The sequence below is a fragment of the Cavia porcellus genome, unplaced genomic scaffold, assembly GCF_034190915.1.
Source record: "Cavia porcellus strain 051 isolate PalLab524CR breed Dunkin Hartley unplaced genomic scaffold, mCavPor4.1 scaffold_22, whole genome shotgun sequence".
NCBI lineage: Eukaryota > Metazoa > Chordata > Mammalia > Rodentia > Caviidae > Cavia > Cavia porcellus.
Genome location: NW_026947505.1, coordinates 22485778 through 22557866, shown reverse-complemented (window position 1 = coordinate 22557866; position 72089 = coordinate 22485778). Strand labels below are relative to the sequence as shown.

Genomic DNA, 72089 nt, shown 5'->3' with positions numbered 1-72089 from the left:
AATGTTATTTGTACTGAATCAATTCATATTCACCTTTTTATAAAGCAAATCATGTTTAAGTAGAGAGTACACATAAAACACTATTCAAAGTAAGTGTTCTAAATGGAATATGCTTTATCTATCAAACTGACCATACCCACATATTACCTAATAGAGTACGTAGGTTAAACACAACAGTCTAGGGGCTGAGGATTTAGCTCAGCGGCATAAGCACCTGCCTTGTAAGCAGGTGGTCGTGAGTTTGACAGTAACAAAGCAAACACATGACTGGATTCTGACTGCAGTACCATGAAGATTCCTAATCCAGAAATTGATAGATAAGGAAATCTTCATTTGATCAGAATTGGCTTCATCTTTCTTTTTTTTTTTTTTTTTTTTTTTTTTTTTTTTTTTTGATTTACAGCTTTGGGGGCTGGGGATTTAGCTCAGCGGCATTACAAGCAGGCAGTCGCAAGTTCAATCTCCGGTACCGATAAAAAAGAAAAAGACAAAAACAAAAAAAAAAAAGATTTAAAGCTTTAAAATTGTGAGAAATGATCTCTATTTTTTCTTTTCTTAATCTAAATGAAAAAGAAAATGTCTTGAGTTGTAAACAGTCAAAATGAAGGCAGAGAGATTTCTGTAGGATTCCAGGCAAGATAAAATGAAACTGTTAGTAGAAATTTAAAGAAGAGAACTTATTCAGGATGTACTCTGGAGACAAAGTTGACAGGTTTGAATGTTAAATTTATCTCTAAAATAAGGAAATGAAAGGAGTCAGAAATAACTCAAATCTTTTCCTTATTACTTTGGGGATCAGGTAATATAAGGGCAGGATTTTTTTAATTTTAATTTTTTGTGCAGTTGTATAAAGGATCAAGATTTCCATTTTACTCATATTAGTTTTAAGATAATTATTACGTATCCAGAGACTTCAGTGAAGCTTCTTGACATAAGTTTTTGAAGAGTCATAAAGGAAATAATTTTGAGGCATCAGACTTTAAATACTATGCAAAATATTAGAAACATAAGATAGGGAAAGGAAATAGAAAGAGAAGAGGAGAAGATGCTGAGAAAGCCATAGAGTGCCCCTAAAATATTTAGAATAGGGAAAAAATCCAAACAGAATGAAAAGGAGCCAGGGTTTTATGAAAGCACTGAAGAATGGAATCAGAGTAATCAAGAAAGGCAAGTGCTTCAGTAAAAAGAATATAGTTAAAAGTGCTCAACACAATTCAGAGGTCAAATGCAGCAGAAGTTGCCTCTTGATTTTATATCATCAGAGGACATTAATGATTTAGGCCTGATCAGGGTCATTTCTCTGAGGGGTCAGATGTTAGAATCCAATATGATTTCCTAGTTTAATATGGCATCTTTAAAAAATATTTATCTTTATTCCACCCCAAACCAAACTAATATAACATCAAAGAAATTTAAAGTATAAATATCATCATGTTATACTTTTTCATATAATTAAAAATTATGATCAGTTTCAATAGTAAGATAGAGAAATGAGCACTGTATTATCTCAGTATAAATCACCATAATATGAGCCACGCCATAGTTATTGTATATTATATTTTATATAAAGATGACTCCACAAAGCCTCATCCATCATGTGTGTGGCTTTTGGAAGGTGACTGGACCAGAGGGACACATTGGCTAACTTGCAATTAGATGGAAAGGTTTGGTTGAAAGAAGCAGGCCACCACAGGAGTTGTTGTGTTGCTTTGCCTAACCGCCATGTGGCTTAAAAGCCTTTGGAAGTGGTTCATAGGAGGTTCATAGGTTCATAGGCTGGAGAAGCAGCCCCAGAATGCAGTAGGCCAAACTGATGGGTGATTCTAGTCAGAGCTCTAAAGACTAGGGTGTAGATAAAAATGCAGACACTAAAGACCAGGTTCAGGAGTTTTCAGTTGGGAACAAGAATTCCAATCACAGTTGTATCTGAGGTCATATATATTATGCTTGGCAAAAATTTTGTTTACATTTTTCACATGTCCTGAGACTTTGTGGGAGATTGATACTGAGAAGAGTAGACTAATTATTCTGGCAGGTAAAATTTCAAGACAGCCCAACTTTCAGGCTGTAGTATGGTTATTGCTTGCTGCTTTTAGTGAAAGTGAGAAACAGAAGCAAAAGCACATCTTCATGGGCAACCCAATACAGACCCCTCCTGTGTCTCAGGAGCTATTGTTATTCTCCATTCCTATTCCCTATTCTTTTCATCCAATAAATTTTCCTACTTTTAACCTCCATTGCTCCTTAGAATTCATTTTTTGACTTCAGAAAACACAAACTCAGCATATGTGACATTTAACATTTTCCTCATTTCACCATGACTCTTGATTGGATGTACAGATGCCCAACAGGAAAGGCTGGTCTCTGTGTAACTGAGATGCCCATAGACAGAGATGTTCTACCTGAGAATGGAGCTGTCCCTCCACCATGAAGATTCCAAAGCTGTGATAGAAGGAATGAAAAAATAATCAACAGGATGCCAGTTGACCAGCTAACCCTTGAACGCTGTTTATTATAGTGCACCCCTACCCAATTACCTAAGCTCCAATTTTTTCCTGTCTTTACTGTAACTACCCAATTAAAGTTTTTCCTGCTAAAAAAAAGTTTTCAGTTTTTCCAGAAAGAAAATGCCTGCAAACATGGAGTAATAGAGGAGAGATTGGTTACTGAAAACATCACTGTCAAAAAGGAGACAAGTGCTTTAATGCAGAAAAATAGGTAAGATGCTTTAAGGATACCTCAGAAACAAGCAAGATCCTTCAAGCTTTGCTCAACAGGGCAAAACTTTAAGACTTTGCCTTGAGGAGAGAGCCCAGGGAACACTTCTTGAGAAGGGTTGCTTAGGGAATTGGTTCCCTAGGATTAAGTTCATAGTGCCCAGCTATCCCAGAACTAAGAACTAAGAGGACTCTTCAACATTGATGAAAATGGTCTTACCCCTACTGCATCAAATCTTGGCATCATGCATATGGTGTTAATTTTACAAGTATAGAAACTGCTCAAGTTGTGGGATAAGGAAGAATTCCACCCGGATTTCTGAAAAAGGTGTGGGAGATCAGGCAGTGTACCCCGGAGACGGAAGTACATGAAGTTGTGAGAGAAAAGCCAAAAATGCAACAAAGACTACAGAAAACAGAAACCAAGAGACAATGTGAGTAAATCACCAAGCAGTGAGCAAAGCCATCCCAAAAGAGTGTCTATGAGCACTGCAACCAAAGGTGCTATTATGGGGGTAGGGTCATCAAAGCTATTTAGAATTTGCATGTTGCCACAGCTTACACTAAAGCTGGACATGGAGGTACAGGATTTAAGGTTTGTCCTGTCTGGTTTCAATATTGTTTTGGTACCATTCCTCTCTATCCCCATTCCTACCTTTTGGAATGGGAATATTCCCTTCCTGCCATTGTATGTTGGCAGTGTTTTCGTTTTGATTTTTATAAGGGCTCACAATGAAGAATTTGCTTTGAACATCACAAGACACTTTAGACTTTTTGTAATGCTGCAACTTGTGACTTTAGCAACTCTTAGAGATGATTAAATGCACACTGCTTAAAAATATGCCCATCAGCCTTTTGGGCCCCAAGGGCAAAATATTATGGGTATATCTAGATGCCCACCCAAAAAATCCTTCATGCTTTTATAAGCATGGCTTTGGGAAGGCAACTGGACCTTGGGGACACTGTAGGAAACTTGCTCTTAGAAGATGATATCTATTCCACAAAGGCAGGACACTGGAGAGTGATCTGGAAAAGTGGCTCTTCCCCTAGATCCCCTCTTCTTTCTCTGCTTCATGAGCACCATGATATAAGTAATTTTTCTTCCTGTTCTCCTCCTCCATGCTTTCCTGTCTTAAAGTCAACCAATTACAGATTGTAACCATAACCCAAAATAAACCTCGCCTCTTAAAATTCCAGCTGTTGGGCATTTTGTCTCAGCCACTAGGAAAGAGATTGAGGCACTCTATTAATATTAAAAATCATGACATAGAAATACCAACACTTTATTTAGAATCGTGCAGTTAATAGCAAGAAGAAGATATACTATGCTAATTCAATTCTCACAGCAGCCTTTTCAGTAGATAACATAATATAAAACAAAGATTACATGACTAGCAAGGAGCAGAGCTTTAAAGCAAACTTCTAGACTAACTTCAGAATTTTCCCTGAAGAGGTTCAAGTGGTTATTCCCTAAAACCTGGAATCACACTGAACAAAGGAAAGAAGGAAATGTTCTCTCATCCAGATGCCTTTGTTCCTTGAATAATGTGTACCTATATTACTTGATTAAATTATAATGTAAACTGATACCAAATTTTAAACTTATTTTTGCTGAGTGGTAGAATTATTGGAAGTTTTTCATTTGCTTCTTTGAATTCCGCTCCTCTTACAATTGACTTCTATTAATAGTGTCATTAAAGGAATATTATTTCTTAACTTTAATGAACATTATAACTGGACGTCAAAAAAGCAGAGTACACTGATATTTTTTTCTAGAAATGGTGCTCAAAAAGAGAAGAGAAATGAAACATTAGAAATGTAAGACAAAGATAGAAAATCCTGGCAAGTGGTGGCGGGGAAATGACAGTGACCCAGCAGAGAGGGGACATCAGCAAGGGAGACAGAGAAGGTAATTTGTGATTGAAGTCTTTGATGAAGCAAAGGGCAATAGAACATAAAGAACAAGTCTCCCCTGACAGCGTGCACCTCTCACCTCAGCATTTCTGTTGGGGTAAAGATAGGATGTGTAAGTTTAGGTGCAATTACATAAATGCACACTATAGTGAGAAGATGAGGAATTTTAATTCTGATGATTCACTTTTTCCAAATGACATTTGAGACCAGTTTATCATCTATTTGGGAAGCAAAGGCACATAGAAAATTTGAGGAAAAATTAGAAGATACGAAATGGTCTGGAAATGGACTCACTTCTAGGATTTACTATTCACATATTTTAGATTTCTGGCTGTTGGTTTACAGTGAGACTAGACAAATGAATTCTGGAAGAAGCAGATAAAGAGTTTGAAATACATTTGATGCTTGTATATGTTGCATATCATTTCACTATCATGTCCTACTCTTAATTAGAAATCTAAAGTCTAAATTAAGGTCCAGAAACTGGCTTCAATTCCTCTTGGATTTTATCAAACTTAGTTCCTTCTAGTCTCCATCTAAAGGCCTGTGGAGATACACCATGCAGATCTTCAATATATTATTATCTTCTTTATATAACTGTAGTTAATAAAGCAAAGCAACTCAAAACTTTCTCCATTTAAAATTTTCATAATTTTGTGAGGAATAGAGGAATAATCAAAAAGGATGAAAGCTGTTTGGTGAAACAGGTTCTCCAAGATTTATTATTCAGTTGTTTCTTTTATTGAATACTTCACCAAAACAGATATAAATTTGTTGTAGTCTTGAGAGAGAATAAATTCCATATCATTTAAAATAAGAACTTCTCAGATTTCTTATTCCCTGTGTCTTCGGTCATCCTTGATTCAGGCAACTGCTTTCGTGGATCCGTTCAACTGTGCCTATAAGTTGGCCTTCTCATCTCACAGGTGTTCAATCAATACAACTTTCTTAGTTTTCAATAAAATATCAGAAACATACATGCTATGGTTCATACATTGTGTCAACATGATAACTTTAAAAGTTTAAGTGGCTCAGGAGGGAGCCAGGGTCTTTACTTTTTTTATTTAGAGGGAAAAAAAGGTAGAAATAATACAGAATTTCAAAAAAATGACAGTAAGAAATCACTAATTGATAAATTACATACTGTTATTTTAAAAGTAGTTGTTCAAGTTACAAAATCAAAGCATAAAAAGTGGACCATCAAGCAATGACAGTATTAACTATTCCATTTGATACATTAACAATAACTTTGTAGTATGGTTATCTCTCTTACACATTTAAATATACATAGTTATATCTTTTAGAGCACTTTCTTTCCCTTTTATTATTACACTGGTGCAGCCACTGTGGAAATCAGTATGGAGATTCTTCCAAAAAACTAGGATTGGAACTTCCACTCAATCCACTATTCCCCTCCTGAGTATTTTCCCAGAAAAGTTGAAAAAGTCATGTCACAGTGATATATGTGCACCCATGTTTGTAGTAGCAATTTTAATAGCTGAATCTTGGAAACAACCCAAATGCCCATCAAACCACAGAATGAATGAAAAAGATGTGGTATTTTTATACAATGGAATATTACTCAGCTATAAAAGGGATGATCTTGAGGCCTTTATAGGTAAATGGAGGCAACTTGAGACTAGTGAAATAAATCAGACTCACATTTGTAAATATATCATATCATTAGTATAAAAAATTAAAAAAAGAAAGAGTAATAAAATCTTTACATTTAAATATCGTCAGCCTGTGCAAGAGGAGGGCACTGAGGTGGTGTGAGTGCTGCTCCCACCCTGGGGGGTGACAGCCTGCTTACAATACAAGAGAGGAAAGGGGGTTTGTTCCCCCACCTTTGCTCTTGTTGCTTTATTGTCTTATGCCTCCTTGAAGTGCTGCCCCAGTGCCTTGCCACCCTGCCTTGGAGCCAGCTGATTATGAACTGAAACCCTCATGCACTGTGAGCTAAATAAACCTTTCCTTCCTTGATTTTTAAATGTCAAGTATTTTTTCTCAGCAGTGAGAGAAAAGCAACCAACACAGTACTTAAGTCAACCAACTTTGCCAAACATTGACTAAACTACTCCCCAGAGAGAGGACTAATATCTAGAATATATAAGTAATTCAACTAGACTCCCCAAAATAAAAGACACAATCAAAAATGTGAAATTGAGATAGACACTTCTCAGAATAGATATAAATGGCCAATACCCATGGCCAGCAAAATGATATAAGTTAAAACAATTCCATATTACTCCAGAGAGAATAGTTATCATCAAGAACTCACAAAACAACAAATACTGATGAGATTATGGGGGAAAGATACCCTTCTACACTGTTGGTAGGAATGTATATTAGTATCACCACTATGGAAATCAATATGGAGATGCCTCAACAAACTGAAATTAGAAATTCCATTTGATCCAGATATTTCCCTTCTAGGTATCTCCTCAATAGGGTTAAAAACATCATATTATAGAGATACATCCACACTCATGTTTATTAATAGCTATGTCTTGGAAGCATATTATATGTCCATTGACAGATGAATGGATAAAGTAAACATGGCAAATATACACAGTGGAGTACTACTCAATCACATAAAAGGATACATTTTAGTAATATATAGGAGAATTGTTTTACCTTGAGGACCACAGTGTTCAATGAAGTGAATCATTCTTAGAAACTTAAACATCACATGGTTCCTCTTATATAAAAAACCCAAATTGTAAACGATTACTGAGCAAGCTAAAGAAGAGATAGTAGGAAACAGGGATGGTAGAAACTTTTGAGAACTGGAAGGAGATCTAAAGATGGAAAGAGGGGAAGAAAGGAGATAGGAGTGAGGAGTAAAAAGGATAATGATGTGGTGTGCATATGGACCAAAAGCCAGGATGAATGTATTCATTCTGTCATACTTTGCAATGCAACAAAGTCCCCAGGAATACCAAATTACCATATATTTTTAGCCCCCAGTTCCAAAGATTCTGATTTGGTAAATATTGAATAGTACCAGAGAACCTCAAATTCTAACAAGTCTCCATATATGGCTGATACTGCAGTCTTTACTATGCTATTTAGAGGTGCTTGCCTCAGTTTTGGAGGTGATAATTGCTATTCTTGCACATTAGGCCAAGTACTCTTCACCTACAACTAAGTCTTTTAACTTCTATAATAGGCATGTTATGCTTGAAAGTGTTCCTTGTTACTATTTTTATGTAAATATATGTACAATATATAGAACTTCAATTAGAGAACAGTCTATAGGAAATTGTCTTGGCTACCTTCTCACTGCTGAGACAAAATACCCAACACCCAAATGTATAAGAGGCAAGGTTCTAGCTGGGAATGTGCCTCAAGGGCAGAGCTGTTGCCTTGCATGCACAAGGCCCTGGGTTTGATCCCCAGCACCACACACACACACACACACACACACACACACACACAATTGCACACACACACATGCACAGATACAAGGTTCATTTTAACTCACAGTTTGTAAAGGTTTCAATCGATAGTTAACTGGCTCGAAGACTAAGCAGCACTACTGAGGACATGGCAGAGGAGAAATAGTCCACAGGGCAGGTAAGAAAGTAACAAGCAGCAGGAGCTTCTCTTTGTAACTCATTCAAGCAACAAGCCTGTTGGTTGGTGCCATTTACATGCTAAGTGGGCCTTCTGTCTTCAGTAAGTCCACTCAGCTCATCATGAACTATATTAAACCAATCAGAAGACTGATCCAGTATCATATACCCTTAATACAGTATCACACACCCACCATCCATATTCACATACACTAGCTGCAGCCACCTCTGAAAAGACCCACCTGTGAATGCATTGGCTTTGGGGGCACATATAGATAAAAAGGAGATTTACAAACTCTCTAGATATTAATAGAGTTATGTATCAACTCTCTTTTCTATTTGTCTTCTTTTATACAACCAAAACAATGCAATCCAATGCTGGTTAGATATTTTGCAAATTCTCTGAGAGTACCTTTATTTTAAGACCAATCACGTGTTCCAACTGACATCCAGACTCACATATGCACAGAAAATTGCACTATTTTTACAGATGATGGGGGTATATAATTAAGTTGATTCCATAAGAAGCTTATAGTTTTTAAGAAAAGTGTCCACCCAGTAAACTCCATTGCTACATGGAGTCTTGTATGAAAGCTTTTACTGTAAAAATAATTATTTAAAATTAAAATTTCATTTTGAATTGTTATTCATATTTTATAGCTTAGATACTCTCTTGCCTTAAAATATCAATATAATAGATCTTTAAGAAACTAGTTTTATTTTCAATTATCTTTGTCAATTAGAAAAGCAATTGAGTAAAAGAATAAGTATATAAATATGAACAAATGAGAAAGTCACTAGGTAAAAATGACTTTTTAACTAAAGATGTATTTGAATGACAATTCAAACAATCTTCTCACTCTAAAAGTGGGAGACTTGAAAGTATAGTTTGATATGGAATATTGCATCCAAAAAAATCCTAAAGATGATTAAAAGATGTTAGAATACTGAATATTTTTAATTAAATTGTCAAAAAAGATTTCTAACAATAAGACAAATAAATCATAAAAATGCCAGGCTTATATCAACTTCAGTTATGCATTACGTGATAAGAAATAGGACTATTAAGTAGCATAAAATAGCTATGTCAGTGACAATATCTCAGGTGGCTTGATAACAAGCAAAAATTTATAAGTCAGCAATCTTAATTAAAACAACTATATAAAGAAAATTTCTAAACCTGTGTATATCATTTTGCAGCCCAATTGCGAACATCACTGCCTACATCATTATTAGAAATCTTTATGGAAGCTTGGAAAATATCAGTCAAATAGAAATTCCCTAAATGAAAGTTGGTATATCAATGTGTCATCCCTATCCATGGGAAAGTTGTGCACAGTCTGTCATTTATATCTCCACTTCTAATTCACCAGGTCCAGTTGTCCATGTTCTGAACACTTCCTGTCTTTCTTAATTCCCTTATTATCTTTTCTTTTTTCATGGTGACAATGATCCATTTATTTACAGTTCTCATTTAGTGACTACTACCTTCCTAATGACTTCTCAGTCTCCCAAAATCCTTTCTTTGCTTTCCTTCAGTAATTTCATGATGGGATATATAACACATTTGTAACTGTTTCCTGAAAACAATGTCCCAGCACATAGTCCAAACACACAACATCATGCATCATTTAGTTACCAGAATTTGACTTTATTTATATAGCTATCATCTTTTAGATTAAATGGACCACAGTTAAAATATTTTGAAGGAAAATTCCCCTGTACTTTTTAAATTACTTAAGATTCATGAGAATATCAAAATAATGGAGATAAGCAGTAATACTGATACAAAGATTTCTAACTACTGAAGAAATTGTAAGTCCTCAAATCAGTTTTAATGTTTGCTTGGTAAAATCCCACACAATGCACTCACAAATATTAAAATAAATGAATGAAAGTGACACATGCAATAACAATAAAAAGTGCAAATAAGTACCTATTTGTATTATCTGCTGGGATTGTCTTTCAAAATAGCTCAAAGGTAACACTATAAAATACAAAATATCTCCACTTAAACTTGCAAAGGATTCTCAAATATGAATTTCCCTTCAAGATCCAAAAGACATCTTTATCAAGTTGATGACTAAACTAATAGTATTTGTGTTTCATCTCTTATTTCAATCATTCTTTCATCCTAAGAATATCTTTATCCCTTCACTATGATTAGTGTACAGACTCCAGCTTAGTCATTAAAAGAGTTCAGACTTGAGTCATCAGGAGTCACTGCCCACAGGTAACCAGCTTGGGTTGGGAGCCAGTAGCTGGCCCTGCCCTTACATGCACTCCAGCAACCCTTGAGACACTTCTGCACCAGATAGCCAGCACGGACTGGGAAAACCATCAGCTGGCCTTGCATCAGTGCACCCAGAAGCCACCACTAGATTCCCATAACCACCACTGGCCAAGAGAATGAAATCGTCCTACTCAGAAGAAATTGTAGCCAATATGAAAAGTATCTGGGACCCACTACCTGCTTGATTGGAAGAACCCAATAAAACATCAAGAAAAAGAAGCAAAAGGCAGTACCTGGACTCCAACCCAAGCAGAGCAAGTCCAGAAAATGAAAACATGGATGAGATCAGGAGTTGCACACCAGAAGTTTCTGAAGTGATGGCAACAGAAGTAAAGATACAACTTCATGAGGCTATAAAGGGAATTAGAAGGGAAATACTATTTCAGGTGAAAGGATAAATGAAAAGCATAATGAAAGAATTGCTAAGTGTCTCTAAAGAAGACATAGATGAAAAAAATAGAGAAGCATAGGAAAATGAGGGAAACCATGCATGAACAATATAAGAGAGATTTAGAATGTAGGAACAGATTCAAAGAGATCCAGGAAATTAAAAACTCCATTGAAATCTGCAAAACAAATGGAAAGAAACTGAAGATAAACTTTCAGACCTTGAAGATAGGTGTGCACTTTGTGATCATAAAAGGAAAGATCTCTTAAAAAGAACAAAGAACCAGAAAATAAAATTCAGAGACTGTAAGACAATGCAAAGCCAAATAATTCAAAAATAATAGGCGTCAGTTAAAAAGTAGGGATCAACACAAATCACATTAAAATTCTATTTATAGAAATAATAGCAGAACACTTCCAAGACATGGGGAAAGGATGTGATATACAGAGAAGTGAAGCATATAAAACTCCAGCTAGCCATAACCAAAGTAAATCAAAAACCAGACATATAATAATGAAGATTTCAGAAATTCAACACAAAACCAGTATATTAAAAGTTATTAGATGGATCTTGGCCCGTACTGCCCGTGCTTCCTGTGTAACTCCAGCCAGCCCTGAGGAATGCACACCACCCTCAGACCTTGGCCCATGCCACCCATGCTTCCTGAATGACTCCTGTCGGCCCTGAGGAACACACACTGCCCTTGGACTTTGGCCCTGGCTCCATGGACTTCCTGTGCAACTCCTGCTGGTACTAAAGAATGCCACAGACCTTGGTCTGCACCTATGCTTGCTTCCTGCCTGACTCCTGCCAGTCTGGAGGAATGCCACGCCAATGGCCCCTGCCCTCAGCAACCCTCCCCATCGCATAGACTAAGTACTTGATCTTCCACTCCCACTTCTTCTCCCAGAACCTCAAACTGCAGTGGATTGACCCTGCTGAGTTGAAAGGAGACTCAGGGACCTCTCACCCAAACAGAGGACCTCAGCAGGCTCCAATCACTATGCTCCTGTGATTCTCCTGGTATTTGTCCTACAACTTCAACAACCAGTTGAAGTTACAACTTCACTAAATAGAATAGGGCCAAACAGGATGAAACAGAATGAACCCACTCAGAACAAAACCATGAAAGTGATATAGGGCTTCAAAATAAGATAGTGACATGTAGATGACTGTACTGACCCCACTGGCTTGCCTCACAGCCCAGGGCCCTCTACACCACTGCACCTTGCTTCCCACAGGCCCCACAGACACTCAGACTGACACCACTAGCCTGCCCCTTGGCAAAGGACCACCTACCCTGCTGTGCCATGCTTCTTGTGTGCCCAGAAGATGCCCAGACCAGGACATATGCTGGCCCCTCAGGAACATGCTCTATCTCCTGGACCTAATAGTGCTGTTGATCCTTAGCTCCCACCCTTTCTTCCAGAATCTTGGACTATAGCAGATTAACTGTGCTACCTTGAAGGGAGATTCAGTAACTATCTCAACCAAATAGAAGATCTCAGCAGGCTCCAGTCAGTATACTGAGTGTGCCCTTAAAATAGAGGTGTACAGTAGGTAAATAGGGCCAGTAGTAAAGCTCCTTTTAACTAACTATAAATTGGTGAGTCTGGAAAGAATGTGGGTGACTCCTTCCTGCACACAGGGAGCATCAGGCAGGGTGAGGAGTGTGCAAATAAGGACTCCCCCAACTTGGAGAAAATCAAAAGGCTTATGAGACACACAGGCACACAATAGGAACACAGTAGGACCTCAGCCTACTACCTCAGTAGGACCTCAGCCAAAACACTATTGACAGGGAGATTTGGTGACCTGGAATAACCTGAAGATAAAGTAACAGCAAGAACTAAAAGTTAACCTACATCAATATTACTAGGCTTATCAGCTCCAGAAGAATATAGGATTCACTCAACAGGCCCTGCAGAGTTAAGTCAGGTGACTGGCCCATCTCTTCATTGTGGGACCCAGCAATTGGACAAACACCAACCTTACAATAGGACTCCAAGATATAAACAACCAACAGTTGACACTAGTGGGATTGAAGAAACAAATATTAACTCAAAAGGGAAAAATGGTACAATGCAATCTCAAACATCTAGTTCACCAAGAGCAAGTACAGGAGACAACGAAATTGAGGACTTCAAAAGTAACATACTGGAAATCTCTGAGAAGACAGCAAGTAAAATAAAAAACAACTCCATGAGGCTATAAAGGAAATCAAATTAGAAGTACTGTCCCATGTAAAGACAGAAATATCAACTTTAGTAAAAGAATTGCTCAGCACAGCTAAAGAAGAAATAGAGAAAAAAATACAGGAGTATGGGAAACTGACTGAAACCTTGAATGAACAATATAGAAAACAAGGAAAATTCATGAAACAAACTCAAAGAGACATCCAAGAAACAAAAAAATCTATACAAAGCTGGCAAAACTGTTTAAATAAAGAGACATCCAAGAAGCAAAAAATTCTATACAAAGCTGGCAAAACTGTTTAAATGAAGCTAAGGATAGGATTTAGGACCTTGAAGACAGGATTGCAATTAGCTATCATGAAAGGATAGAAATTTTTAAAATGACAAAGCAACATGAAATGACAATCCAGCAGCTTCAAGATGATGCCAAGAGAAACAATATAAGGGTAATAGGTATCAGTGAAGATGCAGGAGTCAATGCAAATGACATAACTAAACTATTCACAGGATTAATACCAGAAAATTTCCCAAACATTCTGACATGCAGATAAGTGAGGCATATAGAATGTCAAACATTCACAATCAACATAAATCTACACCCAGACACACAATAATTAAGATCTCAGATATACAGATTAGAAACAGAATACTAAAAGCTGTTAGAGAAAAGACATAACTCCCTATCAAGGAAAGCCCATTAAAATCACAGTAGACTTTTCAGCACAAACCATCAAGTCAAGATGAGCTTGGAATGAAGTATTTCAAGTCCTAAAAGAAACTACTAAACCCAGACTGATGTACCCCCCCCAGCAAAACTTTCATTCAAATTTAATGGAGAAACAAAATAATTCCATGACAAAGAACAACTGAAGATATTCATGTCCACCAAACCAATCCTTGAAAGATTATTGAGGCACATACTAGACAGAGATAAAAATGAACACAATCTCCAAAACAACAGAAAGAAACCACCAGGTGGGACGGGCAATTAAACCAGGGGGGAAAAGCAGAAAGAAAACAACTGGAACATAACATGGCAAAGTCAAGCCAGTACTTAGCAGTTATATCCTTAAATGTAAATGAGCTCAATTCATCTATCAAAAGAAATAGGTTTACAGAATTGATCAAGAAACAGGATCCCACAATATGCTGTAGACAAGGAGCACATCTGACCCAAAAGCAAATTCATAGATTAAAAATCAAAGGATGGAAAACAGTATTCCAGGGCACAGAAACCCAGAAAAAAGCAGGGGTAACTATTCTATTTAGAGACAATGTAAACTTCAAACCTAAAATGATTCAAATAGATAAAGAAGGTCATTACATACTTATTACTAGAAAAATTCAAGAGGAAGAACTAACAATTATAGTATCTATGCACTAAAAACAGGAGCACCCAGCTATATAAAACAAATACTAATGGTCATGAAAAATCAAATACACAAGAACACAGTTATAACAGGGGACTTTAACACTCCATTGTCACAAAGAGATAGATCAACTAGACAATAACTCAGAAACGAAATGATAGAACTGAATCATACCTGTGAACAATTGGACTTAGTAGATGTTTACAGAGTATTCCACCCAACCACATCAGAATACACATTCTTCTCAGCTGCACATGGGACATTCTCCAAAATAGACCATATATTATCCCATAAAACATTCTCAAGTAAATGCAAAGGTACTGAAATTATCCCATGCGTAATATCTGACCATAGTGCACTGAAATTAGAAATTAATGGCAAAAGAAATTGCAAAACCTGCATAAATACATGGAACTAAATGAAAATCTACTGAACAACCTGTGGACTACAGATGAAATTAAAGAAGAAATAAAGCAATACCTAAATTCAATGAAAATGCAGAAACAACATGCTGTAATCTGTGGGATGCAATGAAAGTGGTCTTAAGAGGGAAATATATAGCAATAAATTGTCATATCAAGAAAACAGAATGAGCACAAGTAAATAACCTAATGCTTCATCTCAAGCTTCTATAAAAAGAGGAACAAGTTAAACCCAAAGCTCATAGAAGAGAGAAAATCATAAATATTAGAGCAGATCAATGCAATTGAAACTGAAAAAATACAAAGAATTAATGAATCAAAAAGCTGGTTTTTTGAGAGAATAAATAAAATTGACAAACCTCTAGCTAACATTATCAAGAAAAAGAAAGAGAAAAACCCTAATTCTTGCAATAAGGACTGAAAAGACGGAAATTACTACTGATCTCATGGAAATTCAATAGATCATGAATACCGACTTTGAAAATCTCTACTCACATAGAGTGGTAAAGACAGAGGAAATGGACAGATTTCTACAAGCATATGAACTACCAAAGCTCAACCAAGAAGATATAGCAATTTTGAATTACCCCATAGCAGCTATTGAAATTGAAAACATAATTAAAAACTTACTAACAAAGAAAAGCCCCGGTCCTCATGGATTCACATCAAAATTCTAAAAGACATTTAGAGAATATTTGATGCCAATATTCCTTAAACTCTTCTGAACCAAAAGGACATTCAGGAAATTTTCAATGAAATTGAAAAGGAAGCAATCCTCCCTAAATCAATCCTGGAAACAAGTATTACTCTCATATCAAAACCAGAGAAATACACAAACAAAAAGGAGAACTACAGGCCAATCTCACTAATGAACAATAATGCAAAGATTCTCAATAAAATACTGGCAAATAACATGCAGCAAATCATCAAGAAGATTATACATCACATCAAGTGAAATTCATTCCAGAAGTTCAGGAATGGTTAACATATGCAAATCAATAAATGTAATACACCACATCAACAGAGTCAAAAACAAAAACCATATGGTCATCTCAATAGATGCAGAGAAAGCTCTTGATAAAGTCCAATACATGTTCATGATAAAAACCCTTCATAAACTCAGAATACACAGTGTCTACCTCAATCTTATAAAGGCCATCTATGACAAGCCAACATTATACTAAATGTACAAAAACTGAAAGCTTTCATTTAATTCAGGAACAAGACAAGAATGTCCACTATCACCACTGCTATTCATTATAGTTCTAGAAACACTATCCAAGGCAATCAGACAAGAGAGAGAAATAAAAGGAATAAAGATAGGAAAGGAAGAAGTTAAATTATCCGTATATGCAGATGACATGATAAAGACCCCAAAAACTCCATTAAAAGACTACTAGAGGTAATAAACAAATTAGGCAGTGTAGCTGGATACAAAGTCAGTGCTCAAAAAACAATAGCATTCCTGTACACAAACAAAAATCTCACCAGAGGGAAATTATGGAAATACCACCCTTTACAATAACATCCAAAAAAATGAAATACTTAGGAATCAACCTAAGAAAGTAAAAGACTATATGCTGAAATTATGGTAAGCTAAAGAAAAAAAGGGAGATTGAAGAAAATATTAGAAAATGGAAGGATATTCCTTGCTCTTGGCTAGGAAAAACCAACATTGTGAAAATGGCCATACTCCCAAAACTGTTGTACAGATTTACCACAATCAAAATATCATTAACAAACCTCACAGATCTAGAGAAAACATTCCTAAAATTCATTTGGAAAGCAAACATACCTAGAATACCAAGGCAATACTGGGCAACAGAGGCAAGGCAACAGGTATCTCAATTCCTGACTTAAAACTATACTAAAAAGCCACAGTGATAAAATCAGCATGGTACTGGCAAACAAATAGACCTGAGGATCAGTGGAACAGGTTGTATGATGTAAGCACAACTACAAAGACACTCACCCACATGAAATTTGGCCAAGGTGTTAAACATGTTCACTGGAAGAAGAATAGCCTCTTTAATAAATGGTGTAGGAAAACCTGACTCTCCACATGCCAAAGACTTAAACTAGATTCATGCCTATCACCATGCACAAAACTAAACTCTAAATGGATCAAAGACCTAAATATTAAAACAGAAACACTAAATCTACTGGAAGACAAGGTAGGTAGAAGTCTTGGAGACACAGGGGTAGGCAGAGAAGTAATGAACAAAATGCAAACTGCCTGGGAAACCCTCAAAGAATCAACAACTGGGATCTCATATTATTGAAAAGTTTCTGCACTTCAAAAGAAATCACCAACAGACTGAAAAGAAAACCCACATAATGGGAAAGAATTTTAGCCAGCAACCCTTCAGACAAAGGACATGTATCAGGAACATATAAAGAATTAAAAAACATCAAGCTCCCCAAATTCAAAGACCCTCTCCAAAAATAGGCAGCTGAGATGAACACACAGTTCTCAGATGAAGATATACAAATGGCACCTCACCGGTCTTTCAAGAAATTCACATTAAAACAGCATTGAGATTTTATCTCACTCTGGAAAGAATAGCTGCCATCAAGAAATTAATGGATAACAAATGTTGCCTAGCTTCAGGAAAAAAAGAACACTGCTCCACTGTTGGTGGGAGTATAGACTGGTGCAACCACTATGGAAATCAGTATTGAGATTTCTCAGACTAGGATTGGAAGTTCCATTCAATCCAGCTATTCCCTTTCTGGGTATTTTCCCAGAAACACTGAAAAGGCCGTATCCCATGTTCATAGCAACACAATTTGTAATAGCTAAATCTTGGAAACAACAAAGATGCCCATCAGCCACAGAATGGATGAAAAAGATGTCATATTTTTATACAATAGAATATTACTCAGCTGTAGAAAAAGATGATCTTGAGACCTTTATAGGTAAATGGGGACAACTTGAAACTATCTTCATAAGTGAAATAAATAACAATAATATTTAAAAATATCACGTTGTGTCTCTAATGTAAAAAGAAATAAATACTTTAGGAGTAATAAAACTCAAAATGTATAATTGCTATTGCTAAAAAGAGAGGAAAAAAAGTGCTCTAAAAATATAACTGCATGTATGTTTAAGTGTGTAGGATTGATACCTTATTACTAAGGTTTTGTTGGATTGTTGAACAGAACTGTTGGCACTGTCAGTTTTCGAATGTTCACTTTGTATGCTTTAATTTTGTGACTTGAATAACTATTTATAAGAGAACAATATGTAATTTATCAGGTAGTGATTTCTTAATGCTTATTTTTTTGAAGTTCTGTATTATTTCCACACTTTTTCTGTTTCGCTTTTTTCTTTAAATAAAATTTTTAAAAAATGATATTTAAAAAGCTGTTAGACCAAAGAAACAGATCACCTATAGAGGAATAGATCTTTATCATGACAGACTTCTCAACACAATGTATCAAGTCAAGAAGAGCGTGAAGTATTTCAAGTCCTGAAAGAAAATAAACATTGAAGTACCCTGCAAAACTATCTTTCAAAATTAACAGAGAAATAAGATATTTTCATGACAAAGAACAACGGAAAGAATTCATGACCACCAAACCAACCCTACAAAGAATACTGACGGACATTCTAGAGAGAGATAAAAGGGACCACAGTTCCAGGAACAGCGGCAGAGGGTAATCACTGCGTGGGGCAAACTTCTGAATGGAGGGGGAAAGTAGGCAGCCCACAGCAAGAAAACAGCATGGCAGAGATGAACCAGTGCCTGTTAGCCATACCATTAAAGTAGATGGTCTCAATTCACCAATAAAAAGAAATACAGGAAGACTGAATCAGGCAGAGATGAACCAGGGCCTGTTAGCCATACCATTAAAGTAGATGGTCTCAATTCACCAATAAAAAGAAATACAGGAAGACTGAATCAGGAGACAAGATCCATCAATATGCTTTATTCAAGCAATACATTTAACTCAAAAGGAAATTCATAGGCTAAAAGTCAAAGGAGAGAAAACAATGCTCTATGTGACAGGGAACCAGAAAAAAAGTAGGGTTAGCTTGCTCATCAACTGCAGAACGGTTAATAAAAATATGGCATTACTCTACAATAGAAAGCTACAAAGCTATATGGAAAGATAACCTTGAGGCTCTCGTAGGTAAATGGATGCAACTTGAGATCACACTTCTGGGTGACATGGTTCAGAGACAAGTGGGCAAATATCATGTCCCTACTATAAAAACTAAAGGAATTATGTTGTGAAGGTGAAAGGAGAGGAGATGTCTAGAGGAGGAAGGCAGGAGCCTTTGTTAATCTGTATCCTATTTGAAACCCTCTATTGTTTTCATCATTCTGTTTAGCTCAGTTTTATTCTGTTTTGTTTGTTTGATTTTATCATATTTGATGGCATGGACAGCTATTTCCAAAATAACAAAATGTATTAGAGTAGCCATTATTTATTTCCTATTATCTTGTTTCAAAGCCTTGTATTGTTTTATTTGGACTGATTTTATTCTACTATGTTTTGTTTGATTTCATTGTGTCTATTGCTTCTCAACTTTTTGGCTAAGATAAGGTGTGATTTTATTTTGTCTGATGGTATAAGCAGCTAGTTTGAAGATAACAAGATGCACTATGGTAACCACTGTTGTATTCCTATTGTCTTATTTTGAAGTCCTGTATTGCTTTCATCGTTTTGTTTTGATTGGTTTTATTCTGTTCTGTTTTGTTTGATTTTATTGTGCTTGGAGGTATAGGAAATTATTTTTGAAGATAGCAAGAGGCATCATGGTAGCCATTGCTGGTTTCCTTTTATCTTGTTTTGAAGTCTTGTATCACGACATTGCTTTGTTTTAATTGTCTCTGTTCTATTTCTTTCGGTTTTATTCTCTTCAAAATAGAAAACAGTAAAAATTTTAAAAAGAATTCAGTCCTGATTATGGAAAAAACATCTTATCTGTAGGTTTCATAACTCTCTTTTTATGCTGATATTGCTATGGCCAGCACACAAAGAATCCCTCAAAACGTGGGGCTATGGACTTCAGGGGAAAAGCATGTTGCAGTCAAACATCTCCACCGGTATTAATTGTTCCTTTTGGCAAGAGTGTGACTTTAGACAGGTAGTGTGTGAAGAATGCCTCTCCACAGGCAGCAAATCATTCTCTTCCATCAGAACAACTTGAAATGATTTCTCATTTACACCAATGCTAAAATAAAATCAGAAGGTTTCTCTGCCTCCAGTTCTATTTCTACATACCCAGAAGCAGTTTACCCCTAACTTTCCTCCTTAGCATTATTTTTTCATAGCTAGAAACAGTGAGTTGTTACTGCTTGTTTTCAAAGTGACCTGTGGTACCTACCTAAACGCATCACAAATAACAGCAGGACTCTCTTTCTATTGTAATTGCAGAAGAAATTTATCACAACTAACATGCTAACTACTCAGAAATTGGAGACACTGAGAAAATATTCTGGACTGAAAAAAAGCAAGAAATCCTATTCTCACTTCTCCTTGATATAAAGTAAAAATGGTTTGCATATAACTATTTTTGAAAATTCGATACTCAGTTTTATAGAGTAGAAAAAGTTCTGGGTCAGAAAGCAAAAATCCTGGCTTCTAGTTCTAACTTTCTGTTAGTTAATTAGATAGTCCTATTCACAACTTTAGGCTTGTTTTCTCTAACTGCATCTGTATAGTTAGTTTGTTGATATTTATACACTCTAAGATATTTATACACTCTAAGAGCCTGAGTTTTCAAATAAGACAAAAGTTTATCGAATATGCAGATATTGCAAAAGTTTTATCTACCCTGCATTCAAAATATTTACACAAAGGCTAATATTTAATTTCATAGCTATGCACTAGGTACTTGCTTTCCAGGTATCTTTCTAAATTTTGCTTAAGACGTAGATTGAAATACCTCTAATTTTTGTGTAATTGAAATTATAATTCTTGTATACTTGTGCTGAATTTATTACACAGAGACTAAAGTCACATGTAAACCACACATCAAGAACCTGCTATTTTGACTTTACTCAAGTGACTTTTAGAAACGTATATCATTGAAAAAAATAAGTATGGCCTTCCCTTCTAGGTTCTATTATCTACAAGAAAATAAGAGAAGTTGATATGGCATGAACAGTTAGTGTGGGATGTAAAATATGCTGAAGTAGACTCCCTAATTTGTTAATTTCTACAAACACACATATACAAAGCAATATTTTAGTGTCTTTGAATAGCCCCAAAAGAAGTCTGCTTTCATTATTCATCTTCAAGAGTTTGTCATAGCATATTATTTTATGTTTTTATAGCAAAATGCCATTGGCTGAATAATTTATGCACAATAGAAGTTTATTTGACTCATTGAGAATGGGAATTAAGCACACATTGAGAGAGGCTGCATGTGACAAGAGCCTTCTTGCTCTATAACAGGTTGGAAGGCATTACATGGTACCAGCATATGATAGGAGGGAAAGGTTCAAACGCATCCTGTTAACAATGCCACTTTTGTAACAAAAACATAATTCAGACGTGTAGACTTTGCCATCTCCAGCTTTCTACTTCTTATCATGGGTAATTTGAGAATTGCTTCCAATACATGACTTTGGGGCATAAATTCAAGTACTTTTCAAAACATTTATTATTTTTCACTTTTTCCTACTCTGATGTTGTTCTTTTATTTACATAGATCCAAATTTCTGAGCCATATCACATTTTTCTCCTTTCTAAAAAATGTATTTGAATATTTCTTGTGTGACATGTTTACCACCATCAAATTCTCAACCCTTGTTTGAAACAGTCATTTTTTTTTCTTTTCCTTTTGAGGGATAACTCCAAGGGCAAGAATTCTAAGTTGGTGGGATTTTTTCCCACAGTTTTATTATTTTATTTTTCTTCCTTTTAGTGGTTTCAATGGAGAAGTCAGGAATAATTTTTATCTTTTTCCCTCTATTGTTTTCCTCTTTCTGGTTTCTTTCCACTTTTTTTTTTACTTAGCTTGATTTTCTTCCGTGAAAAATAATATTCTTAAATGTAGACTTTTTATATGGATCTCTGTATATAAATATCAGTATTATTCTACTTGGAAAGTTTTAATCCTGGTATTATTTTCTACTTGTGTAATCCAAAGCACACAATGTATCTTCTCTAATTTCCTCATCTGAAAATTCAGAGAATGGCAGGAATTTAAAACAATTGAGATTTTACTCATTAAAAATATTTCATAATAAATGTGTCCTATGTGTTCTATACATTATTTGTAAACAAATATTATTGGGCATAATAATATACTTCAGAAGGCTTTATTTGGTCACAAGGCAACAGTTAATATTACTCAATCTCAAATCTCTCTTTTTTTTTTTTTTTTTTTGAGACAGGAGTCTAATTCACTATGTTTCTTAGATTGACCCCTAACACATGATCCTCCTGCCTCACTGCTGAGTAGCTGGGAATGTAGGCGTGTACCATAGTAACTTGTCTTCACTCCTAACTCTTCTCTCTACAATCCATGCTTCATTTGCTTTTACAGACTGACTTGTCCAAATATTGCTTATTAGATGCACTATTTGCAGCTTAAATGGATCTCTAAAATAATGTGAAAAATCCCCTCTTCTATCATTTTTATCCTTTTCTTATTCCTCCAATGTTATGTTCATTTTACCTGTGTTTTCTTCCCATTATTTCTATGTCTTTTTCCCTTTTCCAACTGAACTGCTAGCTTCCTTTTAAATCTTTCTCATAAGTTGATTTATACTTATATAAATTTAGCAATCACATGAAGCTTTAATGATAATTATCTATCTTCATGCTTTTAATTTATATATTGTTATGTTGATCTCTGTTATGGTAATTTTTAAATTAATAATATTTTTATGAATTTTTAAATTTTTTATTTTATTGAAAAAAGTAAAATAAAATTTCATAGCAGAATAATAGGAAAATAACAATAGTTAGTACATTGAGTATTGTTATTTTTATTGTTTTATTGTTTTGTTTTGCTTTTTTTTGTTCTGCTTTTTTTTTGTATGTGTGTGCCAGGAATCAAACTCAGGACCTTGGTCTTGCTTATGCTGCTGAGCTGTATTCCCAGCCCTTGCTATATTTAAAGTAGTTACTCAGAGTACAAGATAAGAGCATATAAAATCTCCAAATATTATTAGCATAGAACTTTCTTTTTAATGAACTAAGAGAAATTAGTAGTTTAACTATCTTGTATTTTTCCTTTTCCTTTCTGCTATGGTTTGAAAATAACAACCAGTTAATTTTCTCTAAGCATCTGGGATGTGTGGTTTGGTCATTGACATCAGTTTGGAGAAATTCTCAGTCATGGTGCACAATTCTTTTGTTGTTTCTTTCTCTTTTTCTCTTCTTGTATTTCCTTTATAAAAATTTGACGCCTTGTTAGGTTTTTCCGTGATTTGTGGATGCTCCGAACATTTTTGCACTTTATTTAAGTCTTTGTTTCTTTTGTTTGTTTTGCTTTTAGCTTTTTGTCCTAGAGCTTTCTTTTGATATAACTCTGTTGTACAAATCATTTCCTCAGTGGGGCATAATTTAATAAGAACATCAAATACATTCTTCGTTTCTTTAACAGTGTTTTTTTATCTGTTTTTTATCTTCGTTTCTTTAACATGCTTTTTACATAGAATTTGAGATCTTAGTTTGAATTTCTACTACTGCTTATATTATCCATATGCTCTTGTATATTCTTCACCCACTAGAACTTTTAGCATATTAGTGAAGAACAGAGAACTATCTCAATTTGATAAAAATTATTTACAAAAATTACACATCTAATATCATACTTAATGATGAGAAACTAAAAAATTTCTACTATAATTAGGAGCAAAGCAATATAATAATTCTTATTACTCCTTTTCAACATTATAAATGAAGTTGTAGATTAGGAAATAAAACAAGTAAAAGGCATCAAAGGCATATTAATTGGAAAGGAAGAAATAAAATCCTTTGCAAATAATAAAGTAATCTAGATTAAAAATCAACATTGATAAAAACCCCTCCAGAAACTACTATAGGCATATTGTGGTATTCAAAAATAATATGCAAAGGTCTATTGATTTCCTGTACATCAATGAGTAAGTAGAATTTAAAATTAATAGCAATAGCATTTACACCACCACTTAAGAACTGATATACGTTGGTATACATATAACAAGATACATGTGTGAGAAAAACTACAAAACTCTGATAATCCCACAAGAAATGCAAGTATTATATCCCGAAATCATGTACTATTAAAAACAAAAAATAAAAGTAACCAAAGAATAAAATAAATAATGATATTTAATGTTCCTGGATAGGAAATTCCATATTGTCCAGAGAGCTATATTTTCCTACTGGATTTATAGATTCAATATGATCCCAATCAAAATCTCACAAGAGATCTTGTGGATTTTATTTTGAGGATATTTAAAACTGATTCTAAATTTTATATAGTAACACAAAAGACCAATCATGAGTAGCACAATATTAAAAGAAAAAGCAAGTTAGAAAACTGGTATTATTCAATTTCAATACATGCTAAAAAGCTAGAATTATCAAGGCAATGTGGTTTTGCTATAGTGGTGCAGATCTGGAGTGTTTCCCAAAATTCTGTGCACTCAGAGGCAGGGTATTTGGTGAGTAATTGGATCATGGAGCCCCTGAACTCATCAGGATATTCATCCACCGGTGAGTTAAACAGCTGTGTAGTTGGGAGATGGGCCTAATGAAGAGGCAGATCACATGTGTAAACTGGTAAAGTATGTCTGCTTCCTGGCTCCTGTGATGTTAGCAGCTTTTCTCCACACCAGCCTCATCCAGTATGCCATTTCGTGCCATTTCTGCATGAGACTGTCAACTATGGCAGGAAGCTGTGAGCCAAATGTAACTTCTCCTTTAACTTGGTATCAGGTATTGTGTTACATCAGTAAAGTAAGTGGCTAATACATGGTAGACAGACAATACACCAAGGGAACCAATAAACAGTCATTTATCTGTGAAAATATACCCAAGCGATCTTTGAAAAAACTATGAGAGGTACATTGGAAAAAATAATCCTTTCAATTAATAGTATTGGAATGCTAAAGCTTTCACACAGTGAAACTAGACAGATTCTTTATACTGTTCCCTAAAATTAACTCAAAATGTATCACCCACCTAAACAAAAATGCAGAACCTTGAAACTCCTAGATTACATAAAGCTCTAGATGAGCTTGTATTTGATAATGATTTCCAAAGTACAGCATCAAAACCATACTTTGTGAAAGAGAAGATTGTTCAGAATTCACTAAACTTAAAAATTTTGCTGCAAAAAAAAAAAAAAACTATCAAGAACATGAAAAACCAAGCTGTGAATTTTAGGAACTATTTACAGAAGACAGATAAAATAAAGTACTATTATCTAAATAAACATAGAGCTCTTGAAACTGAACAAAAAGACAAAAGAACCAGACTGAAAACTCGGTAAAATAAGTGAACAAACATCTCAACAAAGAAGATATTCAGAAGACAAATAATCCCATAAAAATGCACTCTTCATCATATGTCATCAGAGCATTGCAAACTAAAACAACAGAGAGATACTGTTACATCAATATTAGATGGTCAAAATGCAAAAAATTGACATCAAATGCTGATGAATATGTAGAACAAAAGAAGTTCCCATTCATTGCTGATGTGCATAAAAATTATAAAGCCATGTTAGAGGGCAGTTTGTAATTTCTTATAGAAGTAGTATACTCCTACCAAACTATCTAATTTCTTGGTACTTATAAATGAAGTTGAAAATATGTCTACATAAAAGCTTGTACAAAAATGACACTTTGTCACTGTGTATTAGTCACTTTTCTCATTGCTGGGAAAACACCCACAACTTGAAGAGAAGTTTATTTTGACTCGTGGATTTTAGCAGTTTCAGTCCATGGTTTGAAGCCTCCAAATCAGAAACAGAATGGTTGGAAGGGCATAGGAGGAAGAAATCTGCTCAGATTATGGATGCCAAGGAACAGAGAAAAGGGAAGTGGCAGGGAGGGAGATAGCTCCTTGTAGGTCGTGCCTCAGTTGGCAGCCTCTTCAGACTAAGAACCACCTTCCCACAGTAAGTCAGCTTTAGCGCCCTCAGGATCCAGTCATCTTCCAAAAGCCTTGCTTCTGAGTGCATAAGAGTTTTGGAAGTCATTTTTTAGCTAAATCATAACAACATCTTTAATTATAAATGCCAAAACTTCAAGGTAACCATGATGTCCTTATATAGTCGATGAATGATAAATTGTGGCATATCTAAACAATGGATAGTGTTCAACTTTTAAAAGAATGAATTCAAAAGTCATGAAAAATATGCAGAAACTTTAAATGTATTTTTGGTACTGAGAATCAAACTTGTGCTTGCCTGGTAGTCTTCATGCCACTGAACTATTCCTCCAACTTATAGATATACAACTTATACATATTAGTAGTGAAAAAAGAAAATCTGAAAAAAATATGTACTATTTGAATCCAACTATATAAAGTTTGAACAAAGAAATATCAGGGAGACTGTAAAATGTGACTATTAAGGATTGTTGAGCAGAAGGGATGACTATGCCTCACAAAGGACTTTTATGGTAGTAGGTATATTCTCTAGGATACAACATTATCTACAAACATTTAACAAAATACAGTGTGAGCAGATCCAGTAAAAACACCTAATGAAAACTATGTACTTTGGAAGATAACATTTCAACATAAATTCATAAATTACAAAAGCTGTACTCCTCTGGTGGGTAATTTTGATAAGAAAAGAAACTATGTGTGTGTAGGGACAGTCAATACATGAGCACTTCTTTCATCTAACTTTGTGGTGGACCTAAAAGCTCTTTGTGATGATTAAGTTTCATTGTGTGTACTTGATTGGCTTGAGAGCTGCAGAGGATATTAGTAAAACACTCTTCTGGGCATGTTTGGGTATGTCATGGAGGTATGACATTAGGGACTTTATCTGGTCTCTGACAATTTTCCTGCTCCCCTGTTCTGTTTCCTGGCCACAATGAACTGAGCAAATTTGTTCTGTTATGCCCCTCTGCCATGATTCTTCCCAAAAGCTAGCCAGTCATGAACTAAATCTCCTCAACTATTAGCTAAATTAAGCACATTCTTCTGTAGTGTTGTGTCCTAGTAATAAGAACTCTGAGCTATACAGAAAATTGCTGCAGTCATTTCTGTGACTATATCCCACCATGTAGTACGGAAGACTTTGGAACTAGCTGGTGGAATGTACTTGGAAAAGTGTGAAAATGGGGCTAGGAAAATCCTAGAAGTTCTGAAGCAGAAACTAAAGTGTATTTCTGGTTGGAACTCATAAAGTCAGGATGTTGAAAAGAATGCAGACAGTAAAGGCCAGGCTCATGAAGTTTCAGTTGGGAACAAAACTCCATTGGAAAGTTGTCTAAATTCCATACATGACATATTATACTCTAGCAAAAAAAAAAAAAACAAAAAACAATCTGTTGAACTTTTGCCCATGTTCTGAGACATTATGAGAGAATAAAATTAACAGAAGTGGGCTAACTGATCTTGTAGAGGAAATATCAAAGCAGCCCAACTTTCAGAGCTGTAGCATGGTTACTGGTGAATACTTTCAACCAAGTTTGTAGTAAGAGTTAGTGGCAAATATCATGGCATAATGTTTTGAAAAGCTTAAACTTGGTCATTGGAGGTACTTATGTAACATTGGAGTCAAAGAAAATGTATGTGTGGAGTAAATTAATTCCTTTAGAAAACAAAACAAAAAGTAAACAAGAACAAGTACTCTGAATAGAGTTCAAAAGAAATATGCCTTGAGGGCATCTCAGAAATCAACTCTTCCCACTTATTGTAGGCTCACAAGTGGAAAAACACAACCCATTCATTGGATAAGAGATTTCTTGAGTACTACACATGAGAAAGGCCTGATGGAAAATTAATTCCCCAAGAATAATTTTGAGATAATCAGCCCTCTAGAAACTGAAAATATGCAGCAGCTATGTTTCAATAGGATCTCATTACTGCTCATACTTGTGGCAAACCTTGGTGGCACCATTATTATGCTGGTTTTACTGGTGTATCGTAAAAAAAAACAGTTTTAGAGTCATTAAAGTTTCCATCCAGATTTCAAAGGAAAGTGTAGGAATCCAGGTAAGGAGTCCTTGAGAGGGCAATGAGTTCAGTGGTGAGAATAATAGCAGCAGTGGATACTCACAGGAAGTCAGAGATACAAGGAACATAGAACATCTGCTGAGAAACACTGCATACTGTGAATAAAATCAACCCAACAAAGAGCTTTCCATGTGTGCTGAAACTAGCAACACCATAGAGTTGGGGCTGCCCAAATCCTCTGCAATATATATATTACCACCATGTACCCAAGATGTTAGACACAGAGCCACAGGACTTAATGTTTGGCCTTCTGGATTTTAGTTCTTCCTTAGTATGATTTTTTACATTTTTTTATTTTTCCTTTTTGGAATAAGAATGTCCACCCTGTACCATTTTACCTTGGGACTATGTAACTTCTTTTTTTTTAGGGCTTCACAGGTTTGCCTTGAATCTCAGGGAAGACTTGGACTTTTAGACTTGGAATTGGACTTAGAATTGAATTGCTGAGACTTTGGGGAAGGGATTTTTAACATTTTCTATTGTACATAGGATAGCTATAGTTAGGCAGAATGACAAAATTGTTATTATATTTATTTATAAAGATTAGATTGGGTTAAAGAGATGTATTTGTGTGCCAAATTGTCAAGATATGAAATACAGTGGTTAAGCTTAACTGTGTCAACCTGAATGACGTGGGAGCTACCAAGCTGGTTAGTAAAACATATTTCTGAGCAGAGCCAGATGGATCATGGGGGAATGGTTGGAACTGTATCTGGTCCTTTGACCCATCTTCTCTGGCACTTTTCCTCTCCCTGCTCCTGGCCTTCCATAATTTAAGCATCATTGCTCTGTCATGCCTTTCTGTCATGCTTCTGCTTTGGAGTAAGACTGCCATAGAAAGGCTACTCTGAAACCATGGACCAAATTAAACTTCTCCTTTATTGTGTATCAGGTGCTGTCTTCCAGCAACAGGAAAGCTAATGTGTATATTTAAAAATTAGAGTATAACAATAAAAAGGTGAAATTGCCTGCCATCCAACCATCGCCAGCTTCCTACCTGCTGTAAAATTTTATTTCACCTTTGTTCACTGTCTCTACTTGAGGAATAAGAAATCTCCATAGAGCTGATGACATGAAAATAGCTTTGATGTGAGTGTTAAATGATAATAAAAATCATTTTAAAACTACAGACTAATTGACTTTTTTCCTTTAATTATATTTATAAAAGTCATTTTTTGTAGTGCAATGAATTTCAAATATTTAAAACAATACATTATAATCTAATACAATTATAAATCTGATGTGTTTGGATGTCCTTTGAACTAACAGGATTATAAGAATCAAGTTTACGAGGAACATAATTTGAAAATATCAACTATTTAAAATATTTCTGATGACAATCTATTATCAATCACTTTTTTCATAAAGAATAAAATATACATATCATTTAGAACATAATGATTATCTTTGCTAAGCATATTCATAATCATTAACTTTAGTCTGTGTTATTAATGTGAGAAGGCTATTTTTGTTTGTTGGGTGACAGTATATAGCAGTCTTATCCTTACTGTGTAATGCATCACAGAAACCTTAAATACTTAGTACTTCCTATAAATAACCCTTCACTATAACCTTCATATTCAACTAACACAATTTTCAATACAAATTATCATGTCATAAACTACTCCAGTGTACCCAAGATTGAACTACTTAAATTAAATTTATTTCAATAATTAAAAGACATAACCAAGAAATGTTTTTAATGTTACTGAAAAATAAACTTTTCTTAATGTCTAACAACTACATAATGCTTTAAAAAATTTAGTATAGAATACAATCTCATTTAAAGGAAAAATTTCACTGCATCATAGGTAGACATCAGTGTTCTAATATTCTTAGCTTCTTTTTTTTCCATACCCCTTATAATTGCATCCAATTGCATCCACTCTTTGGGGGAAAACTCTTGTGCCATTACTAGTCTGATAGTGCTGTCAACCATAAAAGCCTCCTATGTTGGTATATGTCTGAGAAAGACTAACGTGAGAGTTCTGTCACTTTCCACAACTCCCAATGGTTGGTTCAAGGATATATATCTATTAAAAGCCAAATTTTTTATAATATATGAGCACTTTGAAAGAGATAGCCTTTCTTCCTCTTAGAGTCAGCAAAGATATAGACTTAGGATTACCAATATCATTATTCTTACTCATGTGGGAAAATCCTAGTTGACAGGGAAGACAAAACATATATAGAAGTGAAGAGAAAAGATGGAAAAAGAATAAGAGCAATAACAAGATAAATTATACTGTTGAATGTCCTTTAAGTACTTGGGTCCAAGGCCTAAAGGCAGAACCATTCGTTCTAGTTACTCAACTCAAAATATTCCACTTTTGATGAAACCAGTTGGTGTTTGATTTTTGTATTAGCTACTAAAATGACTGGGATTATATAAACTTCCACATAATTTAAAATCACTACTAGTTTTTTGTTCAAAGTTTGCCCATCGTAAATCTATTTCCCTAAAATGTTAGGTAAAATAAAAGTTCTATAATCATTTGGTAAACACTTCAATTGTCACTTTGAACATAAGCCTCTAAAGATTTTTAGAAGACTGTTGATAATAAAATATCAAATTTGTTTCACCCACACAGTTTAACCCACACAGATCATCTCACAGTTATTTGGCACTGAACTTCACCTGCTTTCTTTATTTCTTCTCAGCCAAATCTTATAAACAAATCAGAAACACTCTAGTAGGTTGACTGGGAAATGTAAACTACACATCTCTTCTCTAATATAATTTTAATTATGCTCATGATTGCATTTAAGCTTGATGTTTTGGGGGATAAGTGTATATGCACATATCATCAAAGACATTTTGATGTGTATGTATGTGAACCCAAACTTCAACTGGCTTCAGGAAAATAAAATATTAACCTCATGGGAGTGACTGAGACTTTCTATAAGCCAAGAGTTACATTTGGTCCCTGGTTTTACCATATTATCTTGTTTCTTTTTTTTTTTTTTTTTTCATGTTTATCTCATTCACTTTATAGGCACTTGCTTCATACCAGAATGGTTGGTTCTGTGAGTTTCAGGTCTATAGCCTGTCAGTTCATGACCCCATCTCCCCAAATGAGTCAGTCTCCTTCCCAGTCTAAGCATTATGGACAGTGACTCCAGCTCTATGATTCTCCAAGCCTGGAAACATGGTAGACAATAAGAATATAGCTGAGATAAAAAAAAAATAACAAGAATCTGGTAAAACCTGCATAAAGACACAGAATCAGGATGGAAAATCAAGTGGCAGACATTTAGAACTCATACTCAATACATTAGAATTCTTAAATTTACTCTTAGGGCTGAAGAAAGACATGAGAGTAGGTGATAAGAAGCTGAGATGTTCTGAGTAATCTACAGAACACAGTTATATACTGCAGTACATAAAATAATTCTGTCTTCAGACAAACAAACCTGAAATGGTAATTGGAACTGTTCTATAACTGCTAGAAATTCAGAGAAAATATATCTATAATTAATATACCAAAAAACATTCTGCCTTGATTTTATTCCAATGAGATGAATTCCACAGAGAAGAAAAACAATTTCTTCACTAACATACTGGCAAAGTCATATTATTACCCATGACCTGCGATTTGCCCTATATTACAAATAATTAAAAATGTGAGATTACAGATGGAATACTTCCAAACACAGATCAATGAAACTGGCATTGTATTTGGAACTTTTTGGACAGTAGGCTGTAAATACAATTTTTAAAGGCTGTATTCTCAACTATATATTTATGATTGAAAAAATCAACCACAGAAATAAGTAAAAGTTTTGAGACTTTTACAGACCAAATAAAAGAAACCACTTAAATGTCTAAATATGTGTGTAATTTAACTTTAGGCTTCAATAACAATGCAATGCACCTTGAGATTATATCCTTAAGTGAAATAAATTGGACACAAGTGTGTAAATACAGTATTGTTTCTCTGATGTGAGAAACTGAAAGTGTAAATGTGACCAAAATAAGTAATAGATACTATGAAATAGGAAGAAAATGTGCAAATAGGAATGGGAAGGGGGGGAGAGGAAAAAAAGAAAGAGAAAAGAAAAATAAATAAGAAAAGAAGGAAAAACGGAAACATGATTTTCATAAATAAGGAGGAAAAGAAGTGTTGAAGTGGGTAGGGGAATGGGAAAAGAAAAAGAATCAAGTTATATCATGTACAGATACAAATTCCCTATGATGTACGCTTTCTAATTTCACTTTTTAAATTTTTATAAGTACACCATATTTGAGCGCTTCAAAGAATAAAGGTTACAGCAATGATATCCTTGTGCATCTGGAATTGATGCATACATATGTAAGGAATTTGATAAGTACATATGTAAGCATAAGTGAGTCTGTGTATCCCCTGAATTGTGTGGTTATGATAAATTTTAAATATAGTTAATGTAAATATTCCAAGATTGAGCAAATAAACCCACTATAATTTGTTTTCTGTTAAACTACTATAGCTTGTTTTCTGTTTAACTCTTCTAGGTTTATTGATATATTAAAATGTCTTATCTTAGTAACCTGAAATTCAGTCAAAATAAGTTTTTATTGCTCAAAGTATTTTTATAATACTTATAAATGACTTTATTTTAGAAAATTTTAAATGCACATAAAACTAGAACTGTTTAATGAATTTTCATATATGTATAATCCAAATAAGCATCAACAAATCTTCCAATCTTCTCTATTTTCTTCAGTCTATTTTGGGGAATAAAAGTTATCAATTCCATTTAGTATCTTGTATTTAACATCTGGCTTAGTCACTTTCTCATTAATGGACAGAATATTCAACATCCACAGTTTAAGTGAAGGAAGGTTTACTATAGCTCATAGTTTGTGGAGGTTTCACTCCACAGACAGCTATCTCCAGGCGAGGTCATTAGGCAGGGATAAAGGGTTTACAAGGTGGTGGAGGGGGTAAAAAAAAATACTTACTGGAAAGAGAGATAAACTCTTGCTGGCAACACCCTCACTGACCCACCTGCCTCTTACTGTGTCCCACCTTCTCACAGCAACTCAGCTATAATCAATTACCCATCTGTGAATGTCTGAGGCCTTGGAGGGGACATCTAAATCTAAAGTATAGGACATATTTCTTCATTTGATTCAAATAGTAATTATAGTTATTTCATGAAATCCAACTTAGTTCTTTTTTAAGAAAAATAATTGTACAGAGGTATGCTCAGTATCCAAAAATAACTTGATGTCTTTTTGCTAATAGCCATTAATAATATAGTGCATAAATATATTTATTCTTTAGGGCAAAATTCTCATTCCATCATTTCTTTATCACTTGCTATCTGACATAGCCCTTTAAAGATAAATTTCCCTTCATCTACTTTTTGAATATGTAATTATAAAATTCCATTAATAAATCTAGTGAATTGGTGTACTTTTCTCTTTAGTTACCAGTCCACAATAAATTGATTCAGTACCATTACATAATAATGAAAATTTTTTATTTTTAATAATCATTACAAATTTGATGTTTTGCATATATTTCTTGTTTTATTCATTTATATATTCTCTCCCTTGATATTTATATTATCAGCCCTTAACTAATGCCTCAACAAATTTTCTCTGAATATTTTCTGGTATTACCTAAGTCTTGGAAGGTTTTCCTGATATCTGTTTTAATATGTTCCACCTATATATTTATTTCAAGTCGTTTCTCCCAAAATATATTGTTCTAGTTAGTGGGAAATTGAGCCAAAATATATTGACACTATGCTATTTATTTCCACTAGGTCAATTATTTCTTTCTTTTTATTTATTTTATTTTATTTTTTTAGTACTGAGGATTAACTCAAAAGACCACGTGCTCACCAGTAGAGCCAGGCAGGTGCTTAAGCTAAATCCCTGGCTAGGTCAATTATTTCTAATGTTACACTTGAGCTACAAAACTATGATACACTTTTGAATTGATTTTACATAATATGTAAGACAATTATTCACTGGAAATATAAAATATCCCTGAAAGTAATCTGAATAAAATTCAAATAAATGCCATTTTCATAGACTGGAAAACTCAAAAATTTTATATCAGTGCTCTCCTTATTGGTATATAAATGCAATACAATCATAGTCAAAATCTCACTGTGTTTGTTTTTGTAGAGACTGAAAGTGAATATACTAATTTGCTTAGAAATTAAAATTAAGTTGCTTGGCAAAAACAATTTTGGAAAAGTAACACTCTTAGAAGAATAGTTTGACCAAACTTCAAGATACACTGTAAAGCTAAAAAGTAAACAGAATGAGGTCTTCATATAAAGGTTAAGTCAGGCAGATTAAGAGAGCTGATAAGAGAATCAAGAAGTGGATATTCACATGGAACAAAGAACCTTCAGCCTGATAATTGAAATCTAACTACATGATAGACCAAACTGAAAGGCTAAAATTTTAGCTTAAAAGGTACTCACTTGCTTGAGATATTAAAGATTTCTAGGAGAAAACACTGGCAAATACATTTCCAACAAAATATGTTTCTTCTCTTTGAAACACATTATTAACAAAATAAAAAGACAGGGCATATTGCCAGAAAACAATTGCACTAAAACCTGACAAGAACTTTACATTAGAATACATAAAAGATTTTTAGATTTAAGGAGAGAAAGGTATATAATAAGAATTTTAATAGATAAATTGTTTATAAGTAGAAGTACAAATTAAGAGATATATTTCATTAAGGAAAATGGCCAATGAATACACTAAGTATTAAGAAAATAAAATCATAAAACATAGATTTATCCCTAAACATACAAAATAATGACCATATTTAACTAAAATGGCAATATCAAGTACTCAAGATGTAGAACAAGTAGAATTTTCAGAACTGCTATGGTAAGTTGTATAAAATTTTTTAAATGATCAGCTTTTATAAAGTGCTATATACACTTATCATATGAGCCAGTAATTTTAGTTCTGGATCATTGTAGGTCTTTTACCAAAAGAAATATGTGTCCTCCCTAAAATTTGTGGGTTAACATAAAGGAAATTTTATTTTGGAGATCACCAAATGTTCTCAAAAGATGTTTAGAGTGTTCCACTCAAAACAATAAAATATGCATTCTTCTCCGCACCAAATGGAACTTTTTCCAAAATAGGAGGATGAGGGTCATCCTCTGACCCAAAAAGCATCCTTCAGTAAGTGCAAATAAAATTATACCATGCATTTTATTAAATCATAATGCAATAGTACTAGAAATCAATGACAGAAGAAGAAATGGACAGATTCCTAGGTACATATGAGTTACCAAAGCTAGATCAAGAAGATATAAAAATCTTAAATATCCCAATATTCATAAACGAAATCTAAGATGTAATTAAAAACCTGTCAATGAAGAAAAGCCCAGCCCCTGATGGATTCACTGCTCAATTCTACTAGGAATGCAGAGAAAACCTAACACCACCACTTCCAAATGCTTTAATGAAATTGAACAGGAAGCAATACTTCCAAATTCATTCCTGGAAGCAAGCATTAGCTTGACACCAAAAGCAGAGAAGGGCCCAGGAAAGAAAGCGAATTACAGGCCAATTTCCCTAATGAACATGAATGCAAAAATCCTCCTAAGACACTAGCAAACAGACAGCAGCAAATCCTCAAGATTGTACACCATGATTGAGTGAAATATATCTCAGGTCATCAGGGATGTTTTAACATATGTAAATCCATAATTGTAATACACTATATTAACAGAGCCAAGGCCAAAAGTCATATGATTACTTCAATAGATGCAGAAAAAGCATTCGACAAAGTCAGATTCCCATTCATGATAAAAACACTACAGAAAATTGGAATACATGGTCTTTATTTACTCTGATAAAAGCCATCTACGACAAACAGCCAACATCACGCCCATTTTTTGCCCATAGGCAAAAAATGAAATCTTTCTCTCTAAAATTAGGAACAAGACAAACAATGTCCACTGTCTCCAATCTTATTTGACATACTTCTGGAAACTTTAGCTGGAACAACTAGACAAGAGAAGGAGATAAAAGGCATAAAGATAGGAAAGGAAGAAGTTAAACTCTCATTATTTACGCATGGTACTCAAAAGACTCCAAACACTCCATCAGAAGACTACTAGATTTAATTAGCAAATTCAGAATGTAGCTGTTTACAAACTCAAAAATCAATAACTTTCCTGTGCACAAATAACAAACTTATGGGGAAAAAAAATCAGGTAAACAATACTTTTTACAATAACATCCAATAGATGTAATATGTAAGAATCAATCTAACAAAAGATGGAAAAGATCTCTACATTGAGAACTACAGTACTCTGAAAAAGGAGACTGAAGAGGATACTAGAAAATGGAGAGATATTCTGTGCTATTGGGCAGGAAGAACGAATATATTGAAAATGGACATTCTTCCAAAAATGTTATACAGATTTAATGCAATCCCAATTAAAATTCCAATAGCATATCTCATAGAATTAGAGAAAACAACCCTAAAATTCACCCTGGAACCAGAAGAGACCTAAAATAGCAAAGGCAATATTGGACAACAAAGACAAGACAGGGGACATAACAATCCCTAACTTGAAATCATACTATAAAGCTTCTCTGATAAAAATAGTGTGATAATGTCAAAGAAACGGATTCAAAAATCATTGGAACAGATTAGATGATGTAGAAGTAACTTCAAATACAATAAGCCACCTTAACTTTGACAACAGTGGCAGACACATTCACTGGAGGAAAGATAGCTTGTTTAATAAATGGTGCTTGAAAAACTGGTTCTACACATGCCAAAGATTAAAACTGGACCCATATCTTTCACCATGTACTAAGTCAAAATCCAAGTGGATCAAAGATCTTAATATTAAAATAGAAACATTAAATCTGCAGGAAGATAGAGGAGGTAAAACCCTTGGAGTCACTAGTTTAGACAAAAATTTTATGAACAAAACCTTGATTGTGTAGGAATTATCACATAGAATCAACAATTGGGATCTCATCCTATTGAAAAGCTTTTGCACAACAGGAGAAACCACCAAAAGAGTGAAGAGACAACCCACAACATGGGGGGGAAATGTTTGCCAGCTGTTCCTCAGGCAAAGAATTACTATTGATCACATATAAAGAATTCTGCACTGGATCAGCACGGTGAGTCCTGAGTGGGCCTGCAACAGCCTCTATGCTCCCAGCCATGCTTGGCAGACTCTGGAGTACTAAGCAAGTAAGCAGGCGCCATCTGATCCAGAGCCTGGGAGGCCTGGGGTAAGTGGCCCCTGCACTTTCCCCTGAGATCAGCTAGTTTGGGACCCTCTTTGGCCCAGACAGGGAACTTGGTGGCTTCCAGGTGACCTGGACTACCGGGGAGGGTCCTGAGCAGGCCTACAATGGCCTCCCTGCTCCAGGCAATGCTAGGCAGAGGCTGGAGTTCAAAGCAAGCGGGCACCATCCGTTCCAGAGACTGAGCTTAAGTGGGCTGCCCCACCCCCAGTGACCCTCTATCAATCTGGGGAACTGGGTGGCCAGAGTCCCAGGAGCTGAGGACATAGAAGAGGATTTCCAACAGACCTTGGGTAAGCCTTGCAATAACACTTGAAAAGCTTAAAATACAGAAATATAGGAAAATGACAAAGCGAAACACCAAATTAAAATCTCAAAACTCCAGGCCATCCCAAGAAACCTTAGGAGATATGTACATAGAAGAAAATATATGTCATACACCTCAAATATCGGACATAATAGCAACTGAAATAAACAAGCAACTCAGGAAACTTTAAGGGAATTCAAACTAGAAATAATCTTCCAGGTAAAAGAAGAAATGATAAAAGAAATGAAAGAGATGCTGAACATATCTAAAGAAGACACAGTTTAAAAATTGGAGGAACTCAACAAAAAGATAAAATCCCTGAATGAGCAATATAAGAAAAAAATAGAATACATAAAGCAGATGCAAATAGAGATACAGAAAATCAAACATTCCATTGAAAGCTGTAAAAACTGCCTCAATGAAAGTAAAGATAGAATTTCACACCTCAAAGACAAAGTTGCAGCTAGTGAACAGGAAAAGAAAGATCTTTTGAAAGTAACAAGGAACCAGGAAATAACAATTCAACAATTGCAAGATGACGCAAAGAAAAACAACATAAGATTGATAGGGATAAATGAAAAAGATGGGGACAACATACAGGATGTCAAGAGGATATTTAGAGAATTAACAGCTGAAAATTTCCCAAACATGAGGTCAGAAACCTACATCAGGATCAGTGAATCATATAGAACTCCAAGTAGTCATAACCAAAATAAAACTACACCCAGACATATAATAATCACCATCCCGGAAATCCAACATAAAAATAGAATATTAAAAGCTGTCAGAGAGAAAACACAGATCACTTATAAAGGAAAACCTATCAGAATCACAGTAGATGTCTCAGCACAAACAATAAAGTCAAGAAGAGCATGGAGTGAAGTATTCCAGATCCTAAAGGAAAATGATTTCCAACCAAAACTGATGTATCCTGAAAAACTGTCCTTCACAATTAATGGTGAAATAAGATACTTTCATGACAAAGAAAAGCTGAAAAACTTCATGATCACCAAGCCAACCCTGCAAAAAATATTGAAAGACAGTTTATATACACTTAGAAAAAACCACTAAGCAAAGCAGACAATTAAACAGAACAGAAAGATAAAGATGCAACAGAAGGAAGATAACATGTCAACAATAAACCAGCATATAGCAGTTATAACCATTAATGTAATTGGTCTCAATGCACCAGAAACAGACTGGCAGAATGGATCAAAAATCAAATCCAACCATATGGTTTCCACAAAAACCCATTTAACCCAAAAGGATAATCACAGACTGAAAGTGAAAGGATGCAAAACAATACTTCATGCAACAGAAACAAAACAAAACAACAATAACAAAAAAAAAAAAAAAAAAACAACGGAGTAGCCATTCCATTTGCAGACAATGTGAACTTTAAACCAATAATGATCAGAAGAGATAAAGAAGGTCACTACATACGGGTTAGGGGAAAATGTGAAGTGGAAGAGATAACTATCTTAAATATATATTCACCAAATTCCAGAGCACCCAGTTATATAAAACAACTATTCACAGAAATGAAATATCAAATTATCAGTAACACAATTGTAATAGAAGACCTTAAAACATCATTGACACCAAGGGACAAATCAACCAGACAGAAAAACAGCAAAGAAATAACAGAACTGAATCACACATGTGAACAAATGGACTTGATAGACGTATAGAGAGTGTTCCATCCAACAACATCAGAAGACACATTCTTCTCAGCAGTACATGGATCATTCTCTAAAATAGACCATATATTAGCTCACAGAACATATTTAAATGAATGCAAAAGAGTTGAAATTATCCCTTACATGTTATCAGATCATAGCTCTTTGAAATTAGAAATTAATGATAAAAGATACTGCAAAAATCCAACAAACACATTGAAACTGAATAACACACTCTTGAGTAATCAGTGGGTCACAGGGGAATTAAAGAAGAAATTAAACAATACCTACAAGCAAATGAAAAGACAAATACAACTTGCTGGAATCTGTGGGATGGAATGAAAGCTGTTCTCAGAGTAAAATTTATTGCACTGACTTCCCACATCAGGAAAACAGAAGGAATATAAATAACCTGATGCTACACGTCAAACATCTAGAAAAAGAAGAGCAAGTCAAGCCCAAAGCCAAAAGAAGACAGAAAACTATAAATATCAGAGCAGGAATCAATGCAATAGAGACTAAAAAAATAATCCAAAAATCAATGAATCAAAGAGTTCATTCTTTGAAGAATAAATAAAATTGATAAGACCCTCCAACCTTATTTTAGAAAAGGGAATAAAAGCTCAAATTCATGTACTAAGCAATGAAAAAGGCAAAATCACAACAGACTATGTGGAAATACAGAATATCATCAACACCTATTTCGAAAACCTCTACCCTCAAAGGTTTGACAGCACAAAAGAAATCAACAGATTCCTAGAAACATATGAAGTACCAAAGCTAGGTCAAGAGGATGTAAAACTGCTGAATAACCCAATTTCTATTAATGAAATTGAAAATGTAATTAAGACCTTACCTACAAAGAAGAGCCCAGACCCAGATGGATTCACTGCAGAATTCTACAAGAAATACAAAGAAGACCTAATGCCGACACTCCTCAAACTCTTCAATGAAATTGAAAGGGAAGCAATCTTTCCTAAGTCATGCCTAGAAGCAAATAATACTCTAATACCACACTGGAGAAAGATCCAACTAAAAAACAGAACTACAGGCCAACCTCCCTAATGAACACAGATGCAAATATTCTCAATAAAATATTGGCAAATAGGATGCAGCAAATCATCAAGAAGAGTATATAACATGACCAAGTGGGATTTATCCCAGGCATGCAGGGATAGTTCAACATATGTAAATAAATAAAAGTAATCCACCATATCAATAAAACCAAAAGTAAGAATCACATGATTTCTATAGATGCAGAAAAAGCTTTTCATAAGATCCAACCTTCATTTATGATAATAACTTTACAGAAAATTGGAATTGATGGTCTTCACATCAATAAAGGCCATCTATGACAAACCAGCAACCAGTATCATACTAAATGGTGAAAATTGAAGGCATTTACTTTAAAATCAGGCACAAGATAAGGATGTGCTTTATCAACACTCCTATTTAATATACTACTGGAAATACTAGCAAAAGAAATTAGACAAGAGAGAGAAATAAAAGTGGTAAAGATAGGAAAAGAAGTTAAATTGTCAATGTTTGCAGATGACATGATACTCTATATAGAAGACCCTGTAAACTCCATTGAAAGACTTACATATAATAAATAAATTCAGTAATGTAGATGAATACAAAATCAATACTGAAAAATCAATAGCATTCCTATACACAAACAACAAAATCACAGAGAGAGAAATAAGAGAAACCACACCCTTCACACTAGCAACCAAAAAAAATGGAATATTTAGGAATTACTCTCAGGAAAGAAGTGAAAAGCCTATACAGGGAAAACTATAATACACTGTAAAAAGAAATTGAAGATGATCTCAGAAAATGGAAAGACATCTCTTGCTCATGGATAGGAAGAAAAAATATTGTGAAAATGGCCATTCTCACAAAATTCTTATACAGATTCAATGCAATCGCAATAAAAATACCATCAACATACCTTATAGATCTAGAGAAATCACTCCTAAAATTCATCTGGAACCAGAAGAGACGTAGAAGAGCAAAAACAGTTCTCAGCAACAAAGGCAAGACAGGAGGCATCACAATCCCTGACTTGAAGTTACACTACAAAGCAACCGTAGTAAAATCAACATGGTACTGGAATCAAAACAGAGATGAAGATCAATGGAATAGATTAGAAGATACAATCACAACTACAAACACACTCAACCACCTTATCTTTGATATATTTGATAAAGGGGCCAAACAATTTCACTGGAAGAATGACAGTCTCTTTAATAAATGGTTTTGGAAAAACTGGTTCTCCATATGTGGAAAACTAAAACCAGACGCATGCCTATCACCATGTACTAAATTAAAATCTAAATGGATCAAAGTTCTGAATATTAAACAGGAACACTAAATCTTTTGGAAGACAAATTGGGTAAAAACCTTGAAGACATAGGGGTAGGTAGAGAATTCATGAAAAGGACTCAACCCGCATGGGAAATACTTCCCAGAATCAAAAACTGGGATCATCTCTTATTAAATAGTTTCTGCATGTCAAAAGAAATCTCCAGCATAGTGAAAATAAAACCAACAAACTTGGAAAAAATCTTAGTGAACTGTCCCTTAGACAAAGGACTTCTATCTAAAACATATAAAGAATTAAACAAAAACTGACCCCCAAAATTCAAAGATCCAATCCCAAAATGGGCATCTGAGATGAATACACACTTATCAGATGAAGAAATACAAATGGAAAAAAAAATACATGAAAGAAATGTTCATCATCATTACTCATTAGAGAAATGCAAATTAAAACCACACTGAGATTTCATCTCACTCCTGAAAGAATGGCCAGGATCAAGAAAACCAACAACAAACGCTGGAGAGGCTGAGGGGAAAAAAGACCTTTCTTGCACTGCTGGTGTGAGTGTAAACTGGTGCAACCATTGTGGAGGTCAGTCTGGAGATTTCTCAAAAAGCTGGGACTGGAAGTCCCATTTGTTCCAGCTATCCCACTTCTAGGTATATTCCCAGAAAAACTGAAAGCATCATACCACAGTGATATATGTGCACCCATGTTTATAGCAACACAATTTGTAATAGCCAGATCTTGGAAACAACCTAAGTGTCCATCAACTGAGGAATGGATAAAAAAACTTGTGGTTTTTTTATACAATGGAGTACTACCCAGCTATAAAGAAGGATCACATTGAGATATTTATAAATAAATGGATGCAGTTTGAGACCATATACACAAGTGAAATAAATCAAACTCACACATATGAATACCAAATAGTTTCCCTATTGTAAGAAATGATTCAAATATATAAAAGTATGTGGTAATCATGATTCCCCATTATATGGCTTTGAAGTCTTATAAAGTTTTCACTTATTAATTGGAATGGTTTTAATCTGGGATGTTTGCTTTTATTGCCTGTGATGATATGAACAACTATTTTGAAGAAAACGAGACATCATAATAGCTAGTGCTGATTTAATATCATCTTGTTTTGAAGTCCCATCAAACTGTTGTTCTTCTGTCTCCATTGGTTTTATTATGTTGTATCTTATTGGATTTTATTATATGTGATAGTATAAACAAAATTGTTGATAGGCAAAGTGATCATATAGAAATTATTGTTCGTTTTCTGTTAGCATGTTCTAAATACCCTGTAATACTTTCATCCTCTTGAATGGTTTCACACTGTCTTGATATAGCTGATGCTATAGCATACGAAGTTATACTCAAATATTTCAGGAAAGAGACACTATGGTAACTACTATTAAGTGTGTTATCTTGTGGTGAAACACTATGTTGCTTGAATTGTTCTGTTCTGACCTGTATTGTTATGTTGTTAAGTCTCCTTTTATCTCAATCTCCCCCTATTTTTTAATTTATTTATTTTTTTATTTTTATTTTTTAATTAAGGAAAAAATTAGAGGGATATATTATAGTAACTTTTTAAATTTCCTATTAACTTTATTTGAAGCCCATATTGATCCCACCATTTTGTTTTGGCTGATTTTACCCTATTCTGTTTTGTTTGATAGTATCAAGCTTGAGGGTATAGGCACCTACTTTGAAGGCAATAACATTCACTTTGATGCCCAACCTGGTTTGACTATTATCTTCTTTTGAAAACCTGTAATATCTCTACTATTTATGTTTTATTGGTTTTGTTTTGTACTGTTTTGTTGAATTTTATTATACTTGATTATATAAGCAATTCTTTTTAAGGTAGTAAGAGGCATTATGGTAACCATTGTTGATTACCTTGTATGCTGTTTCTACATCATGTACTGTGTCCATCTTTGTTTTGGCTGACTCTTCTTTGTTTCGTCACATTTGGCTTTATTCCAAAAAAAAAAGTAATGGTAACGGTTTGAGTACTAAAACCCAAAATGTGTAATTGTTATTGTAAAAAAGAGAAAAAAAGAAAAGTGCTCTAAAGGGTTCAACTGCAAGTAAGTGTGTTTAGGTGTGTAAGATCGATGACCATATTACTAAGGTTTTGTTGGATCATTAAACACCACCGTTTGCAGTCTCACTATTTGAATGTCCACTTTGTATCCTTTAATTTTGTAACTTGAACAACTACTTCTAAGATGACAATATGTAATCCATTAGCTAGTGATTTCTTATTGTTTATGTTTTTGAAATTCTGTATTACTTGTTCTCTTTTACTGTTTTGGGTTTTTTTTTCTTTAAATAAAAATTTACAAAAAGAAAGTATTCAAAAAAATGAGTCCTCCCAGATTTAAAGACCCACTCCAAAAATGGGCATCTGAAATGAATGCAAACTTCTCAGATGAGTAAATAAAAACAGCAAATAAATATGTGAAAAATGTTCAGCATCACTGGTAATTCAAGAGATACAGATTAAAACAATACTGAGATTCCACCTCACCCCAAAGAGAATGGATACTATCAAGAAATTAAACAATAACAAATGCTGGAAAGGCTGGGGGAGGGGACTCCTCTCCACTATTGGTGAGAATGCTTATCAGTGCAACTACTGCAGAAATCAGTGTAGAGATTCCTCAAAAAACTAAGACTAGAGGTCTCATTCAACCCAGCTATTCCCCTTATGGGTATCTTCCCAAAATAATTAAAATTATGCCACAGCAATTTATGTGCACCCATGTTTCTAGCAGCACAATTTGTAATAGCTAGACGTTAAAAACAATCTAAATGCTCATCAATTGAAGAATGGATAAAAAGATGTTGTATTTTTATACAATGGAATACTACTCTGCCATAAAATAGGCTAGACTGGAGATAGGTAAATGGATGCAACTTGAGACAATGCTCAGTAAAATACATAGGACACACATGTAACATCTTATTGTCTCACTGGTGTGAGAAGCTGAAAGCTGTATATGTGTATGTATATGTATATTAAAATATAGTTCACATTGTTATACTACTGATTTCTTTTAGTTCACGGATGAAAGATTTTTGCTGGTATTGTTCAGACAACTGAGTGCAGCTGTCTTTTACTCTGAGTGAATGATTTGGGGATGACAATGCACAATACATGCACCACTGTTGCCCCAATTGACTTATTTTATTTGGAAATTTTGTTTTAGTATTTTTTTCTTCTTTTCTTTTTTTCTTTTTTTTTTTTTTCTTTGAAATACAATGGATTTGGGGAAGGGGTGTTCCAGGCACATTCAGCTGACTACTCTTTGACAAAAGTGCTGAAAATATGCTGGGGGAAAGACAACATCTTCAACAAATGCTGCTGACTGTCCAGATTCAGTAGGTTGAATCTAGAACTGTATGTGTCATTATGTACTACACCAAATTCAAGAGGGATCAAGACTTAAATGCTAAAATAGAAACACTCTTCTGGGAGATAAAACAGGTAAAACTCTTGAAGACATAGGCCTATGCAAGGACTCCCTGAACAGAGCCCCAGTTGTACAAGAATAACACCAATAATCTAAATGGGATCATATCAAATTAGAAAACCTTCTTCAATGCAAAGAAAACAATCAAGACAATGAGACAACCCACAAAATGGGAAAAAGTTGCTACCTATACCTCAGGCAGAAGACTAATATCTACAACATATAATAACTCAATGTGAGACCCCCAATATAAAAGACCTAGTCAAGTAATGGGCAAGTGGAATGAGGAGACACTTCTCAGAAGAAATACACTGGTCAATAAAAATGTTCTACATTTCTGGCTATTAGGGAATTGCAAATTAAAACAACACTGGGATTTCATCTTACTCCAGAAAAAAAATGGCTATCATCAAGAAGTCAAATAATGACCAATACCAGTGAGGCTGTAAAAACAAAGGAACCCTTCTACATTGTTGATTGAAATGGAAACAAGTATAACCACTATGGAAATAAATGTGGAGAGTCCTCAATACACTGTGAATGGAAATTCCACTCGACCCAACTATTCTCCTTCCAGGTACACTCTTGGAAAAGTTAAAGACATCATAGTATCATGATACATACCTATCCATGTTTGTAACAGCACAATTATAATAAATAAATGCTAGAAGTGGCCTAGGTGAATAAAGTAAATGTATTTATACATAATGGAGTACTGGGCCATAAAAGAGGATTAACTTGTGTATGCGGGAAAGTGAACTCACCTTAAGATGACAGTTAAGTGAAATAAGTCAGGCTTAAATACCTGAAGAGGAATAATAGAAGTAGAGAGGCAGAGCTTTTGTAAATGGGAAGGGAACCAAAAGTTAGAGGGATGAGGAAAAGAGAGTACAGGGAAGAGATTTTAAGAGGATTAAGATATGCAATGTACATGTATCAACTCCCCCTAAGAAATGTGATCAGTATGTACCATAAATCATAAATACGACTAACAAAAATTGAAAAAAGAAAGGCCCTAATATTCAAAAAGAATGATAATAATAGTTCATGTATTTTTTCAAGAAATACAGAAAAAGCAATATCTAAGTGTTAAGCATTACATTTGAACTGGATAATGGATTGTGTCTGAATCCCTCCAAACCCTTGGGAAAACCACTTAGGTGAGATATAGAAACAAGCATGTAATTAAAATGAGGTAGACTAAGCACATCATAGGGACACACAACAGCACTGGTGGTAATGGTCATTAAGATTTCCTGCAGGAAATGAAATTTAATTGAGCTCAACAAAAAGAAAAGCAAGAAAAAGAACACTTGAACACATAACTTTCTAGGCATAATTTTCCAGCAAAAAAGGATATCCTGATGAAAGAAATAAAAGAAAAATTATCAAATACATTAAAGAAGTACTGTTAAGGAGTGAGAGTAATTGACACGTTACCAGAAAAATACTGAGACGAGATGGTGGCCTAGACCACTGTAGTCGCAGGATTGGCCCTGAGGTGACTACAGAGATCTTGGGAGACCAACAAAGCAGAAGGTGGTAAAAGGGCATGGCTCCCTCTGGAATTCAAAAGGACAGATTGACCTATCAGTTGAGAAAAAAACTAAATCAAGAAGAGAATATGAAGTACAAGCTTAAGAGAAGAAATTTAGCACAGATTTTAACTGAAATCATGAGGAAGGACATTTTGTCCTAGGGAAAGAAGCCAGCAGGCACCAAGCTGATTTGTTTTGCTTGGTCATAGATTTAAGAGTTCCTTAGTTGTAAATTTTATTGATTTTTCTATAGAAAGAGATTGGGGTATTATTAATAGAATTGATCTATTCTTTATTCATCTTTATTACTGATTTCTACTTTTAACTTTATTAATTCCATTTTTATTCATGTTTTTAGCAGTGACCCTGAACTGAATGCTAAGGTGGTTTATTTTCAGACTTTATTTTAAAATAAATACACTCATGAGTATGCATTTCCTTTGATAAATGTATTAGTAATTATGTAATTTTAGGGTTTTTTGTACAGACATTACACTAAGCACTTTCAATAAATTACCTTATATATGGTTAAGTAAGTCACCCAAGTTTGAACATCCAGTAAAAACATATTTGGAATTTGAACTCAGGGATGACCCAAGAGGGAGGAGAATAATAGCTTTTATATCCCTCCCACAATCATAGAAATGCTCACATGCAGTCAACAATTTTGATTTTGATTCAGTATATGAATTTCTTCTCAAGATGAGTTTTAAACAATTTTCTGGCTTGTGAATTTATTTTTTTAAATAAATTCAAAATATTAATGCTTTGAAATCTATAATGAGACTGGAATGATTTTCAATTTTTACACTGCATAAATATTTTAATTGTGTGAGTATTCTGTGGGTCTCTGAATATTTATATCTGTATCTAACTATCTATCTATATATGTATACACTGTACATATGTGTGCAGTTATGCTTGTTTTCATTACTTACATAAAAATAACGTTAATTATTTAATCAATATCTTCTATGATTTTATATATATTTTGTCTATGTGATCCGCACATTTAAAGGACTATTAATTTCCTTCACTACAATTACATATTTTTAATAGTCATGATTTTTCAATTCTGAAATTAAAGAAACAATCACTTCTTTCAGCTTTAATAAACATCCATTTTCTTGTGTAAAATATATTACATAGTATTATATCATCTTGAAGGATCATAACTTTCATTACTATAAAAATATTCTTTTATGTAGAACTCTTGTCCTCAAATGTTATTTTGTCTCTTTAAATTAGTGAAAACAGGGGCTGCGGATTTAGCTCAGCAGCGTAAGCTCCTGCCTTGCAAGCAGGCAGTCAAGAGTTCGATCCCCGGTACTGATAAAAAGGAAAAAGACAAAAAAAAAAAAAAAAAAAAAAAAAAAGTTAGTGAAAACATTGATTTATGTTTGTAATGTCTTTGTGGCATATAGCCTTGCATTTAATATTTTTAATCTTTCTAGGTGTGTTAGCACTAATTGAATTTTTAAATTAAGTATTACAGTTAAACTTGAAGAAAAATAGAAACCTGTGAGCAATAGCATTCTAAAGGACAAAATAGGAAGGAGAGTTGGAATGAGAAAAATGAATAACCTGAGAGAGGGGAAAGCAGGGGCAAGCAAACGGTTTAACAACAGAAGTCAACCGTGTGGGAGGCTAAGGAAGTCAGGCAAAACGGAGTGTTAAAGTGAAGAATTTCCTGAGTGCATGTGTTTATGTGTGTCTATGTGTGCACGCGCACACACACGCGAGTGTTGTGTGTGTGATTAAGGAGTCATTGGTTACTCTCAAAATAGTTTCCATGTGGTAGTAGAGGCAGGTGTCACATTGTGATGAGATGGTAAATAGATGGGTTTGGGAAATAAGAGCATACAGCAAGCGGAAATAGACAAAAGCTGCAGTAAGCTTGTCTGTAGGACATCAGCAATTAGGCCAGGAGAAAAACTCAGCCATAGGAGAATTCTCAATACGGCCTTTTTTAAGTCACCTATAAATTTTAAGAAAAATATTTTATTTATCTTAGCGTAATATCTTTGACATCAGAGGATAATTTAAAACAAATGATTATAAATCTTACAGTCATATTCAGCCAGATGCCAGTGGTGGCACTCTTCTTTTTCCTGAACTCGTGATGTCACTTTAGTTAAGACATATGCATCACTGGAACTTCATACATTGTTTGAAGCTTGCAAAAGAATCACACTATAATTAAGCATTTAATTTAATTGTAACTTTATACCCAGAAAGACACCAAAACAGTAATATGATACAAGGAAAAAAATCTATGTCTAAGAAAGTTTAAGGGACTCATTTATAAGGACAAAATTTAAAATTTCAAGTAAACAGAATGTGTACTGTATTGTAGTCTTATTGATACCATTTATTTCCTAAAGGTTTATAAAATAAATGTAGTACGTTTGACAATATAATATTTAATTAGACATGTTTTGATATTGTGAGTAATGCATGCATGTTTTTATTAGAAAATGCAAATGAATATGTTATAAATAAATAGATTCTCAGCCTTCTCTACTAGTTGTATTGTTTCTCTTACTTATGATAATAAAAATGCTCTGTCCATTTAAATTCAAATGCAAATAATAAAATAAAACACACAATTTGTTTATTGTTTTTTTATTTTAAAAAGAAAAAAACACAAAAACAAATTAAACAAGCCACCACAACAACAAATGCCCAAAACAATAGTAATAATATGATTTCAAGACCACGTGATAGAAATTTAACAATTGTTGTCAAATTGCATATTGTTATATTCAAAATCTGTTACTCAGATTACCAGATACAGGCATGCAAAGCTGGTAAACAATATGAACACTAACTGTTCCTTTTCTTGAACAAACATAATTAGTAGTACAATTATCTTAGCTATCTTGTCTGTGTATATTTTTTCTTCTCTCTACTTCTTTGCTCTTTTATCCCTGTTTGTTTCTTTTATCCATTAAATATTACCATTCTGTATTTTTATAGATACCTATTCTTCACCTGTAATAATTCCATATTTTATTGAAGGAATGGGGAAAATATAAACATAAGCTACTAGAAAGAGTTTAAGTAGATACATCCTCAAAAAGAAATGTGGCAAACATATTAAAATTTAAAATGAGTACATATGACAGGATCCCATGATCTATTTCTACCCTAATCTACAGATTCCCAGTTTTGTACAGGGAAGCACACTACTCTGTTTATATGGCAATGTTGAAATATCCTAAGTAAATGTTTTACCCATGAAATCTGTAAAATGTATATATGCACTCATGCATTAGTTAACAATGGAATTGTTCTAAGAAATGTATGTCAGGCAATTTTTTTCTTGGAGAATTTCCTAGAACACATCCATTCAAGCCTAGATGGTCCAGGTCAGCACCCCTTGTGACCCCTTGAACCAATGAAGAGATGTGGTAAGTTGAGATGTATGAGGTTGCTGCCTATGTAATATGGCATATTATTTAAAATAAACTGTTTAATATAGGTAGTAGTATATTCTGAAATGATGATAAAGCAATCTATAAATGCATAAGCCAGTTTATTATCATTGCTAAATGTTACGTACAGTGTTATATAATTGTGCTACTCTTTTACATATACATGCTATGTTGCTTTTGTTTTGTTTTGTTGTTTGTTTTTTAACTGGCTTATCACTAGCATTTATCAAACCAGACCTAGGGAAAGATTGAGGTCTGGGAATACATGCATGGTCTTACTGTAGCAAATGTTTAGCCTGCCCTGATTATGATACAATCAGAAGAGCAAGAATATTCGCAGATGCTATGCTTTTATATGACAGCATAGTATATTTGTTCCCACCATCATCACCAAAAATGCTACTATAGTTTGGATTTCGAATGCTTCCCAGAGGTCCCCAGTCTGTGACGGTCCTGGGAAATAGTGGAAACTTTAGGAGGGAGAGACCAATGGAAGATAATTCATTGAAGGCACATCCTTGAAAGGGATATTGGGACTATAACCCCTTGCCCTTCTCTTCATTTCCCAGATGCCATAAGGATAGTGGATATTCTGTCACACCCGCGCACTATGATGTTGTGCCTTTTCACAAGCAGAAAGTGATAGGTCAGTCAACAGTGGACAGAAATCTCTAAAACCATCAGCCCAAATAAACCTTTCTTCCCTACAATTATTTTAGGTATTTTTTCAAGATCACAGAAGGGACACACACACAAACACACACACACTCACAATGCACAGGATGTCACTGTATGAGAGTCACGTTCCAGCTTTTTATACTCTTATGTTATGGCCATCTTTGATGCAGGTCACCATCGCCTGACTGTCCCTGTGTGGCACGTAACTATACTCTTTCAAAACTTGCCGAAGTTTCTATTTGTGTTTTCAAATGTAATTCACTATAAATTTTTAAATATTAAATGGAAAAACTTTAAGGAGAGTGTAAACAGTGGAGATGGACACAGAAATTGAAGTCCCTGATAAACCATGAGAGTAAGAACTATGACAAGTGATGATAACTTCTTTAAGAGGAGAAAAGGAAAGAGAGTAAGCATAAACACTCATGGACAGAAAAGTTTTTATTTGTTTTTCCCAAATTTCTTACATCTTAATAAGATATCACTGTTCATTCACTCACTTTTCAGTCCAGCAAGGCTTTGCTGCCTTCTATACTTTGAAAATACCCTCAGCATTCATTTCCTAGGGCTGCCGTAACAAATTACCAGAAGAACCCAGCCTCTCCCTGTGAGCCAGCGTCAGTCACAGGCTGCCTAGGCCTCTGGAAAACAAGAAACCAGCACCTTCCTGGCTTCCCCCGCCCCCAATCCGCATAAGCAACCAGCTGATTTGGAGAGACACAGGCTAAGTTAACAGCTATTGAAGATAAAAATTAAAAAAAAAGAAAACCTTAATGCTTGTAGTGCTCAGTTTTTGATTGACTTTGCAGGCTTAAAGCTGGTAGTTTGATCATCTATTTAGATAACAATATGTAATATAGCAACTATGGGGGAATCTCCTTGTGAAAGTGGTAGCCATTGTTAATATCCTATTATCTTGTTTGAAAGTCCTTCATCATTTTCATTGTTTTGTTTGATTTTATTATATTTGACAGCGTGGGCAGGTATTTCAAAGATAACAGGTATATGATGGTAACAATTTTTGATTTCCTATTACCTTGTTTTGAAGTCTTATATCACTTTCATTCTTTTGTTTTGATTAGAGGTATTCTGTTTTGTTTGATTTTATTATGTCTGCTTATGTGAGCAGCTATTTTGAAGATAGCAAGAGGCATTATGGTAGCCATTGTTGATTTCCTATTATCTAATTTTGAAATCCTGTATCACTTTCACTGTTTTGTTTTGAATGGTTTTATTGTTTTATTTTGCTTGGTTTTACTCTCTTTAAAATAAAAAAAGACTAAGACTTTGAAAGTGAAAAGCAGTTAATCTAGTCTCTCATTAGTTGAACTCAAGTAAAAAAATATACACCCGCACCCACCAAAAAACTACCATATGCTGAGTACCTTAGAGGTCAGAAGTCCCAGGCTCTAGGAGAGAATCCATTCTTTTCTCTGAATTTCTGGTTGATTGTAGGTTTTTCTCTCTTATAAGGATACTCATTATTTGATTTTAGAGTGACTCTATTCCAAAATGACTTCATCAAGAGAATGTTAGCTTAATTTTATCTGTAAAGATCCTTTTCCAAACAATATCCCATATTGAGATCCCAGGGGCAGATATAGTTATATCTCTGAAGGAGTCATGATTAACCCATATCCATTATTTTTTCTTTTGATAAGGTCTTAGCTTCCTTACTTTTATATTTGAAAATTATATAATTTTAGATATTGAGGGAACTTCTACACTCACATAAAGAATAATACCAAGTGTACCAAGTGCACAAGGATTAAGGGAAGTTAGGCATTTCAAATATTATTTGGGATGTTATATATCAATGAGAAAATGAGAAGAGGATAAGTTCTGAACAAACAATTATCTTGACAATAAACCTTGATTATATGAAGAAGATGATTATGCTGAGGATGATTACGCTAAGGACATTGAAAATTATAAAATATTAAAAAGCCTTCACATGCAAAATAATCTTTGTAAAATTAACAGGATTTTTTGGCATGTATAAACAGGGCAAGAAGGATCTAATTGTCCTGATAATAGCCTTAAAAGTTGGTGGTGTGTGTGTGTGTGTCCTAGGGGTTGAACCTGGGGCCCCACATATATGAAGCATTCAATCTGCCACTGCACTATAATGCCATATGGTAAATTAAATTATCCTTTCTATTCTGCTCAGACTGCAAACAATTAAAAAAACAGTTACAAGGGGAAGAACTTGGTATTGGTAATTATATTAACGTCAACCACCTGTCTTCAGTTATTTTCTCTTGGATCTTGTATCTCTTCTTTGGTGGGTTACAAATTCATGACAAGTAGAACTTAGAATCTAATACTTTTTATCTCCCATTAGTATTACTGAGCAAATCCTCGTGGGACAGAAATATTTACTTCATTTGAACAATAAGGAAAATAGGATCGACCCATACAAGATGATTTTTCTATTGTTAGAAAGAGAACACTATGTCTTCTGGTTCACTGAGCCATGGATTCTGGAGAGACAGAGGAAAGCAAGGAAAAACAGGGGTCTGGCAAGTACACCAACCCCAGGAGAGAAGAGAGACCAAGGGAGAAACCACACTGCCTCTGGAACAGATGCTCTAAGCACTTACTGTGCTTCATTTTTCTCATAGATCAAAATAATCTAAAGATCAAACAAAATAATAAAATCAAAGTCCTTCAAAGTTTCAAAATAATGAAATCAATGGTCTTTGGAGAGTGGGAAATTATTTTGTTACCAAGCCAAACACACTGTAACCAAGAACTGTAAAGGATCTTAGAAGCAAGCCTATGAGTAGTTGTAACACTTCACCAACTCACCAGCCAGTCCTCTCTAATGCATTTATTGTACTGCCCACTCTTCTGTTTCACTTCCATTTTGAAAATAAATTGTGAAGCTATTGCTTTACTCCCCTGCTCAATCTACATATCAGAAGGGAGAGAAAAGAAAAAAGAAAGAAACCTGGGTAGCTGAGAATGGTTTTAAAGGAATTATAAATCAAAACGATTGCTCCAGGTCACAGCTGAAGATCAATAACAACACGCTTTATTTACAGGTCTGAAAGAGACAGCAGGGAAAAAGAAAATCTATCTCAGCTCTTTATGTGCAGCTGAGCTCTACAAATAACACGCTGAAAGATGGAGAAAACACAATGAACTCCGTTGCTCCATTTTGTCTTCTTTTTCTGATCATATACTACTAATTCTGCTAAGGTGTTTTGTGGAACACAGTAGGAGAAACAGCTTCACAGCCATGTGGCCAATTTTTCCAAGAAAGTGCAGAAATAGGGAGTTTTCTCTCTTAGCACCTTCCAGGTTTCACAGTACCTATAATATATAGATTATAAAGGATTCAGGGGCCATAGTAATTCTAGATACGGAGAGATGGGGAGACGCCTCAAGAGCTTTACTGTGCATTCGACAGAAGGTTGTTTATCAGCAATATTGTGATAAAAGCAATAAAATAATCTGATTTAATAACATGATACAATAATAATACTAAATAATTGTATAACTATTATAATAATATAGCTCTGGTATGCAAAGATAGGGAGAGAAAATTATTCCAGGTTATATTCAGTGAATCATAGTAACTCAAATAGCCTTCAGTGAGAATGGAAAATACTTGGCTTTTATTTAAGAGTACCTGAATGATAAGCAATAGGAACAAAAGAGCATACAATTTAAGAAAGTGAAAGTTATTTTTTGAAAGAGAAAAAAATTAATAAAAAATTTCAAAACAAGATAGTAGGAGAGTAACAGTGAGTATAGATTGCATATTGTTATCTTCAAAGTAGTTGCTCATATTACAAGATAAAGGCATGAAAATTTTATTAAGTGATACAGGCACAAACCCTTATTTTCAATTAACAAATAGAAATTAGTAGTATAACTATCTTAACTACCATGTATATTTTTTCTTTTTCCTTATTTCTTTTCTCTTTTCCCCCATCCCAGCTTCTCTTTTCTTTTGAACAGTTTCTTCCCATTTCACAATGTCTATTGTATACCTTGGATCTCATTTACTCTTTCAGATTCTTCCCACTAGAGAGACAGTATGATGTTTACACATGTGAGTCTGATTTAACTGACTTATGAGTATGGTCTTGAGTTGTATCCATTTACTTATAGAAGTCTCAAGTTTATGCTTTTTTGATGGCAGAGTAGAAGTCCATTGTATCTAACTACATCTTTTTATCCATTCCTCTGTCGATGGGCATTTGGGTTATTTCAGAGATTTAGCTAACTGATTTTGATAACATCGGAGAACTTTTTCCCTGGAAAATGTTTTCAGTGACTCCTAATCAGATCAAAAATCAGGTGAGCCCTCCAACCTGCCACCACTGCTTAAAACCTGCTATGACAAAATTCACAAGGTAACCAATCCAAAAGGCAGCAAGGTTTATCTTTTCTCATGTTTTCAAATGTGTCCGTCTGTGGTTGGTTGGCCCTATTGCATTGGCCTATGGCAATACAGTACATCATGGTAAGAGCACGTGATAGCAGAAGTCCACTCACTTCATGGGATCTGGAAAGGACAGGAGCAAAGGCTGTGATCATGATATCCCCTAGGAAGGCATGCTTCAGCCACCTGTCTTCTTTCTTCTAGTCCCCCACATCCTAAATGTCCACCCACTTCCAATAGTGCCACAGATGGCTGACCAAGCCTTTAGCATATATTGGGGGTTAGGAAATTTGCCTCAATGATAGTTAATATAATATCATGGTAGCTATTTTTGTGTCTCTTTAAAATTGTGTCTGTGTTAGTCTTGCTTTTTCTTAATCTAGGTGAGACAACATTCAATTAATTTCCATGGAACAGTAAATTTTAAAATTATTTTAAAGTTTTAAGATGATCTTTAAAATCTGTTAATATGTAAGATATTTCATTTGCTTTTTCTTTCTGCTAAAAATAACTTTTACACATTCTGAGCAGAAAAATTTCATATATGTGAAAAATAAATTTTTAAACCTACTTTTTTTCTTTTTGTACCCAGGATTGAGCTCATGACCTTGTACTTGCCAGACGGGCATTTATGCTGCTGTCTAAATCCCTAGCCCCTAAATCTGCCTTCTTAAAGACACTTCTGGACTCATAACATCCCCAAGAACTATTTGCTGATAATTTAACTCAGCTCTGTGACTCAAACAAAATACCACACAACACAATTCTTCAATATCCAGATGTCAGCTGACAGCACTGAACTGTCCAGTGAAAACCTGAAATGAACTAACTAAACCATTTATGGCAACAACATTAAGGAGCATGAGGAACAGAGCAAACAGCAGAGGACTTAGAATAGAATATTGCTCACATAATGTTTTAATTACAGAATATACTAGACAGTATTTTATTACAAAAGGAAGAAATGTTAAGGCAAATAATATTGAAGTAGGAGACATTAAGTAAAAGTTATAGAAGTAAATTTTAAGTATCCTACATGAGTAAAGTGTGCAGACATATGAATTTTATTTATTAATTATTTTTTGTCTTTTCAAGATCGGGTTCCACGATGCATTTCAGGCTGGTCTTAAACTCACTTTATAGCCCAGGCTGGCCTTGAACTTACAGCAATCCACCTACCTCAGCCTTCCAAGTGCTGGGATTACAGGTGTGTGCCGCCACACCTGGCCTAATAAATATATTTTAAAATAAAAAATAATTCTGAAAAAAAACCCCAAATCTTTATTCCATCTCTTCTCATGCTTTTCACCTAATTTCTTGCAAGCACAACACTTTTCATTTTAGAATAAAATTACACTTCCAGAAGAATTCTAAAAGTTGTATGAAGAATTCCCTTATATACTTCACCCAAATTCTTCTGATGTAAGTAAGCCTCCACATTTGATTTATCATTTGTTCATTTTTTTCCTTCTAGGTGTAATGCATAAGAAAGTGCATTGATACAAATTTCTTCTGTTATTGATGATGCTAACTTTAATAGCTCAGTTAAAGCCTTATCTTGCAGCTTTTTTGAAAGCTAATATATTTCCCTTGGTTATTAAACTTTATTGTAGGAAAATACTTTAATCGTCCATGCCATCATTTCCTTCTTGTTTTAGTATCTTTTGGTGATTCTTCTTGGGGGTGTAGCATCATTTTAGTAGTTCACAAATGATGACTTCCTAATACTAAAATGTCTTTTACATTTTAGTTGAAATTATATGGCAGATAACAACTTCAATTTATTCAGTATTTATTTGTTCATATTAGGATAGAGTCACTGATTTTATTTTATTTGATGAATTACAATCTTCCTTACCATCATGAATCTTTTGTTATTGCTTAAATTGTTCCCTATTCAGTAAAGGGCACCTGGTCTCCAATAATTTTATATAGAATTGAGAGATAGTAAACCAAGCAAATACTTCATTAGGGAGAGCAAGTTATTAAAGAAAATATACTGGTAAAGAGTTTTGGTAGCATATATAAAACCTGATACAATTTGAATCTTAAATGTCATCCAAAGACCCATACATTCAAAGCTTAGTCTCCAGCTTGGTGTTATCAGGAGGCAGTGCAAACTTTAAAGTGCAACCTAACAGAAAGCCTTCTGGTCACATGGAGTATGCACTTGAAGGGATATTTGGACCTCAGCCTTCACACTTCTCATTTTTTTATGAACGCAGCAACTTTGTTCTACCACATACTCTGCGTCATGAAGTATGACCTTGCTACAGGCCCAAAAGAAATGGGGTCCAGAGATCATGACCTGGAACTTCCAAAGCTGTGACCCACAGCAACTCTGTTCACTTCATAAGCTGATTTATCTTAGGTATTTATTATAGTAGCCCATGACCAAAAAGAGGTTTCTGGTAGGCAGTGAGCTAAAGACAACCTTGTTAATCAGCGACTGCATTTTCTCCACGTCCTAATATTTTTATGAGGCCGAGCTTTAAAATGATAAACTGGTTTATTTGGGTGAGGAAATCTCCAAGTACAATAGCATACAGGCAGTAGCATGGCATTATTGGCTGCTTTTGTGATGATTGGTGGCAAAAAGGAGCATAATAGAAAGATTTTGAAATTTGGCCAAGAAAGAAACTTGTTGAGAGTGGCTGCCAAGGAGGGTAAGCTAATGAGCGTAGGTACCTGTGCCAGGACACACTTGAGGGCATATCAGCAGTCTCGGCAAATAGCCCCTGACAGAGCTGCACATGGAGCTGTGAAGGTAGAGAGGAAGCTGCAGTGAACACTTCCAGAAGATAAGATTGTCAGGAATATAAAATAACTTCATACAGGAGCTGTAGACCGTGAGCAGACCATCCAGGGCAGTGGTTTTGTGGGCCAGAGGGACCAGGCTGCCCAGGCCCACGGGAGACTGTGTATCACCACAGTGTGCCCTAAATGCTAAACATGAGGATTCAGGATTTAATATTTTATCTGTGAGGTTTTAATTTTGTTTTACCTACTTTTTCTTTATTCCTTCATTCTTCAGTTTTGCAATCAGGATGTCTACCATTGTGTCTTGGAAGTCTGTAACTTTGCTTTTCTTTTTAATGAGGTTCTCTGCTAAGACTCTGGCTTTGCTCTTGAAAGGGACTTTGGGAATCTCAGGGATGGGCTGAATGCGCTTTGCATTGTGAGATGGATGTAAGCCTTTAGAGGAGGGGCAGGAGCAGAATGCTCTAGTTTCAACCTTAAATGTCCCCAAAGGACTATGTATTAAAGACTTGATCCCCGGCTTGATTAAGGAGTGGTAGAAACTTTAAGAGATAGTGCGTAGCACAAAGCTTTCCAGTCTCTGAAGCGTGCTCTTGAAAGATTTCTTGGGACAGTAACTTCTTCTTTCCTCTCTCTTTCTCGTGTTCCAACCATGAAAGGAACATCTTTGCTCCAGCACACACTTTGAAATGAAATGCAACATTTATATTATATTTAAACTAAGAATAACAATATACTAAAGAGGTTATAGGATATGCATATTTAAATGAGTACTTATCTACAAAATTGTAGATGTTTTTAAAACAAATTATAAAATATTATACATTATACACCTCACCAGAAAACTCATAAAGTCAGTAAAAACTCAGCATAGCAAACTGGTTCAGTCAAACTTTCTGAAAGGAAAAAGAATCATTTGCTTTATTACATTTACAGAGAATGTCCACAAGAAGACTGCAAGAGAAGAAGAAAGGAAATAAGCCAAAGGGATTCTGAAGTCAAAGAAAGTAGGATTTATTTTCTTTTCACATATAAGGCTAAAAACCATTTAGACTATCAGTGAAAATGAGGCAAAAGCTAATTATAATTTAATTACTTGCTTTGAATGTTACTGAAAATAATAATAAAAGAAAATTCTCATTTATAAAACTACCTTTGAAGCAAATTGTGAAATAAAGTAATTGTTCAGGATTCTATCAAAGAAAAGTCGCCTAAAAAAACAAATTCAAATAATTAGAAAAATAATATGTTATATAGACAAAGCTTTATAAAAGGTGTTCAGTGGTGAAAATATGGAATTAGAAAGTTGATATTAGACTTATCTATAAAAAGAGATCTAAAAGCAACTGGACACGTGTGAGTCCTCTAAGGATGGCAGAACTAGAACTAAACTGTCAGAGTGATGTAGTTTAAATGGGTCCTCTCCAAAGTCCTGTAATCAGTGAGGTGGTCTGAGACATTATCTTGGTAATTCAGTCACAAAGGCTTCTCCCTCAGCAGCCGGATGAGGGCTCTCTAAAGAAGCTTTGTCACCCTTTAGTTAGTGTGAGTTTCTGTCTTCTGTCATGTGAGAGTGCAGTTGGAAGCCCACTCACAAGATGCTACATATGCTTAGGTCTGGAATATCCACCCAAAGGCCTTTTGTTAAAGGCTTCATACTTCACTTGGCACTATACAAAAGTAGAGGAAACCAGGAGGTAAGGTCTAATGAAAGGGAGGCTTTCAGATCATTGTGGCTGTTGTCCGTGAAGAGGACTGTGGGACTCTGCTGGTCTTTTTTTCCTTTCATCCAAGCCATGAGGGGACAGTTCTGCTCACTGCTGTGATATGCTGGCTCCTCAAGGGGTGTAAAAAAAAGGGTGGTGTGTCTGTTGAGTTATGTCTGTCAAATAACCCCTGTCTTTACAATCTGATGCAGGAAATAATAAGAAAAATATTAACATACACCTTTTGTACTGGAGTTGAAGATTTGGCACAATACCAGACCACTAGTTTATTTATTACCCAGTAATAGGTCAATCAATATTATTCTCTACTTTTTTGCTATCTAAATTAACTCTTTACATATGAAAAGGAGATATGTTGAAATACGAAATTGTGACTCATATGCAAGAATTAAAGTTCTCCATATTTAGTACTTTTATAAATTATATAGAACAAAGCGTAGTCCCACTTTTAAGTTAGTGGGATTTTTTTCATTCATTTGAGAGCTTGAGACAACCCAGACACAACAAAAGAGATGAGATCAAAGAAGTAGATAAATCTTGACCTTGTTCTTATGTAGCTTACAATGTCCTAGAAGAGATAATGCCAAAGCAATCTTTGGTTTACATGAAAAGGCAACATTATGCTCAAAATCACAGGTACTCAAACCACCAAATCTCATCTTCCACTAACATATTGCCAGAAGTAAAAGTCCAAACATAAGGGAACAAATAGAAGATACAAACTACCAGTGTTTAAATTAGTACTGCGTGGCAAAAAAAAAAAAAAAAAAGACTAAAAGAAACAGAAAGTTGATTCCTGTTTTACCTTGAACTGTTTCAATCCAGTTACTACATCTAAGAGGCACCTCATACCAATTCCAAGAATGTTGCAAGTACACATATAGCAAAACACTTTATGCAATGCTCACCTCTGACCTTAGGAGAAATGGAATTAGTGCATAAAGTTTATAGAAACACCATTAAGGAAATGCAAAGTATAGAAAGAGCTGTCTTATAATGACTTTTACCAAGAAATGACTGCATACTTTAGACTTCAGGAAAGCAGATGTTACTTGTTTCTGCCTTCCTTAGAACAGCTGCCGTACTACAATTATGACAGAGTCTGGAGGTTGAACATGATTCTTTATGTTGAAGCATCAATGTCTTTGGCTAAAACATTCATTAAGCAAATGGTAAAAATATACGTAATTCATTGAAATTCAGTGCTGTCTTCCAAATTTGCTTTCTCAAAGATATAGCTAAAACATTTTCAAACACACTGTCTTTATTTCTGATTATCATGGTCTTTATAGATACCTTAAAAGATTTTTACAAATCTTGTTTTTTAAAAATAGTAAATTTTTTTCAATGGATAAATTTTTTATGACATTGAGCAGGTTGTTTCTAAAGATTTTTTTGTTCCAACCATTAAAATTGTCTTCAAAATTATGTGAGAATTTATATGCTAATAATCTGGATAACCTAGAAAAACTGACAAATTCCTGGGCACATACAGCCTACAAAGATTGAATCATAGTGAAATAATAAATTTGATTAAATCAATAGTAAGTAAGGAGATTAAATCAGCGATAAAAGGTATTCCATTATAGAAAAATCTAGGTTCTGATGCTAAGTTCTAAAAAATATTTAAAGTATAATTCATACTGACTTTTCTCAAATCACTCAAAAATCTGAAGAGGAGGGAGTACTTCTAAATTCCGTCTACAGAGACAGCATTACTCTAATACCAAAACCAGAAGTACAGAGAAAGAGAACCACAGACCAATATCTCTGATGAACATAATATTTAAAGTCTCAATAAGATATTTTCAAATAAAATTCAATGGCATATATCAAAAAGTCATGACCAAGTGAAAATTTCAGAAAAAAAAAATAAACATTAAAGCAAAATTACTACATGAGTGATTAATTACAAACATCAAGAAATAAAACTGAAAAAACAGTTAAAACATTTTAGAGAATGTAAATAAAAAGAATCAAAAATTTAGAAAAATTTATAGATGAAAATAAAAATGCAAACATAATTATACTATAACTATATTTTATAAAATAAAGCATTGCCAAACATAACAGAAAACATACTTTCAAATTATAAAAATGTCTTTTGCAAAAATAAAAGTCTTAAATCTGCAGATAAAAAGGGACTTCTGGCTTAAGAAAAGAATGACCCAGAAGGATTGTCACCCAGATATGTCCTCATTGTTGTTCAATTCAAAGGAAAAACTCAGGCCATCTGGGAGGAAGGCTGGGAAACTGCTCACAAGGTAGAGAGAATCAAACAGAATTACAATTTCTTCAGGCATATAGAATCCAAAGAAAATGAAAATACTTTATGTCAAAACAAAGAAAACTTGAGCCAAAATCTTTATAACTAGTCATTCAGAAATGAGCAAAGGGCAAATGTTCTCAAATATGAAAGTTTTCAGGAAACATATTAAGGAAGTATAATGCAGACTCAAAAAGCATCTGTAATGGAACTGAACCTACTGAAAAATGAAAGAAGAAATCATGCTAAAAGAACCAATGGAAAACATCAAATTTTTATTTTTAAATCACTCTGCAGAAAGAAGTAAATAATATGGTTAAGAATTTAGTATAAGTTTTGAAAATATAAAAATATAATAATCAAATTTCAAAGATAGGGGAAAGAATGAAAGTATAAATACATGAAAATCCCTGACTATTTTTCATCTGTGTTTATCTTTAAGAATCTAATAGAAAACATTAAAATTGAATAATTAAGAGAAAAAATTATGTGCATTATTTAGAACTATAATTAAATAACATGAAAGAATGACATGAAAGAAAGTCAATATGTGGGCCAAAATTAGAAAAGGAAACTGAAAGACACAGCTTAATAATTTTCTCATTTTTCCCAAAAGGGAGGCAGTACAGTCCGTCTACAGGCAGTGAAGCAATAAAAGAAGCTAGGCATTTTGCAAATGGCATAAAGGCCTCCGCTGGAAGAATTGAAAGCAAATTATACACTTTTCAAATTACCACAGGAAAACCATTCATGCGACTACAATACCACAAATTAAGCAATTAAGGTAATGTTCAGACCAGTACATAGAGTTTTTCTGGAAAGAATAAAAAGAAGTTATTAATAGTGGTTTTCTTTGAAAAGCATATTATAGAAAGTAAATGGAAGGGCAAAGTATAAAATATTATAGATTTAGCTCAAAACTTCCAACTATTTTATATTTATCTACAATAACACATTTTATTAAGTAGTATATATTAATCATGAGGAAATAGTTATCGGGGTGTGGTGATTTGAAAAACTCACCAGCTTTTATAGTACACTGCGTATGTAAAATCTGCACAAGCCTAAATTATAATGCTCACAATCTATCTAAAACTTACTAATAATCCTTATTTACTATTATAGTTTTTCATAGACCACATGGGCAAAGAGAAACAGAATGGGAAAAAGACCAAATATGACAAGTATTTTACTACCTATGCTGTTTTGCTTTAATCTTTTCTTCTTTTTAAAAAATCACCGTTTTCTCTATTAGAAAGGAAAGCAAATGTATTTTCAAAAGGTTAGAGAAACTGAGATTATTCCTTGTCACTATTTATACCAGAACAATTCCCTTCATAAAGTAAGGTTTAGAAGAAGCTAGGTGCACAAAGCAAAGCGTTATCAAGAAACAGAAGAGGAAAATGTGTTTGAAGACAGAAAAGGAAATTTCTATCAAATTTATAGAAACAGTGAGTGACAGCAAGAGTGGTGATTCTTATATTTAATTAAAAAATAATGAGATGTTTACAGGAAAATTCTGTAATAAATTTGAAAATTATTTAAAGGGTGTGAGCAGAAAAAAGTTCATGTAGAGAGATGACACTGTCAGAATAAAAATTTTTTGGTCAACATTTCTGTTAATTAAATATACATGAATTAACTGAGGATTTATTAAAGCCCTGAACCATGTTTGATACTTAATAAAGATCCAATATTTATTTTAGATGTGACTGTACACACTCTGAAATTAGTTCCTAATGCAGTGGGGATAAATGAATGCATAAAAATGAGTATCTCCCAAGTCCTCAAAATTGATTGTCATCTGAGTTTATTATCTTATTTGAAATAAGATTGTTTCTGTAGCTCAAAATGGTGCAAAACAAATATTACCAATGTAGAAACCCACAGTACTATTTGAACTGTCCAGGAAATAAAACAAGTTTTGGCCAAAGACAAGAGCAGTATGGCCAAGTTGTCAGATCCTATTTGTGGAAGATGATCACCAGGCTTTCTTAGCCTAGTGCCACAGCATATTAGCACTGTGTAAAATCATCTAATTAATTTGGATCCCAGTTCCCTAAGCTGCTTTTTTTTGTACTGCAGATCAAACTCCCAACCTCGCATTGCCATTGAGCTGAATCATCAGCCCCACTGAGCTTATCTTTAATTATAACTTGGCTTATCATCTAATTTTTCAGTGAAAGAATTTATTAGAAAACATAATCTTAGCTTTTATAATCTCCCTGTATCTACAATAGCAAAGCAAAAATTATCTATCTTCTTGTTCCTACCTTTCTGGGACTCTAACCCTATGCTGGTTTGACAATTTTGAGATTCTCACAGGTCACTGAGTGTTTGTCCGTTCTTTTTTGACTAACTTCTTTACTTTTCATAGTTTAAATCACCCTATTGTTATATATTCAACTCTTTTTGATCTTTATTTTGTAATCTCTTAACTGCTGTGGCTCTTATCCAGTCAAGTTTTATAATTTTCATGTATATAAATTCTAGCTTACATGTTTTATTATATCTTCTTCTATCTCTCATCTCATGTAAACTTGAATACTATTGTTTATTCCTAGTGCTTGTGATCCCACATTCCCACATATAATGTAAGCTTCATGAAGTAAGAAATTTCTGTTTGGCTGATGGATTTATCTAAAAACTGGTGCATGGTTGATATTTAACAAATATCATCTGCAAGGATGAGATGTAGTAATTATAGGTAGAAGTCAATTATTTGACAATCACTTTAGCTCAGCACTGTTGGGTCCATCCCATAGTAAATATAAATTATGATTTCAATATATCTTTCAATTATAAGATATATTTTTAATATATCTTATATTTTGATCTCAAATCAGTCTAATGTTTTCAAGGGCAAAACTATGTTTTAGAATTTTAGTCCCTCCACAATTGTTACCATATTGCCTTTTATATAACAAGATGAACTAAAGAAAAGTAAATTTTAATTTTAATTTATTTTGGTGTCCCTGCTTTCAACACTGCCCACTTCAACAATGTAGCTAATAAATTAAAAACAAGCAATGACAAAAAAAAAAAAACCAAAAAAAGACCTTTCCAACCTTCATTCCAAATTAGTTTTTCATTTCATCTGTATTAAATCTCTTATTTTCTGTACACCAAGTTATTCTTATTTGCAATTCTTGCTCTTCTCTCCACTATTCTAGGAAACCCTTTTAATGCATTTCGTTTTTATAAATTTATTTTTATGTGTTTCTTTTCATAACATGTGATGTTGCTAGGGAGCTGGCCATGTCCTGGAGATTGACACGAGAGTACTGTGAACCAGATTGCAAATGTACCTACTCAAATTGTCTTTCCGAAAAACAGAACACTAGTGGTCATCATCATTTGCAGTGTAAATTGAATTAATGATCCAAATTCTACTTTTAAAATTAACTCAGATTAAAGAGATTTAGATAATCATCTGGTGAGTGAAGGATTTAAGGAAGACTGACTGAGCATGTTTACTCAGAAATAATAAGTACATGGTTCTTTTCCAAACTGATTAGACCTATCTCAACTTTGGACACTACTAATATTTATGTTAAATTATTTGTGGTATCTATATTTTTGCATAAATGTGCTGAAGTATTATTATTCCTTAAAAACACATTTTCACTTTATTTCTTATTTAATATACTAAAACACACTTCACCTAATTACTGTGAAAGACAAAGATCAGGTAAGAGAGGGAAGTGAGATCTGGTCCCAAGTCTCAGAGATAGCTTTGATACTTACAGAAGAACATATCAAATATATTTATAATTTATAAAATAACTAAGTGAACAATCTTATAAGTAACTTGCAGATTTTTGTGCACTGAGTAAGTAGTTTGAAGATAATGATACACTATATACCACTGTATTTATTATTCTTTTATCATTTTATTTTTTCATAAAATAAAAAAAGAAAGAATATTGCACTTATCACAGAGACTATGTACCTTCTGCCTTGAGTTCCTTTCCTAACTCTTAGAAAACCATTATCTTATTTAGGTGATTATTTCTTTACTTTTTTTTTCCTTTTTAATGTCACCAAATCTATATTTACTAAAATACAATATATTTTAGTGTATGAACTTGTAATACAATCATCCTGCCTGTATTTTCGAATACTAGCTCCTCCTTTCTCTGAGGTATAAGAATTTTCAGAGTCATTTATGACATTTCACTTATATCATTGTTCTGTAACCTCTATTGTGTGAATATATCCTGATTTACTGGGTATTCTGTTGAGGGAAGTTCTATTTTGTTCTTAGCTTTGAATGTTATGAAAAATGCCACTCTGTATATCCTCTGTGATTTTCCTGGTACCTATGTGAGAGTTTCTAGGCTGCATTCCAAGGTCTTGAATTCTAGCACATAGGACAAGTTGCATCAACAACTTTAATAAATACTGGCAGGCAATTTTCCAAAGTGTTGGAGTTACCAGACCCGAGTCCACCTCCTTGTCACACAGCAGGCTAATTAATTTGAGGCACTAGGTGTTGAGCGAAGAAGGCCAATTTCTTTGAAAAGTTGTCTAGTCAAGATGGAGGACTCTTTTATCACAAGTCTATCTTGTTAGGAAGCTGACTTAGGAATGCTTTACACAGGCAGGTAATGGGTATTCCCAGGATGGGGTGCTTTCTCATAGCTACTGAAAGTTGATCTCAAATGGTGTATTGCTTTTTCACAGCAAGTACAAATCAGATATTAATTTCATATTAAGATGCTTTTTAATTTAGCTAATTTCAGAAATAGTTACTAATTCCTTGTTCTAGTCTTGTCACTGATTAATTTCCCTACATGCAGTTCATGACACTATACAATGGGTAATTAGATGAGCTGTGTGAGGCCTGTGTATGGATTGCCAAATTCACAGGAATAAAGAAAATATACTTCACCTAATTACTGTGAAAGACAAAGATCAGGGGCGAGAGTCAAGCGAGATCTGGTCCCAAGTCTCAGCTTCATTTGTACCAGTTTTCCATCCCCACTAGCCACGTATAAGAATCCTTTCTGCTGTACAAACTCACTTGCTCTGTATATTACATAGTCATGCAACTCGTAGCACTGGGCTGTTGTTTCCTCTCGTAGAACCATGTTTCCAGTTCTGCTGACTACAGTGCCTCTGCAGAACATCGCTTGCAAATCACAAACTGCTCTCTTTCCTAAGATACCACTCTCAGAGAGCCGTTTCCACCTATTCTCTGTCAGCTGGTAATAGTGTATCTATAAAGGAACATGCTACAGCAGTTTTTTGACAGTACAGTAGTACCACTGATTCCTATCATCTGATAATTCTTTATTATAAAGGGGAGGCACTGCGGGATGGACAGAAACATGCCTGGCTCTGCCCACCAGACAACAGCAGCACTTCTTCCTTCAACTGTAAAGACCAGAAATTTACCCTGAGGCATAGATAAATGTTTCTTTTTCTTTTTTATTGGTACTGGGGATCGAACTCACGACTGCCTGCTTTCAAGGCAGGCGCTTATGCCGCTGAGCTAAATCCCCAGCCCCCTGTAACTCCAACTGAGAACTACAGTGTGTTAATAACACCCCCGCTTCCTGATTAGAGAATAATAAATAATAGCAGTCAGTGATTCGAAAGAAATGACAGCCATTAAAGACAAACAAAATTCTTCTTATGAACAAACTTGACATTCTGAAAAATGTTGCGTACTTAAAATCTAAATGCTACAGAAAATGAAAAGAAATAATTTCAGGAAGTTGTATAGCAAATAAAATCCGTAAGTATACTAAAATAGCCGGGTGTGGTGACTCACGCCTGTAATCCCAGCACTCGGGAGGTGAGGCAGGAGGATCGTTGTAAGTTCGAGACCAGCCTGGGCTACAAAGTGGTTCAAGGCCAGCCTGAACTGCATAGTGAGACACTGTCTCAAAAAGACAAAAAAAAAAAAAAGTATACTAAAATGATCTTCTACTATGATCAAGAAGAATTCAGGACTTGAGAAACAATGTAACCCACCATATTAATGGATAGCGAAGAAAATAACATGAACATCTCAGTCTATGAAAAAGAAAAGCATTTTTAAAATTCAATATCCATTCATGATGGACACTCATAGGAAAATACATATAAAGCAAAAATTCTCAAATTGACAAAGAAGATTGACAAAGAAAATTATGGCTAGTATTATATCTGTTGAAAGAAACTAGCAAAAATTGATTTGTGCATTCATCTATAATCAAAACCAGAGATGGCCAGAGAGCTCCAATTCAGCAGTGTAGCCTGTGACCGTTTATGGGTTGAAGGCAGGAAAAAAGGAGAAATTACTTGATTAGCAAAACAAACCATTTGTCTTAGTTGAGTATTATCTGATGGAAAGTCTCTAGTTTTGGAAGGAAATCTGATGGGTTGAAGTAGACTTATGCAGTATCTATCATGACCCCATACTGCCACAGACCTTACTGAAGTTTCTTCATATAAACAGGCTAAAAGGGCTAGTACTAAAATAGAAGTTATTTGTATAACTAGACTTTATTTTAACTCTGATCTATGAGGTGTGTTTCATGACTATTCACATGATGATGATAAAACACTAGCAGGTTTGAAAATCATAGCATATTTCAATTCATTCTCATTAGAGGTCTAATATTTTTGATTCTCTGGGAAAACTACACCAAAAATAGTTAATTAACATTGAATTTAAAAGAATGGAATGGTATCCTCCATTTAATGAGAGATTATCTGCAATATGATGGCATTTTAACTTTATTTTTCAACTTTTCATCAATAAATATATCCATTTCATGTTTGTTCAGGGTCAGCAAAACTGAATTCCGGCCCTGATAGAAAAATGCTAACTGGGAGACCCAGTTCCTTGGGACTCCATCATAAATGTGTGTTGTTTTTATTACAATTTATAATGTTACTCATTTTCTCTTAAGACTTCTTTTCTATTTAGTTAACATTCCTGCTTATAGCACACATCCTATGCTCAAATAACTTACTCAAATTAAGAAAACAGTACAAGAATACAAATAATCAAGGATTAGCTTGTACTAGCATTTTGAATGAATTATACACTGTAATGGTTCATATACATTGTGTCAACTTGAGAAGTTTAGAAGTTTAACTAACTGACTCACAAGGAAGCTAGCTAGGATCTCCATTTTGTAAACGTCTTCATCTTGTGCAAGAGGAGGGTGCAGAGATGGTGTGAGTGTTACTCCTGCCCTAGGGGAGAAATCTGCTTACAACATAAGGAAGAAAAACAGGCTTACTCTCCACTCTTTTGCTTCTTGCTGCTTTTGCTGTCTTCTCCCACCTTGAATGACTGCCCCTCTGCCCGGCCACCATGGCTTGGAACCAGCTGATTATGGAATGAAACTCTACAAACTGTGAGTTAAGTAAATAAAGCTTTCCTCCTTTAACTCTCGGTGTCAGGTATTTGGTTTCAGCCTCAAAAGAAAAATAACCAAGACAAAATTTGGCAACAGAGATGTGGGATAGTCACTGTGATTAAACCTGCCCATTTGGTTCAAGAGTCTTTGAGAATGGTTTGTGGGAAGAGTTTAGAAACGAGAGAAAAGTAACCAAGATATCCATTAGTTCAATTTCCTTTTTCATGAAATTACATATGCAACATTTTTTTTCTGTTATCTTGATTTTCTCACAACTCCCTATCTTTTAAAAGTTCTGGCAATTGAATAACTCTGAGATACTTTGCAATGACTACTTTGTCTTAGTATCAAAATTTAAGAAGTATATGCAAGTTTCAGGTTCATCTATTTTTTGAAAAAATCATAAAATATCAAGAAATTTTTAATTATCAATACATAGAACAGTAATAATAAATGAAATTATATTTATGTGTATATATATATATATATATATATATATATATATATTTGGGTGCTTTTTATTTAGCTCTGAAATTTTTTTTGACTTAGAAAAGTAGAGATATTTTCTACAATTTATATATTCAAAGTATAGCTAAGATAGCTAGTATAAAATATGAGAAAAAATAAATTGATCCAATTGCTAATTTCTTAGTTATTGAAAAGACGTGCTAATATTGTATTGACCATATTTCATGCTTATGCAAGACATAACCTGAGTAACTCCTTTCTGATAACAATATGAAATGTATTACATATTGTTACTCCTCCATTATCTTGAAGTTCTATTTTATTTTTATTTTATTTTTATAATGAAAATATTTTAAAATGTTGTCTAATATATATATATATATATATATATATATAAATACCAACAAAAATTGCAAATGTGTTAATTTAATTATTAAGATTTGCATTGACAAGAATAAGTTAATACACTTAGAGATGTCTTATTCTTCACAAGACTTGTCATAAGAAATTGAACCTCCCAAAAACAGATTAAAACAATTGAAAATTTTTTATCATATTCACTGGTATTACATTAAAATGAATAAAGTTCCATTAATATTACTCCTAAAATTTGGCAAATTGTTACATATAGTTTTCATTTTCAGAGTGGAGAGTTGAGAAATAAATTTAAAAATCCCTACTGTCAAACAGAAGTTGTGTCATTTTCATCTTAACAAAAATAATCATTATGCTGTCATCAATTACCTTTCCTACAAGCTTTTCAGGAACATAGGTTATTTAAATACTTTTTTAATTCATAATTTATTTGCTTTATTTTTCCTATTATCAATTGTAGAAACATAAAGGGAGACTTTAAAATTTTAAGCATTACTCTTTGGAATACTGTTGAAAACGTGAGTAAATTTACATGTAATATATTTTAAGTAACAGATATTAGAATCTTCTTGAAGAGTGATCTAAAATATTTTATCCCTTTTTTCCTTTGAAGTACCCAGCTATCATATTTGTTGCAGAAATCCTTAAACTTATAATTTAGTTTAATATAAAAAGTTCATGCTTTCACATTTTCTCTTATTTTGTCTAATAAACAGAAAAGGCAATGATACATTTTTGATGTTTTATCATCTAATCTTCTCCTTAAAAAAAAACTGTCCTGATTGGGAATATAAGTTGGGAATGCTGATAGTAGTAGAGTAAATTTTACTATATACAAGGTCTTGAGTTTAACACACAGTACAAAACTTAAGCAAAGTAAATTTAAAAAGCAGGCTTTTTGCTGAGGATGTGCAATACGATATAAAAAGATCATTAAGAAGCAAATTTGCCCCTTTATGTTCAATACCTTAATACAGTTAAATGAATCAGTATTAATGGTGACATCTTCATCACTGATACTAAATGATTTTCTTTGTCATAATACATTAATACCATAATCACCCAATTCACAGTCACCTAGAGCCCAGCTCTACTCAGGGCCCAAGCACAGACCATCAGGAACAATGATTAGTGGCTGCCAAGCTGCTGATATTCTCTGATAATAAGGTCTCATAAATATCCTATATATTTCTCATTACTATATAGATTTTTTACATAATTTGCAACATAAATATATTGCTCTATGCTTGTGGCTTTACTGTTAAATACATCAGTTTTAAAAAGAGCAATTATGGAATTATACCTAACTTTATGATTGCTTTCTATTATACATTTTCCATCCAAGGTACAGCAGTGATTTCTCATTCTATAGTCTAACTTAAAAAGCAGCACAATACAAGAATACGTTCTTTAAAATGTTTACATGTATCATAGCACAATATCTCAAGGTCTATCAATTGTTTCAAAATAAATAGCACCAGAGAAAAAGAAAAAAAATAGCTCTTTAAAACTGAATTTCCTTCTCTAGTGCACTCCAAGGGTGCACACTTCTAGTCCTTTGTAAATTTACTCCTGTGCCTCTGTCTGAAGAAATCACCTTCCTAATGTTTGTGGCCAGTGGCTATTTTAAACGGATACAGCCAGTTACTTCTGCCCTATCATCTCAGGTACCCAAACTTTAACTCTTGCTGTGAAGAACAAGAGACAAAGAGGAACAAATGCATCCTTGCGCTGACCTGGTAAAGAATTTCCTCTCATGTACAGAAAGATAACAGAGTATGCTGCACAGTTAAATGACCTCTGAATTCAAATGGAGTTATAGTTCGCCCCTGACTGTCAATGCCTCAGTTGAGCAGAAAATGCAGGGCCTGCAGTGTGTGCAGAACGAGCTGTGCACACTTCGACTGGCAGGCATGCAACTAAGCGCAGTGTTTTAGTGCCTTCTGGTGTTGGTGCCTAGAAACGCAGTTGGCATAATTTACACCATGTTTAGCATGCGGACAT

At 34.2% G+C, this 72089-nt stretch overlaps 1 non-coding gene across 1 annotated transcript; it reads right to left on the bottom strand.

Annotated features, from left to right (window-relative positions):
* Positions 1-50262: 50262 nt before the first annotated feature.
* On the bottom strand, positions 50263-50394 carry LOC111756365 (small nucleolar RNA SNORA72). Its single transcript, XR_002790853.1, has one exon. It is a non-coding gene; the product is annotated as a small nucleolar RNA SNORA72 (small nucleolar RNA).
* Between the last annotated feature and the right edge of the window lie 21695 nt (positions 50395-72089).